Source organism: Nicotiana sylvestris, chromosome 2 (assembly GCF_000393655.2).
Source record: "Nicotiana sylvestris chromosome 2, ASM39365v2, whole genome shotgun sequence".
Classification (NCBI taxonomy): domain Eukaryota; kingdom Viridiplantae; phylum Streptophyta; class Magnoliopsida; order Solanales; family Solanaceae; genus Nicotiana; species Nicotiana sylvestris.
Genome location: NC_091058.1, coordinates 69,148,940 through 69,221,028, shown reverse-complemented (window position 1 = coordinate 69,221,028; position 72,089 = coordinate 69,148,940). Strand labels below are relative to the sequence as shown.

General features: G+C 38.2%; 3 protein-coding genes and 1 long non-coding RNA gene across 6 annotated transcripts in view; 2 read left to right on the top strand and 2 right to left on the bottom strand.

Annotated features, from left to right (window-relative positions):
• Nucleotides 1–16,768: 16,768 nt before the first annotated feature.
• Nucleotides 16,769–18,891, top strand: LOC104221821 (uncharacterized). 2 transcript variants are annotated; one of them, XR_011405014.1, is made up of 2 exons: nucleotides 16,769–17,421; nucleotides 18,511–18,891. It is a non-coding gene; the product is annotated as an uncharacterized lncRNA (long non-coding RNA). The 2 variants fall into 2 exon arrangements; XR_011405013.1 differs by having other exon boundaries at nucleotides 17,500–18,891.
• An 810-nt stretch (nucleotides 18,892–19,701) lies between these two features.
• LOC104221822 (uncharacterized) lies at nucleotides 19,702–48,356 on the bottom strand. Its single transcript, XM_070165934.1, has 16 exons — nucleotides 48,224–48,356; nucleotides 41,754–41,856; nucleotides 37,146–37,189; nucleotides 36,612–36,693; nucleotides 35,306–35,459; nucleotides 34,706–35,094; nucleotides 34,253–34,436; nucleotides 33,638–33,739; nucleotides 33,222–33,545; nucleotides 32,377–32,460; nucleotides 32,107–32,265; nucleotides 25,517–25,600; nucleotides 23,831–23,968; nucleotides 22,450–22,562; nucleotides 20,678–20,841; nucleotides 19,702–20,011 (listed from the first exon to the last, which is right to left on the bottom strand). The coding sequence occupies exons 1-16, from the start codon at nucleotides 48,354–48,356 to the stop codon at nucleotides 19,911–19,913; spliced, it is 2,358 nt and encodes a 785-aa protein (XP_070022035.1). The 3' UTR covers nucleotides 19,702–19,910.
• A 6,235-nt stretch (nucleotides 48,357–54,591) lies between these two features.
• On the bottom strand, nucleotides 54,592–64,686 carry LOC104248457 (uncharacterized). Of its 2 annotated transcripts, XM_009804713.2 has the most exons (9): nucleotides 64,172–64,686; nucleotides 64,010–64,074; nucleotides 63,438–63,549; nucleotides 63,232–63,355; nucleotides 62,893–62,973; nucleotides 61,473–61,811; nucleotides 58,323–58,489; nucleotides 57,392–58,218; nucleotides 54,592–56,310 (listed from the first exon to the last, which is right to left on the bottom strand). In XM_009804713.2, the coding sequence occupies exons 1-9, from the start codon at nucleotides 64,510–64,512 to the stop codon at nucleotides 54,836–54,838; spliced, it is 3,531 nt and encodes a 1,176-aa protein (XP_009803015.1). In that variant the 5' UTR covers nucleotides 64,513–64,686; the 3' UTR covers nucleotides 54,592–54,835. The 2 variants fall into 2 exon arrangements, with proteins under 2 accessions (XP_009803015.1, XP_009803022.1); XM_009804720.2 differs by lacking the exons at nucleotides 63,438–63,549; nucleotides 64,010–64,074; nucleotides 64,172–64,686 and having other exon boundaries at nucleotides 62,893–62,957.
• A 4,799-nt stretch (nucleotides 64,687–69,485) lies between these two features.
• Nucleotides 69,486–72,089, top strand: part of LOC138868177 (uncharacterized) — a 3,631-nt gene continuing 1,027 nt past the window's right edge. Inside the window, exons 1-6 of the mRNA XM_070165933.1 lie at nucleotides 69,486–69,874; nucleotides 70,109–70,241; nucleotides 70,284–70,632; nucleotides 70,830–71,000; nucleotides 71,238–71,293; nucleotides 71,811–72,089. The exon at nucleotides 71,811–72,089 is cut by the window's right edge and continues 109 nt beyond it. Coding sequence (XP_070022034.1) covers nucleotides 69,486–69,874; nucleotides 70,109–70,241; nucleotides 70,284–70,632; nucleotides 70,830–71,000; nucleotides 71,238–71,293; nucleotides 71,811–72,089 — 1,377 coding nt within the window. The remainder of the gene's footprint in view (nucleotides 69,875–70,108; nucleotides 70,242–70,283; nucleotides 70,633–70,829; nucleotides 71,001–71,237; nucleotides 71,294–71,810) is intronic.

Sequence of the window (72,089 nt, the reverse complement as noted above, 5' to 3'; positions counted from 1 at the left end):
TTTGAGTCTAGGTTCATTTTCCAAGTTTGCTTTTTCTTTTGCAGAATGTAGCTTGTAATAGAACATTTCAACAATGAAGAGGTTGTTTCTTTTACGTCCATTTGTGTTTTTCGAACTACGTAATGATCTGATTCACGTAGGCATCATGATACGTAGGCAATCCTCATCGGATCCGGTCGCATTTCTTTTACTACAAACAAAAAAATATAATATATATATATATATAAAAGGAAAACAAAAGAGAAAAGAAAAGAAAAAGAAAAAAAAGGGGGAAAAACTAATAAGAGAAAAATGCCGGAATGACGCATGCTCTCGTAGCAAACATATAGTAATCCACTTAACTGCATAGGTGCATCATGCCCAACGTGAGATTAACTATCTATTATTTGCTGCAGAATTAACCGTGCGTTTGTCATTGAGCATTTTTCCCAGGGTTTTTTGAAAAGACGGTTGGTTTGGTGAAAGGCTGGCCTCGCACTCATACTTCACGAGATCAAGGAAAGGTGTTCAACTACCTATTGTTAGGACCAGAAGCAGTACTCACACTTATTTCACTAGGTCAAAAGGAAGTGTGGAAATGTCGTCGGAAATTCCATTGCAAACCGTCCCCGTCTCTGAGGAGAGCTCAATCTCGGCCGTCCTCACACCTGAATCCGCAACTGCGGAGGAAAATAGGATCCTACGACTCCGCATGTTGGAAATGCTGGATGACTGGAACAATGGGAAAGAGCCGCCGAGTGTCGTCCCCGGATTCCCTGAACTATTCTCCAGGTCAAGTGGGACTTCTAGTGTTCCCATAAATTACCCTGCTACCCCATTTGGGTACCCAGCCACCTCCGCCTTCTCTGCAGGATCACCTTCTGAGCCTCATCCCCGAATGTCGGCCAATGATGCAAGCATGAACATCTTTACTGCATCGCCTTGCCCAGCTACGGCACAGCCTGCCACGTACAAGCCAAGCCTTGACTCATCCTCTTTTACATTCCAAGCACCGTCGTTCTCAATGGAACCAAATAGGTTCGCTACCAGTACTAATCCTCTACCGCCTCAGTGCGAGCTTGTACCAGGGCAGGATCAGAACCCCAGAGTTGTAGAACAAAACGAGATGTCCAAAAGGATGAGAAGCCTTGAGCAAAGTCTGAAGAATATGCAAGGATTGAGCGGGCAAAAGAGCGTCTCTTACGCCGACCTATGCATGTTTCCTCACATACACCTGCCAACGGGTTTCAAGACCCCCAAGTTTGAGAAGTACGATGGGCACGGTGACCCCATTGCACATCTTAAGAAATACTGCAACCAATTGCGGGGAGCCGGCGGAAAAGAAAGAATTGCTAATGGCATACTTTGGGGAAAGTTTAGTAGGGATAGCCTCGGAATGGTATATGGATCAGGAAATGTCCCGATGGCATATATGGGATGATCTCGCCAGAGATTTTGTAAAACAATTCCAGTATAACATCGACATTGCGCCAGACCGAAACTCTCTTTCAAATTTGAAGAAGAAGCCTTCAGAAAGCTTTAGAGAGTATGCTATTAAGTGGCGTGAACAGGCATCGAGAGTGAAGCCTCCCATGGATGAAGTGGAAATGGTCACTACCTTTCTCCAGGCTCAAGAGTCTGACTATTTCCAGAACATGATGTCGGCCATGGGTAAGCCATTCGCGGAAGCGATCAAGATTGGAGAGATGGTGGAGAACGGTTTGAAAACGGGAAGGATTTTGAGTCAAGCAGCCATAAGGGCGACCTCCCAGGCCGTCCAAAGTGGGTCTGGAGGAACAACAAGGGGGAAGAAGAAAGAAGAAACGACTATGGCAGCCTCTGAAGCAAGGGAGTATCGTCATCCCAGGCCCCATTTTCCGGGAAGAGCCCCACAACACTACTACCCCCATTCAAATTCGGCATATGCTCATCAACCTTATATGGTCATGAATGCCCAACCTTATAACCATCCACCACAACAAGCCAACCGAGGCCCAGCTCCACCTCCCAGAAATCAGCCTCACTACCGCAACCACTATAACCCACAACCCCCGCAGAAATAACTACCGCCCCCAAGAGCCACCTCGACGGCGGACTTTCACGCCCATCGGTGAGCCATACTCAACTTTGTTCCCAAAGTTGGTCCAGTTGGGTTTCTTGCAACCCATCCCTCAAACAAGGCAAAACCCGACATCTCCTTCTTACAAAGCCGGAGTCAGATGCGCCTATCATTCAGGGGCCGAGGGGCATGATACAAACGACTGCTGGTCATTGAAAAGAGTGGTCGAAAATTTGATAGAGCAGGGGAAAATAGTGCTAAGGGACGAGGAGATCCCGAATGTAACAAACAATCCATTGCCCGCTCACAATAATGGGCCGTTGATCGGCATGATTTGTGAAGACAAAGAGTTCGACCCTGCTTTGAAAGCCATAATTGCCATTGTCGACACGGGGAAGAGGCCTGAAATAGACCAAAAATCAGAAAAAGGGGAGGAGGCCAAGGTCGCAGAGAGCAAGTCTGAAAAGAAGGTGGAAAAGAAAGTGGTACCAGCAAAGGGCGGAGTTCTTTACGTACCGCGAGGTCAAGCTGAGAAGACGCAGAGATCCGGGATCAAAAAGACAAAACCTATGTATGTGCCAAAAGGGGCCTATGTGGTCCGGGGGACGATTCAACCACCTCGGCTGAATGAGCCAGTGGTTATCGGACGCGTGCCACAAAAGCCAATGACCAACCCGACCACAGTGCCGTGGAATTATAAAAAGACTTTGGTGATGTACAAAGGAAAAGAGGTCGTGGGAGAACTTCCAGAAAATACTTTCATCAGAGGGTACTCAAATACCCAAGAACTGAACAACGCCACACAAAGGCGCTTTCCTCCGAAGAAGCCTGTGAGTGTTGAAGAGGCGGAAGTGTTCTTCCAACAAATGAAGATGCCGGATTACGAAGTGATAGATCAGCTGCGCAAGCACCCTGAGCAGGTGTCCATGCTATCATTATTGACAAGGTCGGCCGAGCATCAAAAGATCTTACTAAAGACCCTGAATGAGGCATATGTGCCGGTTGAAACCTCGGTTGAACAATTAGAGCGGATGACAGAAAGATTCTTCGCCGTCAACCAAATCTCCTTCAGCGAGAAAGATCTACCCCCGGAAGGAGCAACACACAACAAGGCTTTGCATTTAACAGTCAAATGCGAGGACTACTATGTCAAGCGAGTAATGTTGGATGGAGGTTCAGGCGTTGACATTTGCCCGCTCTCCACGCTACAGAGAATGGAAATTGGGACCGGAAGAATCCGACCCAACAATGTCTGCGTAAGAGCTTTCGACGGCATCAAGAGAGACACCATGGGAGAAATAGACCTGCTGCTGGTCATAGGACCAGTCGAATTTCGAGTCACTTTCCAAGTGATCGACATGGACACATCCTACAATTTCCTCCTTGGCAGGCCTTGGATCCATGCGGCAGGAGCCGTGCCTTCTACTCTTCACCAGATGGTGAAGTTCGAGTATGAAGACCAAGAGATCGTGGTCCATGGGGAAGACGAACATGCCATTTATCGGGACCCATCCATCCCGTATCTTGAACCAAGAGAAGGGAGTGAGCATACGGTCTATCAAGCTTTCGAGGTGGTATTGGCAGAGCAGCACGAAGAGGGAGTACCTTGCCCCCAGCCTTTCTTGTCTAACGCTTCGGTTATGGTGGCCAAAGAGATGATCCGACACGGATTTAGGCCAGGGAAGGGGCTTGGACGAACCCTTCAGGGAATGACGGAACCCATTACTTTACCAGTCATCAAGAAACCTTTTGGACTAGGTTTCAAACCTACTCCAGCAGACGAAAAATGGGCAAAGAAAAGGAGAAATGAGGGCTGGAAGTTGCCTCAACCACTGCCGGATTTACATGCGACTTTCGTCAGGCCAAGGTACGCTGAAGAAGAAGATGATGAGGTCTTCACAGCTGAGGAAATCGAGGAAATATGTGGGGCAATGAGGGAAATGCTCTACGAGGTCCACATGGTTCAACCAGGCGAAGGCACGAGCACTGCTGAGATGATGTACATGGGGCCAAACGCCAAACTCCAAAACTGGGAGATCACGCCATTCCCAACTAGACGGAAGTCCGGGTAGACCTGTCCTGCCACCTTTCCTGTATCACAAGTTATCTCCGGGACATGACTTGAACGTTTTCTTCTTTTCAATTGTTGTTCCTAGTTGTAAACGTTGTTGTCTTCCAATTTTCCAAGAAAATATACAAAAAAAATCATCATTGCTTTCCTATTCTTTCTTTGTTCTGATTTTTATTAGTTTTCCTTTCATCTTCCTTTTCAGTCCTAATAATGCGGCTTTAAATATGACATGCTTGCGGACTTCACGCCCAGATCACAATGAGCTATTTAACTGCGAATTAATGAACCCAGAACCAGAATATGATGCGGAAGAGGCTTTTAGGGAGATAAACCGAGAGTTGGAATATTTCGAGAATAAACCTAAGCCAAATCTGAATGACACTGAACCGGTAAATTTAGGAACCCCGGAAGAAATCCGGGAGACCAAGATAAGCATTCACACGGACAAGAAAACGAGAGAGGCGATAATTCAACTTCTTTTCGAATTCAAAGACGTGTTTGCTTGGTCATATGATGACATGCCGGGACTAGGTGTCGATCTAGTGGTTCACAAATTGCCAATTCATCCTGATTGTCCTCCGGTTCAACAAAAGCAACGAAAGTTCAAAACCGAGGTCAGTGACAAAATTAAAGAGGAGATCACCAAGCAACTGAAAACAGGAGTGATCCGGGTAGTCCAATATACAACATGGTTGGCGAATGTGGTTCCAGTACCGAAAAAGGACGGGAAAACTCGGGTATGTGTAGATTACCGAGATCTGAACAGAGCAAGTCCTAAAGATAATTTCCCGCTGCCCAACATCCACATCCTCGTTGATAATTGTGCCAAACACGAGATACAGTCTTTTGTAGATTGTTATGCTGGGTATCATCAGGTACTGATGGATGAAGAGGACGCCGAGAAAACCGCTTTCACCACGCCTTGGGGCACCTACTGTTATCGGGTCATGCCATTTGGTCTAAAGAATGCTGGGGCTACTTACATGAGGGCCATGACCGCCATTTTCCATGACATGATGCATCAGGAAATAGAGGTGTACGTGGACGATGTAATAGTCAAGTCCAGGACGCAGGATAATCACATCCAAGACTTGAGGAAATTCTTCGAGAGGCTAAGGAAGTATGACTTGAAGCTAAATCCAGCCAAATGCGCTTTCGGAGTTCCGTCAGGTAAACTTTTGGGTTTCATCGTAAGCAGGAGAGGTATCGAGCTAGATCCGACTAAGATAAAATCTATCAAAGATCTACCTCCCCCAAGAACGAAGAAAGACGTGATGAGTCTTTTGGGCAGGCTGAACTACATCAGTCGGTTTATTGCCCAGCTGACAAGCACGTGTGAGCCCATATTCAAGTTGTTAAGAAAAGATGCGGCGATTAAGTGGACAACGGAGTGTCAAGAAGCCTTTGATAAAGTCAAAGAGTACCTTTCGAATCCCCCAGTCTTGGTCCCTCCAGAACCAGGGAGGCCACTTTTCTTGTATCTGACAGTCTTGGAGAACTCTTTTGGCTGCGTCCTCGGGCAACACGACGTAACCGGGAAAAGGGAGCAGGCGATCTACTACCTGAGCAAGAAATTCACCAGCTACGAGGCCAAATACACTCTGTTGGAAAAGACATGCTGCGCTCTCACATGGGTTGCTCAAAAGCTGAGGCATTATCTCCAAGCCCACACTACATTCCTCATAAGCAGGTTGGATCCCTTGAAATATATATTTCAGAAACCAATGCCTACTGGGAGACTGGCTAAATGGCAAATCTTGCTTACGGAATTCGACATAGTTTATGTCACTCGCACGGCAATGAAAGCCCAGGCGTTAGCAGATCATTTGGCCGAAAACCCGGTCGATGAGGAATACCAGCCATTAGATACCTACTTTCCAGATGAAGAGGTAAACACCGTAGAAGTGATCTCGGAGGAAGCTCATGTTTGGAAGATGTTCTTTGACGGAGCCGTGAACGCCAAGGGTATAGGGATTGGGGCAATTTTGATCTCACCTGCCGGTCAGCATTATCCCGCCACAGCTAGACTTCGTTTCTTCTGCACAAATAATACAGCTGAATATGAAGCCTGCATTATGGGCATACATATGGCAATCGATCAGGATGTCAAAGACTTACTGATTATGGGAGATTCTGACCTGATCATCCGGCAAGTTCAAGGCGAGTGGGAAACTCGGGATGTCAAGCTTATCCCATACCGACAACATGTAGAGGACCTCAGCAAGCGCTTTACCTCAATAGAGTTCAGGTATATTCCGAGGTGTCACAATGAACTGGCAGATGCACTTGCTACTCTGGCTTCTATGCTACCCTACCCGGGCAACGCCCACATCGATCCTTTGGAAATCCAAATCAAGGAAAGACACGGTTACTGCAGTGTAATCGAGGCGGGATCAAATACGCAGCCTTGGTACCATGACATCAAGAGGTTCCTGAAGACGCAAGAATACCCCGAGCACGCTACTGGAGATCAAAAGAGGACCATTAGGCGACATGCAAGTGGTTTCTTTTTGAGCGGTGAATTGTTATATAAGAGGACTCCGGACCTCAATCTCTTAAGATGTGTCGATATCGAGGAAGCGAGAAAGATCATGCACGAAGTACACGCAGGTGTGTGCGGACCTCACATGAACGGGTATGTCTTAGCGAAGAAAATCCTCCGAGCAGGTTATTACTGGATGACCATGGAAAAGGATTGCTTTAGTTTCGTTCGGAAGTGTCATCAGTGTCAGGTGCACGGTGATTTGATTCATGCACCTCCCACGGAACTGCATCCCATGTCCGCACCATGGCCATTTGTCGCCTGGGGCATGGACGTCATTGGACCAATTGAACCAAAGGCCTCAAACGGACACAGGTTTATACTAGTTGCCATAGACTACTTTACGAAATGGGTAGAGGCTGTCACTCTCAAGTCGGTCACCAAGAAAGCTGTAGTGGATTTTGTACACTCAAATCTTATCTGTCGCTTCGGTATTCCTGCGACTATCATTACAGATAATGCGGCAAACTTGAACAGTCACTTGATGGGAGATGTGTGCGAGCAATTCAAGATAACACACAGGAATTCCACTCCTTATCGGCCAAAAGCCAATGGTGCTGTGGAAGCTGCAAATAAAAACATCAAGAAGATTTTGAGGAAGACAATACAAAGTTCCCGACAGTGGCATGAGCAGTTACCTTTTGCATTATTGGGGTACCGCACTACGGTACGCACATCGGTGGGAGCGACTCCTTATCTTTTGGTTTATGGGACCGAGGCTGTAATACCGGCAGAGGTAGAAATTCCTTCGCTTCGAATCATTGTCGAAGCAGAAATCGAGGACAGCGAGTGGGTTAAGACTCGGTTAGAGCAATTGACGTTGATTGATGAAAAGCGGATGGCTGCAGTTTGTCACGGACAGTTATACCAACGAAGGATGGCCCGTGCTTACAACAAGAAAGTCCGACCCCGGAATTTCGAAGTAGGTCAGCTGGTACTGAGGCGTATTCTGCCGCATCATGAAGAAGCAAAAGGAAAGTTTGCCCCAAATTGGAAAGGCCCATACATCGTAAGGAAAATATTGCCAAGAGGAGCATTGTATTTAGGTGATATCGAAGGAAATGACCCTGACACAGCGGTGAATGCAGATGCAGTCAAGAGATACTACGTCTAGATCATACTCCAAGCAGTCCTGACACATTTGAGAATGGCGAAGGTTTTATCCCCCACTACTCCCAAACACTACCCAATCCTCTCTACGAAAAGAAAAAAAAAGAAAAACAAAAAAAAGAAAAGAAAAAAAAAACAAAACAAAACAAAATTCGATTGAGGCCTGAACTACGTTTGACTTGATTCCGAAAGGATACGTAGGCAGCCTCTCCTTGAGGTTCAGTCACACCAACAACAAAATCCCATCCACCCTGAAATTGAAAACCGGGGCACGTCGGACACTTGAGAAGTTTAATATCCACTACCATCTCTTTACCAAGCACAAGCCTTCAAATCAATTACCGAATATGGTGGGGAACCAATAAGCGTCACAAATGGAGACCAGCACACTCTGAATTGAGAGAGATAAAATGAGAGAGTCTCGGCGGTGAAAACCTTCGGGCACCACGAGGCGACGGGAGTAGAGAAACCAAAATGAGAGAGCTTGTTTAGTAAAAACTCGCAAAGAGTGCTATCAAGCGATGACAGGAAGAGAAATGAGAGAGGTCAGCCAGCGAAAACCCGCAAAGGGCGCTGTTGGCCGAAAAGGAATGACGCCACCCCAAGAAGGTCTCGGCAAAGTTCCACCGGTTTTGGAATCATAGATCTGTTCTGGTTCAGGAAAACGCAAGTTCATGGAAGGTCGGATGTCCAGTCCAAAGAGCATGTCATGTCATTTAAAGCCAGCGTTATCTTCCTCAGATAAGTCTTTCTCGTCCCGAAAAGGGTATTCCTTTTCTGATTTGTTTTCCCCTGCTTTGTTTCTTTTCGAATCCCTTTTGCATTTTAACCCCGAGTTCAGGACACACCGGAAAGAGTAGGTGGCATGGTTTGTTTGCACGGAATCCCGTCTCATGAAGGAAAACACCTCATCTCGTTGATATGATTACCCAAGCATGATGAATCATGACGTTTGATGGTGTTCCGGAGTAAAGAAGAAAGAGAGAAATCTTGAAATCTTCCCCAGCAAGTCCACATTCGGACAAGTCCCCACAGAGTCTCCCCCTGTACAAAACCCCACAGAGTCTCTCTTTTTGTACAATCTCCCACAAAGTATCCCCAGTAAAAAAAAAAAAAAAATCCCTGTTGGAATTTCATCAGCACATCCCCAGCGAGTTCTTTTGTAAATATTCCCCAACAAGCTTACCCCAACAAACCCTGGGAAACCCGTTTTGAAACCAAAACCCAGCATACCCCATTGTACAGAATCCGCACAAAGAATCCACTTTGTAAATATTTCCCCCACATAGCTTCCTCTTGTACAAGTTCCCACAGAACACCTCCAATAAAATCCCCGTTGAGAACCTTCAATCAAAACGGGACAAAAAGAAAAAAGGGCCTTACGAGGCAAATCATCACAGAATCCGGAAATACAAGCCTGAGCAGTCTAAAGGTTTCGCCATTCAATTCGAATCAATGGCGGGACTTCGCAACAGAAGTAAAAACGCAATGAAGCAATTGGGAACGATCAAGGTCACCAAACCGACCGGCATTTTCAAACTAACAATTGTTCTTTGTCTGAGAAATTGAAACAGGTGTTAATCCAAGACAATCGTGCAAGAAGCAGGTGTCGCCCAAAGAAGAAGGTACACGGCTACAAGAAACATTTTGGCAATAAGGAATTCACTCAAAGGTAAGTTCCCGCAAAACTCCCTTATACCTTCTATTAAAACAAGAAAACTCAAAAAATAGATCGGGTAGTATTCTCGAGCTTTATCCCCAGCCAATCAGCATTAGGGTTTTAAACCCTAAACTGAATTTCCATTTTTTAGTCAGCATTAGGGTTTTAAACCCTAAACTGAACTTTTTCCTTTCAGCCAGCATTAGAGTTTCAAACTCTAAACTGAGCTTTCCCATGCAATCAGCATTAGGGTTTTAAACCCTAAACTGAATTTTCCTTTCAGCCAGCATTAGAGTTTTAAACTCTAAACTGAGCTTTCACATGCAATCAGCATTAGGGTTTTAAACCCTAAACTGAATTTTCCTTTCAGCCAGCATTAGAGTTTTAAACTCTGAACTGAGCTTTCCCATGCAATCAGCATTAGGGTTTTAAACCCTAAACTGAATTTTCCTTTCAGCCAGCATTAGAGTTTTAAACTCTAAACTGAGATTTCCCATGCAATCAACATTAGGGTTTTAAACCCTAAACTGAATTTTCCTTTCAGCCAGCATTAGAGTTTTAAACTCTAAACTGAGATTTCCCATGCAATCAGCATTAGGGTTTTAAACCCTAAACTGAATTTTCCTTTCAGCCAGCATTAGAGTTTTAAACTCTAAACTGAGCTTTCCCATGCAATCAGCATTAGGGTTTTAAACCCTAAACTGAATTTTCCTTTCAGCCAGCATTAGAGTTTTAAACTCTAAACTGAGCTTTCCCATGCAATCAGCATTAGGGTTTTAAACCCTAAACTGAATTTTCCTTTCAGCCAGCATTAGAGTTTTAAACTCTAAACTGAGCTTTCCCATGCAATCAGCATTAGGGTTTTAAACCCTAAACTGAATTTTCCTTTCAGCCAGCATTAGAGTTTTAAACTCTAAACTGAGCTTTCCCATGCAATCAGCATTAGGGTTTTAAACCCTAAACTGAATTTTCCTTTCAGCCAGCATTAGAGTTTTAAACTCTAAACTGAGCTTTCCCATGCAATCAGCATTAGGGTTTTAAACCCTAAACTGAATTTTCCTTTCAGCCAGCATTAGAGTTTTAAACTCTAAACTGAGCTTTCCCATGCAATCAGCATTAGGGTTTTAAACCCTAAACTGAATTTTCCTTTCAGCCAGCATTAGAGTTTTAAACTCTAAACTGAGCTTTCCCATGCAATCAGCATTAGGGTTTTAAACCCTAAACTGAATTTTCCTTTCAGCCAGCATTAGAGTTTTAAACTCTAAACTGAGCTTTCCCATGCAATCAGCATTAGGGTTTTAAACCCTAAACTGAATTTTCCTTTCAGCCAGCATTAGAGTTTTAAACTCTAAACTGAGCTTTCCCATGCAATCAGCATTAGGGTTTTAAACCCTAAACTGAATTTTCCTTTCAGCCAGCATTAGAGTTTTAAACTCTAAACTGAGCTTTCCCATGCAATCAGCATTAGGGTTTTAAACCCTAAACTGAATTTTCCTTTCAGCCAGCATTAGAGTTTTAAACTCTAAACTGAGCTTTCCCATGCAATCAGCATTAGGGTTTTAAACCCTAAACTGAATTTTCCTTTCAGCCAGCATTAGAGTTTTAAACTCTAAACTGAGCTTTTTCATGCAATCAGCATTAGGGTTTTAAACCCTAAACTGAACTTTTTCCTTCCCGCCAGCATTAGAGTTTTTAAACTCTAAACTGAGCTTTTTCATGCAATCAGCATTAGGGTTTTAAACCCTAAACTGAATTTTCCTTTCAGCCAGCGTTAGAGTTTTAAACTCTAAACTGAGCTTTTCCATGCAGTCAGCATTAGGGTTTTAAACCCTAAACTGAGTTCTTCCTTTGATCGGCGTTAGGGTTTTAAACCCCAAACCGAACCTCTCCCCAACTAGCCGGTGTTAGGACTCCAGCCCTAAACTGAGCATGCATATCCTCTTTCATCAATTTTATGAACTTCCTGGTGAATAATTAACGAAATTTTCCTAGTGAAACTGGGGCAGAAAATTTCGTTCGTTTGTTTGTTTTTCCCGCAGGTCTAACCTCGAGCTACACGGATCGAAATGACCCACGAGATGAGTCTCAACTCAAAATCAAAAAAAAAAAAAAAAAAAGAGAAGACATCCAGAGATATCAGAGTGAATGGGGAGCAGATCGACTCCAACGTTTGACTAAGGTCCTAAACCCTGCCAATCGTGTCTCACTCAGTATCCCAGAGGTTGAACGAGTCGCCGCAACTCGCAAGCATCAAGATTCAGATCGGAGTCTACAAGCAGGAGCAGCTAAGACCCAAGATCAAGTCGTAAAAGAATCATAGATAGGAATCTTGTAACTAGCAGTTGACATGCATATAAGTAGTTAGTTCAGTTTCCAATTTTCGTTTGGTTGTAATAAGGCGGTCAGTGACGTAGCAGTGACAACAGCAACAGCAGTAGCAGCAAGCATTGCCATCCCATGGTAGTCCCAGCTACCAAAACTTCCCGAACTACATTGACCTGATTCCTGTTTAGCCCAGGATATGTAGGAAATCTTTGAAGCAAGATTCGGTCAGACCTTTCAAAAATGCTTCGTACGGAGTGGTCCATAGGCAAAAATCGCTCATACGCGCTCACTTTATCTTTGCACGAAAACTCTTCGTGTTTCCGAACAAAGAGGGGCAGCTGTGAGCACGTGATTTTTGTTTCGCACGACAATCGCTCCAAAAGGAAATAAAAAATAATAATTGGCCCTGCTGTACAAATTTTGGATTTCTGTGCGGCACCTTGTTGATTTATTTGTGACTTCGGCCCATTTTTATTTATTTACTTTATTAAAACAAAATTCAAAAATATATGTGTCCTGCATAATTCGAACCGTAATCCGGTCGTTGAATAGAAAATCACGAATAGGCATCTTCGTCCGTGATTTTATTTTTTGTTTAACTTTACCTGTTTTGAAATATTTTAGTATGTGTGCAAATAATTGTATTGAGTGTGTGTTTAATTTTAATTTGATTTTTTGGCTTGGTTTTGTTTTAAAATAAATAAGAAAAAAAAAAGAGAAAAAATATATTGAAAGGACCCCTTCCCTCCCGGACTTGGGCCAATTTTAACAAAATTGGCCCAAACAAACAGCCCAAAACCCAGGCCTGCCCGGTCCAACACCACCTGATGCCCAGAGAATCCAAACGACGTCGTTTTGGTACAGGTTGATCTGGGCCGTTGATCTCAAATTGATCAACGGCCAAGATCAATTCCCCATAACCCACCAATAAACCCGACCCGTCTCACCCGGACCGACCCCAACCCTTTACCCTTGAAACGACACCGTTCCACTTAAGCTATCAGATCCAGACCGTAGATCTAGATTGATCTAACGGTCGAGATCAATCCACCCATTAACTATATAAGGCCATAATCCTACCCTGCCCCCCTATCTGAACCCCAACCTTCGTCCCCAAACAAACAGCCCTAAAACCCTAGCCGCCCCTGCGTACTTTCGCCATGAAAGCCGGCGGCATGGATGCCGGTGACCTTCCCCTTAACACCCTAGAATCCCCTTGCCTTCCTGAACATGAATCCATTAACCCTGTAGTTCGAATCCCTCCCCACCTTCTCGAATCTTCATTTGAAGATTCGAGTCGAAACTCGATCTACACAGTTTAACCCCAGCTTCACACCAGATACTCCCCAGACCCCCCTCGTGACCAAACCATACTTGGTTTGGTCCGAATCTGACCAGGGAAGCCTGAATCCCAGATCTAAGTTTGAAAATTTTGTGTTCCTCCGTCATTTGGTTCAACCAAAGAGATTAAGGTCTAATAGACTTTAATCAAAGTGTTTCTCATATGAGAAACACTTCGTTTAAAGTCCGTTCAGCCTTAAGAAAGGCCTGGCCAAGTCCGAGTCGAGGTCTTAATTTTCAAGGTTTAAGGTGAGTTCTTTCTTTTCTTTATTTGCTTTGGTTCGTTTGATTGTTGTAAGGGTCTGTTCGTTTTCTGTCCTTGACTTCTATCAACTGTTCTTCAACCGTTTTGCCTGAACTTCTGTTTGTTTGTCTAAAATCCCCCCCTCCTGTTCTGATGAAACATATGTATTTGTTGTACAATAATTGAGCTTCAAATGTTGACTGAGCAATTGGTTCCTCAAGTACCACTTTGCTCAGTCAGTATAATTCGAATTATGGGTCGATACTGTTAAATGTCGGATTTTTGGTTACGATTGTGTATGTTAATGCTAATATAGTCGAATCGACATGTGTCGTCAATTACTCTCAACTGTCCGAACAATAACAAATCGATTTACTTCTGCTAAGCATTTGTTGAGTCAATTAAGAACCAGTTTTTGTTTACTTATAGTTGTTTGGATTAAACAGTAATGTAAAAAGATTTGTTTAGTTTAAATTCTGAATTGGAAGGCATGTGCACTCATGCACAGCAGGTGCATTAGTGCACCTCATGTGCTTTGTGCACAGCCTGTGGCCTGCATAAAGGCCTTTGTTAAGTTTTAAACAATTTGACAGCATATGCTGTCAGATACATTCCACTGCCCATACTTGGCTTTAGTTTAAAGAAGTATGTAAACCTTTTAAAAGTGAAGTCTGCCAGAGAAGGTTGATGGGGTTTAATACTTAATTAGCTAAAGTTTGGAATTAAAAATGGAAGGCACATGGGAGGGGTACTGGGATATTCTGAAAACAGGCTGTTGAAAGAGATAGTTTTTGAGGTTTATAAAGGCATGGACATACAGAATTAAGGGACAGACATTGAACCTTAGGAGCTGAAAAGGAAAAACAAAAACACAGATAGAGAGAGGTTAAGGGATAGAAGCTATACAACCAACAATCAGAAGCTTTTTCCTCCTATTATTACTGGGTTTCAGTTGTTAAACCTGTTTCAAATCAATTCTGATTCTTTGAAATTCCAGTTGTGTCTATTAGTCGAGTGTTTTCATTGGTTTACTACTGGTCTGGTCTGTTTGGATTTCTGTTTCTATTCCACTGGGTGTTGCTGCTATTTGGCTATTACTTTCTATTGGCCATATTTGCATCTCTGCACTCGAGCCTGTTTCTTGCTATTTGTTTTGCCTGCTGCTATTCTGCCCTGTTGCTGTTGGTGCTGTTACTGCTGCTGCATTTGTTCATTGTTACTCTACTGATTGCCCTTTTTCTTCAATTGCAAATATTCCCAGGTACACAACCTTTGAACCTTGTATTGTTGAAAGTTTGAAGTTGAAGCAGAAATAAAGGAATGAACGCCAGTTTATGTTATAGCATTGGTGTAAAAAGATAGTTCGAATGTTGTTTGGGCCTGTATTCTTACTGTGAACTGCAAATATTCTGTAGGAACTAGCATACATTTTGTTTAAGATGAACTGTTAGATAGCATGGCTCAATAGTAATGACAGGTATGACATGGACAGCATGTTTTGATTTAGTATACATTCAGTTCAAGTATAACACTTGTTTGATTTAGTATGACTGTATAACATAGAGTCATGGTAAGCATTGTATGTATTTTGCCTAGACCACTGAATTGACAAAACTGCGATACTGGGGTCCGGGATAAATGTATCCCCAAACAAACTCCCATACAGTCACACTAAGAGTATGGCTATGAATGCCAGTTCTCTTGTCAGTTCATTCGTTCCAATACAGGTTCGATACTGGGTTTCGTTACAGATTTTTATTTCGAAATGATGTAATGATTGTTGAGAAAAACTGATAATCATTTTTGAGTTCAATTAGTAGTAATTTTTCCTAATAAAACAGCCGATTTCTTTATCAATTTCGAATAGGTTAGAGTGTTAAGAATAGAACTTGGAGGTCGTTAAAACATAACTCAACATATGTTGTTAGTTTGTTTGCAATCTCACTTAGCGAATTAATAAGCATATTCACTTGTTGAAGACAAAGCATGCCGTAGCTCTCACCTCATGAACAATCAATCAAGTAATCAAACAAGTTTAGGTTCGGCAAACATAATAAGGATTCAGTCCGTATTTGTCTAAACCAGCAAAATTCGGCATCATCCTTCCCTTAAAAGATAAATGTAGTAAAATGTAGTTCTTGTAGGGTACCCTTCTAAAATAATGAGACGAGCCTCGCCAAATCAAAAGGCAAATTGCGGGGCCCTCAATAATTGGTCATAATAAATACTTAGAATTTGGGACGGGCTGTTTAGTGAATTCCACTGCCCTCCCCGAAGACAATAACGCGTTAGATTCTTTAGGCGCGACTTAATCAAATCACATTCTTAAATTCGGGTGCGCATTTATGTGACCCAATTTCAAATCTCAACGGAGTCGAAATGTGTTAACAACTACGGGTGCATTGATTGTGACGTGGTTCGAGATACATTTTCACGACGTTGCAATTCTATAAAAGTAAATGATAATAATAAAAGCGGTTAAAACTTAATAAAAGCACATAAGTCACAACATGTATTTAAATCAGATATTTAGCCATTATAACAATTTAAGCGACCGTGCTAGAACCACGGGATTCGAGGGTGCCTAACACCTTCCCTCGGGTCAACAGAATTCCTTACTTAGAATTTCTGGTTCGCAGACTTCATTTGGAAAAGTCGAAAATTTCCTCGATTTGGGATTCAAGATAAACCGGTGACTTGGGACACCAAAAGCCAAACCTTTCCCAAGTGGCGACTCTGAATTAAATAAATAATCCCATTTCGAATATTGTCACTTAAATTGGAAAAACTCCACCCGCGCATCTTACCCCTCGGGGCGGGGCGCGCAAAAAGGAGGTGTGACAGTAACTTTGGTTTATTCGGTTCAAATACTAACTAGTGCATAGAGTCATAAACTGTAATATTCTAAATTAACGTACTCAAAAGTACAAAGCTAAAAACATTTGTTGACAAAAGTTTTGTCCAAAACTAGCAAATACCAACTTAGAGAGAGAAAACTGTACATAAAAGAATAAATTTGATCATTAGAAATATCATGTTACTTGCTTAGAGTTAATTGATGAACTTAGAGAATAAAGGAAAGTAAAATTTTAGATTTTTATATTTATGTTATGACTAATAATATGTGTATTGTGTAATATAATATATATTTTGGTACGGTATCAGTATCTCGGTATTTCATTTTAAAATACCAAATACCATACCTAATACCAATATTTTTTAAAATTTAAACCAAATACCATACCAAATACCAAAATATCGAATGCCAAATACCAAAATTTTCGATTTCGGTACGGTAATTCGGTATTTACCAAATTATGCACAACCCTAAAATTAAGTACCCTAATTTTAAAAAAAAAAAGACGCTTAGCAAACGAGCTTAAACGAAAAGACGCTTACTTATTGTTATGAAGAGATATGCTCCTTCACAAAGTCCACATTCTGTAGTTATACCTCCAAAGGAAATTTTCTCATTCACTTATTTTGTTCTTCTATTATCGCTTATTACTACTTTTATACTGTCAACTTCTGTTTCAATTTTGATTAGGAAGCCTCTACATATGTTTGCAGGGACTAGAATATAGTTGAACATTGAGACGCCATGTTATGGGCTCAAGATGGAAGGCTTGAAGAGTGCACGATCATGTTTGTGTTCACCAGCCCACCATAGAACTGGTTTCTCGGCATGCCTTGAGAGTAATATCTGTTGGTAAGACAATACCAAGAGATTCAGTAACATGAAAGGAAGTGAAAGAGATGAGTTCCATATCGTGGCATAAATCATCCTAACATTCATGAGAAGATATGTACCAGCCAACTAGAGGTAAGTTTTTTATTTTTCAAAATTATGTTATACATCATGCTGTTTAATACGACATGGTTTATCCTGTATTAAAAACTGTAATTTCGTAATATATGTAATTTGACGATGATAGTTAGATAGAGACAACCTTTTGTCAACGGACTTACTTGGCCCACTGACAGAAAGTATACTTCAATCTGTTTTTGGCTTATGATGTTGAGGACTCTATATGATGGAATACATGGTGAGGATGCAGAGACTGCGGAAGAAATGGAAATTGAGATGAGGGTAAGGTCTAGGAATTTTCAATAATTAAGCTTTGTTGTCATTCTTTTGATTTCTTTGTTCTGTAATTCTTTGTTGTAGTGAGACCAGTGTGATTTGCTTGAGTTTCGTGAAAGATTTGACTGCTTAGTGGAGGAAGATATTAATTGTTTTTTTTCTTTACGTGAAAGCAGAAGGAAAGGAACAAATTTTATGTCTGGTACTCTGTGCTAATTATGAAAAAAGTAATACCCATTAATTTATGAGAAAGATAACACTAGACTTTAGAATCTCACTTGGATTTCAATTGGAATTGGAGATGACAACTGAGAAATACCATGGAGTTATATTGACATATTGAAGATGAAAGATAAAAATTTGAAGGGATAACAGGGGAAGAAACTCTAAGATGACTTCTTCAGAGCTTATAATTCGTAAACGAAAAATCCTGTGTTTGACCTCTTCATTTTTGCATTTGATATAATAGTATTTATTCCTTTTTCAAGCATCCAAGTGAATATTTTAAAATCACAGATATGCACGTAAGATTGTTAGTTGGAACCTTAATTTCTGAAGTCAATGTGATACAATGTTCAACCATATTTTTATGGCATGACTTGTGTTCAGTTCATCTATTAATGATTGATAGTTTTTCTAACATATGTCACACTTTGGGATCTCACTGTCAGAATTACTTCTATGAGGTTAGAGTTACTTTTTTCTCTTTTTCTATGGTCCAATTGAGATTTAAAAGTTAGCGAAGCAAAAAGACGAATACATTGAATACGTCTCTGCGCTACTAGATAGGAAATATCCTTAGGAATCTATAGATTAAACATTGGAGAACGTCAAGCATATGATGAGTGAAAATAAATTTTTAAATCGTTTTCCTTTATTTACTTCACACTTCTTCCAAGATAGACTTGAAGGATAAGTTGTAACTGATATTTCTGTTTGTAAGCGTGACTATTGAAAAGATTTCACTCTACGCTAGCTATTTCATAGATTAAGTTATGGATTATTTTTCTCACTTAATTAAACAATTCAATGCATTTATGTTGTTGTTGTTCTTTCTCATTATAAGCTAATGTGCTTGTCCACCGAGATTTTTAGATACGGATTTGGGAGGCTACAATTTCTTAAAACATGGCAGAAACTTTGAGACATCAAGGAAATAGTGATCAAGCTAAATATTATATATCAGAAGAATTGTTATTGTTCGAAGACTACTTTGTTGCGTTGAGCTTCACATTGATGAGAGTTTTTATTTATTTATTTTGTTCTTCATGTATAATTATTTACTCAAAACTTCTGCTTTAGCTGTATCAATTTTATTTTACAAACTGTTTACTCCATGATGAAGCACACATGTGCCGAAAAACTAGTACAAAGATAACTGTGAAGGGGGGTCCTCTTGTATGGTGATACGATAGTATCGTAAATTACAATTAATATTGTTAGATTGTCACGAAATGACAACTTATTTCATCTGTCCATTTGGTATGAGGAAAATTGTAACAATTCGTATCCAAACAATAATATGTCAATATTAAGGGATACTGGAAAAGTCATGGGCAAGTAGGAACTACCCTTTGTATGAAGGCACTAACGAAAAAGTCGCTCTCTTTTTTGATGAAAGTGCGATTACAATAAAAGCACTACAATTGAAAATGAAATACATCCAACCAAAAAGGCCTTCTTTGTGTCCTTGTGCCCACTCGACACATATTTCCTATCAGTCGTGCAAATATTTAAAATATTCATTGATTTGTGGTCCTACCAAGTTAAAATCTTCAAAATTTATCTGAAATCAACTAATGCATATTGATTCACTTTCCTTTTCTTCTTGGGGGTGGGAGACGAGGGGTTTGGGTGAGTTATGGGTTTTAATTCCAAATTCTCATTGAAACAGTGTTAGCGTCAATCTTAGTGCTACTATTGCAAAAACTTCTATGTTTCATCAGTCATATTAAGGTAATGGAGCAAAAATGAATTTGAACCTCATTAGGGCGTCGGGATCCTTGTAGGCCATACAACAATTATTCACCTTACTATGTTCTCTGATGGATTCACATAACATGAATGGATAAGGGATAATCCCGGGATTATTTTTGAGATGAGTTATACCATGTTTGGTTGGGACAAAATCGTGATATAACTAATCCCGAAATTGTAGTATTTTTTTATCCCTATGGGACAGTGGGATTAATAATCCCAGGATAATTCATCATGGGATAACTTATTTCTCAACCAAGCGACCCCTTAAAATACTATCGTCACAGCCGAGCAATTAAGTATACTATATTCGATCTAAAAGTGAATATCTATGCTTCACTTGGAACAATCACTTGTACAAGATGAAAATAGAAGGCTTCAAAAAGATATGTGCTCGGTCGTATAACACATTTCTTGACGACCGATCATAACATATTGTTGTAGTAACAAAAAAAATCTATTGACAACATATACATAAGATACCTGCACATGAAGAAACAAGACGATTCAAAATAATACTAACTTTTTCTACAACTCCTTCTGAACCTTTTACGTCTCTCTGAATAGTCGTTTGGAAGATCATCCTCCATGGTTTGACTTGAAATGTTCTCACCAATGTCTGCATAAGAAACCGTTGAGCATATAATATGAGAAAGAGACAATGAGGCCTAAAAATCATTATCCTGTTTATCATGTAATTGGAACATCTTCAAAAGTTAAGCCTCATTATAGATCACTTAAAACTGAGAATGTCAGAACCTGTATCATAATAAACCCTCATTTATCTCTCGAAAATTATATTGATCCAGTTAACATACGTCTAATGCAAAAGTATAGGCGAGACAACCATCAAAGAAATTCCACCCTATTAAAGAGCTGAAAGGTTTCTTTGTTTCTCGCACCGAAAACTGAACCATCAGCATGACATCTCCTAAACATGCTCTGGATATGTTTACTTTACCTCAAGTAATGGCAAGGGATATAGACCCCGGTAGTCTGTACCACAAAAACACTAAACTTAAAATGAAATCATCAATTCCAGATTTCCCACCCAGCAAACCTTCCCAATAAACATTGATATCTTGGGTCAACCCTCTAAATAGAACTCTAATGACCATCTATAATCATATATCCAAGCTGCACCTAAACTTGGAAACTTTATCTACTTATGCACAAACCACTTTAACAAACACCTCTCCTCACCAGGCAAAAGAGGAACTTAACTATTATACTTGTAGCAGCAAACCAGAATAACTAAGGAAGAGAACAATTTTCAGGGTCATACTTTCTGATGTTTCCGCAGCTTTTCTGGAGAACTTGCCCTTTATTTCTTCACGATCTTCAGTGGGAGTGTATCCCAAACGCTTGCTGGATATTGTTATCACTCCAGGTTCAACTTCCTGTTCTGGTATCTCGCACTTACCATTAAAAGGTTTCATGTAACAGAACCTAGAGTATGTCGAACAAGATTGACAGAACAAACATAGTGAATATGTGGCAAATACAATTGACAAAGAACTTAGTGAAAAATCATTATACATGAGAAAACAAGAGACACCAACAACAGCAAAAAAGAGTTAGCTATTAAAATGATACTGAGCAAACAGGTAGAAGCTGACTGCAGAGTACATGACCATAATAGACTTCGTCTTGCAATAAATCATTTCTTCTATAAAGTCCGTTTTCTGTATCCTTCAAATTTGACATTTGGCCGTATAATCAGTGAAACAGCATATTATCTGTGAATTCCAGATTCTCTATTCCTGGATAATAGTAATGCGATGGGAAAGAGGAGTTAATTTTTCAGAACTAAAGCAGTCTCTATATCAGATTACTCATGGATGTAAATCCGCGGTACCTATCAATTAACTTGGCTCCTAGGATTAGTTAGATGAGTCATGTTTATGTTGAATCTATCAAACATCTGTCCAGAAGTAGTCTCTGTTAAAGTGTGTTTGAGTGGCTTCATCTTGTAATACCGGAACTTGTACATACTTTAGCAACTTGAACATGCTTTTATTTAGAGCTCGAATATAGAGTTGAGACTTCAGTATTATTATTTTTTAAATGTGGAGCCTATAGTACTAACTTTATGGGCCAATTTCCTTGATATAATCTTGTTGAGCTTGATTTCACTGGTTGGAATTTACTCGGGCCATTTTGGCATAGATCGGGACCATTTGCTAGTATGAGTTCTCAAATTTTTCTAATTCCAAAAAATGGCATCCTTAGTGTTAACTTCTCAAACTTAAATTTCTTCGTAGTACAGCTTCAGTTATTTATTTCAGGTTAGCAACACACTTGCGTACATGTAGATTTGATTATTTTTGATGGATGATGATGAGATTCAACCGCCAAATTTCTACCTACTTCTACCTACTCCAATACCATCTGATACCCTATTGAAGGGTGTAAACTGTCTAATTCAAAAGTTAAGTTGTTAGAGTGCGAACACTTTTATTTACTTTTAGAAGACGTATGCTACCACTCGGATTTAAGATCTGCAATAGTCTTGATTTACAGAGCAAAAGTATCTGATTGTATTGTTCAAGGGTTTTAAACTATCAGAAGAGTTCTGAAAATTATGATCACATGGAAACATTCTTTACAAGAGAACAATTCAGTGCTTGGGGTGAGAGAAAGACCCCGACATATGAGGACATCAATTGTGGATAAGACTTCTTGGATTTATTTTGGATAAATCAAGTTAAGATTCTTAGAGAGACACTAGTTTTAAAAGTGAAAAGTGCAAAATGTAGCAAGGTTCGTGGGGCTTGAAGCGATAACTGAGAAGGTAAGCGCCGATATTAATCCAACTCCTCAAAGTTGAAATCCAAATAACCGACCACCTTTTCTTTGGATCACTTTGCGCGTCATTGTTTGAAGTGCACATTTCTCCAAAGAACATGGATTCACCCATGACGCTACAACCCCTCGCTTCACATTGCTTCATCGCTCTAAGCGATAAAGCCATAGCTTTTAGCAACACTGCTAGAGAAGCTCTATTTTAGGTCATATTTCTCAATTTAGTTGGGGGAAGTCAGAAAAGACTCTTACCACTGAAGCGGTAAACTCTTGCTGTTGAAGCCATGGCTCAACATTCTCCACTTTCTACATTTGTCACACTGCACCCACTCGTGGTCAGGTTTGTAGACACCGGTACCCGCCTTCTGTAAGAGAGGAAAACCCTAGTTAAAATTTGGTGAGAATGTCATCTTTGACAAAAATGAACCATGAACTTTACAATCTAAAAATGCAATAGAAAGGCTACAGAAAGACTAAAGAGATATAGGAGACCCCTTCTCCATGCTTAGCTCGGTCTCAGAAATGCCGGCAAAGCTGGACTGTGAATGCACTGGTATTTCAAAAAGGGAATCATAAAAAGAACATGATTAACAGCACTTCTTCAAAAAGGCATCTGCTTGAGATGAAAGTAAAGGCATACTGCTGCCTATATAGGCAGTAGTTTGGATAATCGTACTCACAGAGAAACGGCATCAATTTCCGATTCTAAAATAGTTTACATATTACACGCGAATCAGATTACCAGAAACATTCCAACGTTTTCCTCATGCTTTATTTCTAATCAGATGAACCTCTTAATAAAACTTTTGTGCCATAAACCTCCTTGTTGGCTATGGAAAACGTGATAAATCACTTCACCAATCTCCAAAAGGGGAAAACAACAGCGCATTAGTGATGATACCTTGGACCACCCTTACTCTAGAATCACCGAACTAATAATTTTTCTTCAAATGTTTTTTATTGCCTTGCTTATCATTGCTTCTCTGATTTTACTTTCCCATTTTTCGGATCCAGCTCCGGCAAAGTCTTACTTCGCTTTGATTGCATAAATACGCCACAACTAGTTTATCCTTCAAATTACTCTCACGGAATTCATTTAATCAGTTCTCATTGACGGGGTGGTTTTAAGTTATTAGATTGCATCCTCGATACAAAATAAGTTGGATTTCTTTTTAGAGTTATTACCTGACAAGAAGCTAAACAAACATTGAGATCGAAACACATCACTAAGGGATAGAAACATTGAAACACATTAAGCGATTAAATTAAAATGACGCCATCACAGAATACTAGCAATTGCCCTCACAGGAGAACAATGATGCTACACAATAAATTCCGTTGTTTATATACTTACATCTCTACTGAATCCCACAACTATTTCAAAAGTTTGGATATTTCATCAAATATCTTAGCAGAAGTCATCCCATAAAATATGAGAAATCAAATGAGAAAGTTGAAGAGTATGGTCAGCTTTTGAATTACTCCAAAACACAATATTTTATTAAACTCGAAAAAAATATCATTACTTATCATTTATAATATTCAAGAATTGGGACGGGAGAGGGGAGGGAAGAAATAGCTTCAGCTGGACCAGAAATGAACTTCATACTAGGTCAGTATAGTGAGGGAGTACCAATTCAACTTTATCGACGTGTTCGTCCAAGTATCTGTCCGATTTTCCCCCCAGCCACTTCTCCAATTCAGCATACACTTCGCAGTCCTGGAATCCTTGCTTATTGTTGTGCACCCAAACATGACCATTATCTTCAGCCTGTGCCAGAAACACATTAGTGGAGTAAATATTCATTTTCTTTTCTAACATTTTTAATATCATATTTTTTTTATTGATACATCAAGTTGGCAGCTTCGCCTATGTGCTTTTAGAAAAAAGTTAAGTTTTCTGTACCTCTTTTATCATAAAGAAAGTCTTCTAAAAAGGTAAAAAAGAAAGCTTCTTTGCTACAGCATCACCTTCTTTATTAATATTTTCAGTAAATATTCAGTTCCTTTTCTAACTTTCTTAATATCAAAAAATTAAATGATACATCAAGATGGCAACTTCACCTATGTGCAAAAGTGTAGATGATTCCAGACCCAGATAAAGGACAAAGGTGACAGTAGGTTGTGAGCCAGCATAAAAATCGTCATGAATGCTAACGATTCATATAGCCTACCTCAACTGGTTTGGAATTTGGGATTTTTGATTTATTGATAAAAGGACAAAAAGGGCAGCCCAGTGCACGAAGCATCCCGCATTTACGCAGGATCCGCGTAAGGGCCGCACCCCAAGAGGGTGTAATGTAGGCAGTCTACCCTGATGCAAGCATTATAGTAGCTAATTCCACGGGCCGAACTCATGACCTATAGGTCACACACAAAAGCATTATACTATGAGTATACTTCAGAATCCTAAAAATCTACTCAACTATCAACGTTTCCTCTTACACCAGGAAAAAAATTATTATCAAATAATCAAGAAACCCTAGAATAAAATGTTGATAGGCAAAAGTAACCTCGTATTGTTGACAATATGTATTCCATTCAAAAACTCAAGTTAATTCTCAAGGAAATTCATATCAATAGAAACTATTAAAAGAAACATCTCAAGTGACTCTAAGAATCTTCCAGCTCAAGATAGATATCTTTTGTTTGATCATCATTAACATTGTAACTACATATGTAAGATTTGTTTGCTTTTTGTCCTTTTCCCCGGCCAGTAATTTCTCAAACCTTTCACTTGCTCAAAGTTTAATTACTCCAAGTCACCAACAATTACCACCGTGTCATCTTCATAATTGCTTAACTTTCATTTTTCATTTTTTTTTAAATGTAAAAGTAACTGAATTGAACATCAGTAATACAGAATTACATGCAGGCTTAGAGCCTAAACAAACGGATTTACATCTAAATGTCACTTGAGGGAAAAAATGTCTCACGTCTTAAACTCAATGAATGTTGCAAATCTCCTTCATTTTCAACATGGCTTAAGTGCGACTTCCTAAAAAGTTAAAGGCCCACAAAAACTAAAAAGTTAAAGGCCCACAAAAACTATATAGACTAACGAAAATACTAACTCAAACATGCTTGAAGGGATGACCATAAAATAATATAACACACCGCTATAATTTTACTATGAAAAAAATTGTCTAAGACGCAAAACTTTATGATTGTAATGCTATTCCAAGTAATTTTAGGTGAAAACAAAAACATCGTTCACATTTGTGAGCCAAATGGTATGATTACAACTCACAAAGATCAAAAATATTTGCAGCATATTTATTTCAGAAAGTATCAGACAACAAACAGAAGGAATGTTCACCATTAGATTTGTGACATCAATAACACCAATGACACCACGGCCATTATCTCCATTATGCATCATGCTCCCAACTCTCTTGTAAGCCTGTGATAGAATAACCATGTGAGCTGCTACACTACAGATTGTAAGCTAGACAAGTGATTTGCCAGCCACGAGTACGTAAATATTTATATATTCACCTAACCCATAGTGACAATAAAAACTAATCTTTTTCATCCTTTATTTTCTAGGAATCGAAATGTTAGCATCCTCTTGACTTTAAAATATTTGAAGTTAATAAATTGTAATCAAGATACAGATTCAATAATCCAAACTACTGAAAGAAGAGGTTCTATAACCATATGCCGCTGCACTATAGACTGCATATTGAACGCAACAAGAGACTCAAAACTGGGGAAAGAAAACGAGTAAATAGTTGTCCAATTCGTTCTATATTTTTCAAGTATCTAACAATCAATTGATATCAAGCCATAGTGACCTTCAAATCAAGTATATGCTGAAAGATACATTGAGTAAGGGATATTCGGGGGAGGCTATAATCAAGTCAGCTTCAGGAATCCGAAACCCATACAATCAAGTAATGTAGTCTATTTAACCCACCAAGTAATATAACATATAAGAAGTGCATAAATTACAATCAAGATACAGAATTAAGAACCAAAACTATTGAGATAAGGGATTCTACTATCACCATATGCTGCTGCACCCAGACATCTACCCTTCGGGGGAAGGGGGAAGGTCTGCGTACATCCTACCCCTCCACAGACCCCACTAGTGGGATTTTACTGGGTATGATGTTGTTGTTGCTGCTGCACCCAGACTGGACAATGGACATTGAACTCAACAAGAAAAAACTGGGGAATATGCTAGATAGTTATTCAATGCATCCTATATCTTTGAAGTATTGAACGCGTAACGATCAATTTATATCAATTCATTATGTCCTTCAACTGAAGTACATGCTGCGGCGACCTCTTGTTTTCGTAGTTTTTACTTTCTTCTCATCATCAACAGTAATACTTTTCCAGAAACGTCCATATATTTTATAGGCAAGTATGACACTTATGTTCTTGATCAATCTAGAATGGAGTTTCAGTTTACTTAAATCAGCCTGAAGACAACTGATAACCACAAGCTTCCGTAAGCCCTGAAGTTCAACTTTAAGCTGGTATCATTATAAAGAAGGGGAAGGGTTTGGACACATGATATATTTGAGATCTGATGAACTCTAGAGGAGGGCAAAGGATATGACACCAAGTATAAATCCTTGTTTAATCATGATTGGTCAGTTAACAAATTATGAAGCTTAGCATGCAACCCAGTTATGCTGAGTCTCGGTATCCAGTTGTACAAGCTACTCTAGGTTGGTGTGCCGCGGCATTAAGGAGTTTAGTTAGACTCCTCATGCTGAGTGGAAAGTATTTGCTAATAGCACTCTGCATTTTAGAAGGTCTTGTGGACAAGATCTTAAACTGGATAAAGGATACATCTAACTGAACAGGCTTATAAATTAAGAGTTTCTACCTCAAAAGTGGATAAATAAATGATTCTGTTGTCCTCAAACTGTGGACAAGTTACAAGAAAATCGCTTCGCAGTTCCCAATTTCACATAAAAACAAAGAAAGTGGGGGAAAAAGGACAGCCCAAATTTTTGTCTGATTTATCCCCCCATCGGTGGACCTTTGAAGAGCAATTAAATAAAAGCTGAATATCATCCAACCTGCCAACTACCATTTTACAAAGCATATTCCAAGAAAAGTTATTTTCCAGAATTCGCCATGACAAAATTGCAAAACTTGCTGATCCACTTTTACTACTTATACATGAGCAGTGTGTGGGCGTTAAACTGCAGGGCTACTCATTATCATTAAGCTAGCTTCTAAAAATTCCTACGCAACTCTTTCATATATTTTAGCAATTGAGAATTCAATTAGATTTTTCATGGAAGTTCACCTTGCTAGTTGTACTAGTGTAACGACCCGATCGGTCATTTTGAGCACTTGCACTTCGTTCGCCAGTTCTCAGACATGACTAGCCCCGTATGATGTATTATGACTTATATAAATCGTCGGTTTCGGTTTTCAGGTTAATCGGAATAGATATGGAAGAATGATTCTCAGTTTGAAGCTTTAAATTTGAAAGGTTTGACCAAGTTTTAACTTTGTAGTATTTGACCTCGAATTTGAATTTTGACGACTCTATTAGCTCTGTTAGGTGATTTTGGACTTATAAGCGCGTCCGGATTGTGTTTTGAAGGTCCGTGGTAGAATTAGGCTTGAATTGGTGAAATTGAAAATTTAGCGATTTCCAGTCGGCAGTGAAAAATTTGATATCGGAGTCGGAATAGAATTCCGGGAGTTGGAGTAGGTTCGTAGTGTCATTTGTGACATGTGTACAAAATTTCAGGTCATTCGGAGGTGATTTGATGGGTTTCGGCATTGTTTGTTGAATTTGAAAGTTCCTAAGTTCTTAAGCTTGAATCCGAAGTTGATTTGGTGTTTTGGTGTTGTTTTGAGTTATTCGAAGGTTCGACTAAGTTTTAATGAAGTTATGGGAGGTGTTGGTATGCTTGGTTGAGGTCCCGAGGGCCCCGGGTGGGTTTCGAGTGAGTTTTGAGCGGGTCTGAGCATTACCAGAACTCAAGCAATGGTTCTGGTGCTTAAATCTACCGTTGAGGCGGAAGTTTTACCGCTGAGGCGGAAAAAGGAGCGCTGAGGCGATCCAGGGTAGAATCTACAGGTTCGTTTGGTCTGACTTCGGAAGCCTATATCTTTTGATCTACAAGGAATTTTAAGATGATTAAAAAACGAAAGTTGTAGCCCTTCGTGTCTAGTTTTCAAAAAGGTAGAGAAATCATAATTTGGACATCTGTAGAGAAAGTTATGGCCAAAATACTAAGGCCTGTCTGTGCAGCCACCAGAACCGCGGTCAGAGGTGATTTACCGCGGTCAGCGGTGATGGGAATCCAAGAGGTGCACTATAAATACGAGATTTGGGCATCAAAAACAAAAGTTGTAGCCCTTCGTGTCTAGTTTCCAAAAAGGTAGAGAAATCATAATTTGGACATCTGTAGAGAAAGTTATGGCCAAAATACTAAGGCATGTCTGTGCAGCCACCAGAACCGCGGTCAGCGGTGATGGGAATCCAAGAGGTGCACTATAAATACGAGATTTGGGATTTTGTTTCATATTTTGACCTAGAGAGCTCGGGTTTTGGCGGTTTTTCGAGGGATTTTCAAGAAAACCATCAGGATAAGTGATTCTAACTCAATTTTGGCTAAAATACATGATTATAGCATTGGATTCATCATTTGAGTAGAGATTTGGGATGAAAATTTGGGGAAAATTTTGTGGAGCTTCATAAAATGAATTTTTGGGATGTGAAAGCCGATTCGAAGTCGGAATTGAGTGAAACTAGTATGGATAGTCTCGTAATTGAATGGGTTGTCGTATTTTGAGACTTTGGTCGGATTTCGAGACGTGGGCCCAGGGGCTGGGTTTGAGCAATTTCGGGATTCTTGGGTTAATTTGATTATTTTCGCTTGGGCTTTGTTCCTTTAGCGTATGTTTATGATAATATACTGATTTTGGTTAGATTTGGAGCATTTGGAGGTCGATTCGAGAGGCAAGAGCATCGCGGGCTAGAGTTTTATCCAATTTGAGGTAAGTAATGATTGTAAATGTTGTCGTGAAGGTATGAAACCCCAGATTTCACATTGTTGTGCTACTTCGAGGTGACACACACATTAGATGACGAGCGTGGGGTCGTGCATCGTTGGGGATTGTGACTTGGTCCGTCCCATACGACTATTAAGTCGCGCATTTGATTGAAAACTGTTTGATATCATTGTGTTTTGGAAAGTATTACTATGTTTTGGGTTGAATGCCATATTTGGGCTCAGTGCCAACTGTTTGGACCCTTAGGGGCTTTTTACTACTATTCCTCACTGTTTTGACTTAATATGTGTACTCAATCATGCTGTATTTTACTGATTTCATAACTCAACCATATTTACTTCGTTTTGATACTTTAAATGATATTTTGGGCTAGCATCCTGTTTTTTTTACGGTTAGCCCGAGTGACTTGAGAGATTTTCTGACTGAGTGAGGCCGAGGGCCTGTGTTGTGAGGATATTATGGGATCGGGCTGCATGCCGCAACAAGTTGTTACTGATTCATGATATTGTGAGGCCAAGGGCCTGAGTAATTTATGCCACGAGGTGGCTTGTTGTTATGTGAGGCCGAGGGCCTGATTGATTATGCCACAAGATGGCTTGTTATAGCGCTTGGGCTGTAGGAGCTCCTCCGGAGTCTGTACACCCCCAGTGAGCGCGGGTACCCAGTGTGAGTGATGTGATGTAGCCCGAGGGGCTGTTGTTGATTCATATTGTTGCCCGAGGGGATGTTGTTGATCCATGTTTTGCCCAAGGGGGGTTCTTGATTCATGTTATGCCCGAGATGCTGATTACGAGTGATTGCGAGGTAGCCCGAGGGGCTGGTTATGTTGATATTATGCCCGAGGGGCGGTTTATGGTACATGTTTTTGCCCGAGGGGCGGTTTACATTTCTATCATTTTTACTCACTGTTTTATCACTCGTTTGAAACTATTATGTTTTAAAAGGAAGGGTTTTTACTGAAACTGAGCTTGATTTACGAAATAAATGATTTCTGCATTGTTTTGGAAATGTACTGTATTTGCTGTAGCTTTATGACGTGGTTTACGTGTTTTCTTGCTGCTCAACTTTCATTTACTTTTATTACTTACTGAGTTGGCGTACTCACATTACTCCATGCACCTTGTGTGCAGATTCAGGCATTTCTGAACCCGATGGCGGGTGTTGATTACTTAGTGGCAGGTTCATCGGAGTTAACGAGATAGCTATCTGGCGATCGCAACCCTGCTTTTCTCCCTCCTTTATTCTTCCTTAGTGTATTTTTGTGATTTTCCCGGCCATGTTGGCCTTGATGTCATCAGAACAGTCGTAGTAAATGCTCCTGACTTGTGACACCTCGATGTTGGGCTTGTGTTTATTTTCCGCACTACTTATTCTAACTTATATTATGGGATTTTAGTTAATTAATAGCTAAAAATGACTTATCATAAATTTCTGGTTGGTTTTGGGGTTTGTGTCGGCTGGCCTAGTTTCACGATAGGCGCCATCATGGTCGGGTCAGATTTAGGGTCGTGACAACTAGATGTTTAACTATCAAAACCCAAACTAGGATCTAATGGCTACGGGTGCCGTTGTATTCAATGTGAACTTACCGCTAGTCAATGAAGTTGAATTAGGATGTGCATCAGGTCGTTTCGTGTAGTTTTAAATTAATTTTGTGATGCAATTCATTTTGAATTAATTTGGTTCGCTTTGTATATTTTTTTTGTGCATAAATAAACACGTGATAACCAAACTAAAATGTTTGATTCTTTATTTGAAATCAAGAAAAAGAATAACATTAACTAGATAAAATGAAAAATAATATCCAAAGCATATTCAAATAAATATTTTGATGAGATCTAGAAAAAGAAACAGAAGTAGATATACTTTTACAATTTAAATAAATAATTGAACATAGAGTGGAAATACAAGAATGAAAATAAAAAGAATTAAAAAAAGGAAAAGAAAATGGAAAGAGGGACAACTCGTCAAAAGGAAAAGCAGAGTTTAACCTCTGCTAATGTGAGGAAGTGGGTATCGATCCTGGGCCTAAAGTCTGGTAAGGGAGACTTTGACTGTGGCACCTACAATCCCTTTGTGACTAGGGGTGCCATTCTTTACTTTATGTCCTTTTTGTAACGTTTTTTACGTGAAATACCAATACCTATGTGAAATTTTACCCGAGCGACCGGGCGGCATACCATTCCCATACCTCTACATAGATCCGCCCCTGGGTGCATGGGAGTGTGATTTCCAAATAATCCATGTAAGTATGGGCAACAGAAAACGACAAGCATTATCAAATTAAATTGAGAAACGGATTAAAAGAACTGACAGTGCTTCAAAAAGGGGTCAAGCTTCAAATATGACAACAATTTAATCTCCCAGGGAAACTAATGAAACAGTAGAATATCCATTAAGGCATACCCCAACTTACCAAAAACTCCAGGTGTTAGATGCAAAAACTAAATTGAGATTTGAGACTGAACAGTTAAAAAGTCAAGAAGCAGAGTAAAAGAATAAGTTCCAATAGAAAAGAGAGAGAATATTCTACACAAGCAAACAATCTCAGATTAGATGCTAAGATTTGTGTAAGAATGCTTAGATGGTATGGATCTTGTTGAAATAGAGGTAGTTGTGAAACTGTAACTACCCTTCCTGTAATTTTGCAATACCTTCTTGGTACTATTTAATGAAATTCACTTAAAAAAAACAATCTTCTATTAGAACCCATTCTTAGTTCAATCTTCTTTTATTTCTTTTTTCTTTGTGGGGGTAGGGAGGGGTTGGGGGTTAAAGTTCAATCTTCTTTTCATTTCACGGCAATGGAATGCTAGATCACAATAAAATTATGAACAACTGAAGGCAAAAGAAAGAAAACATCTCTCATTTCCGAAACAATGAAGAAGGCATGAATGGATGTCCAATGCTCACCTCTATTAGACGCCCATGCCAATACAGAAACATTCCACTATTTGCTTCTTCCCATTCCAATTGACTGCAACCTAGTGTAAGTTGAACAGGTTTCCCCATAATAGTACCATTTTCCACAACAGTCTTGTTTAGAGATCTTGCTAATGGGCGGCTTTTAACCTGTTAAAGTAGTAAACATAAGAAAATCAGTTTCCGATCTTATTAGCAATACATTGGGAGTTTGGGACCAGCCTACGCAATTGTGACACATAGCCATATGTATGTAAGTACCTGTGATCCTTGGACATATATTTTCATCCGTGGATCAAGAAAGATCACTTCCAAATAAGATCTAAGTGAATAGTCCAAAGGCACCTAAAACCAAACAACCGCAACTTAGCAATACAACAACAACAACAACAACAACGACCCAGTATAATCCCACAAGTGGGGTCAGGGGAGGGTAATATGTACGCAAACCTTACCCCTACCCCGAAGGGTAGAGAGGTTGTTTCCAGGAGACCCTCGGCTCAAAAAAGCAACAAGGACGATATATTTGTACCATAAAAATGCATAATAAAATAACAGCAATATAGGAGATATGAAATACAGAATACGAAATACGAAATAGATGGCTGGTATAGTAAAAACTAGTAGGTAAAGCCCTGCATCAACAGACGACCAATGGCATTCTTAGTCTAACTCCTAACTGGCTAGTCTCACTCTATTGTGCTGTAGAAATATTCACAATTTTCCCCTAACCTACAACCTTAATGCTCGACCTCCATAATTCCCTGTCAAGGGCCATGTCCTCAGTAATCCTAAGTCGCGCCATGTCCTGTCTGATCACCTCTCCCCAATACTTCTTAGGTCGCCCTCTACCTCTCCGCGTGCCCACTACAGCCAGTCGCTCACACCTCCTCACTGGTGCATCAGTGCTCCTCCTCTGAATGTGCCCGAACCATCTGAGTCTTACTTCCCGCATCTTGTCCTCCATGGGGGCCACGCCCACCTTCTCTCGAATATCTTCATTCCTAATCTTATCCATCCTTGTATGCCCGCACATCCACCTCAACAGCAACTTAGCAATATGAAGAGAAAAATAATGATATAAGTTATAAAAGAAAGTAACCAACCATTTGAGTCATTTGGCCTGGACGAGCTCTGACCCGTCTAGAACGAATGAGAATATCGCCTTGATGAAAGGAGCTCGCGCCAGTTATTCCAGACTCCCATTGCAGGCTATAATTGGATCCCCACTCATCCAGGTTCCAGATATAGATCTGTGTTCCTGTGCCATTATTACTGAATAGACCTACTTTTTCACCTATGAAGTATTTATCAAATGGTGAAAATTCCTTAATAGCTTTCAAGTTGTGTTTGAATAAAGCCTCATTTTGCTTATCCAACTCCATAAATTGCCCATTTCTGTAGTAGCTTACAATGGGTATCTCCAGATTCTGCAGCACAAGAATGAGCAGATAAAGACGAGCACTACTGAGAAAGCATTATAACCAAAACAAGAAGTTTATTATGTTGCTTTGGTGCCTACATCTTTGCCTTCATTGAGTGTCTGGGAAAGGAAAGCAATTGATCTAGAGTTAGCGGTCTGTGTCAGAACCAAGGCATCTTTTCCAAGTTTCATTGCCCCAGTCTGCACAAAGAACATCAATGGAACGACAAAGATATCATGTTATCCAAAAGCTAATCAGGGGTTACAGCAAGGTGAAAGAAACTCAAGCAAAAGGAGATGCATCTATATGCCCGCACTTGCATTGCAATCCAGCATTCTTATAAATGAGGAAGTCATATCATTAATTACAGGATTCAAACTCCAAAGTCCTAACCATTAAACCATGAAGCTTATTCCCAACAACCACATGGTATAAAAGCTAATTGCAGGTATACTTTGTACAGAATCATGTTTTAGCTTAGGATTCACAACTTGGCAGCACATCAACTAACTATGTGAATGGAATAGAATTCTCACCCTATCTCTTTAAGAAAAGTGGGAACAAAATCATGGAGGACAAGGACACAATAAAAATATTTTTAATTCATATCATTGAAAAGGTTAAATGAGATCTATTTATAAGGTTCTTCGGGCAACAAGATAGGGACCTCCGCAATTTCACATAAAGGGTGACAACAGCAAATACTAAGCTACCTTAAAACCAATTCCGAATCTCCCAATACGATTAGGGTCATCTGCATCAGGTTGCCTGTGTCCAAATGATACCATCTGAAGCACCTCCTGATGGTTCATTCCACACCCATCGTCTATAATGCACAGCATAGGAATTTCTCTGCCAACCGCTTTTGAAAATATCATGGCAATAGAAATTTCCAGCCTGTCAAATATCCAATGAAAAGCAATGTGAAATGAGGAACTATGAAACTTAAATGCACAAAACATACATGGTAACCTCTACCTTCCCCCACCTTTTAGCAAATGTTACAAGGGGGAACTGCAAGCACGGCAGAATGATCAAGTAGAAGGAAAAGCATTTTGAAGAAAAAGAATCATTGGTAATAGTACTAGAAAGGGAAGTATAGACAAAATATAAATAAGGAAGTCAGTAAAGAATCATAGAACAGGAAAGGGAACTTGTGTACCTACTTAGTTGCTTTAGCGTCTCGAGAATTGTCTACGAACTCAGCAATTGCCCCAAAAAACCAACCAGAATGAGTGTGACCTAGAGTTTTCAAATAACTGGGATCTGCACGCACATAATTTCTCTCCAAGGAAAGATTTTGTTGAGTTGTTTTGTCAGGTCTTCCAATAGCTTTGGCTGACCCATCAAAAGTTGGGGCACCTACAACAGCCTCCTTATAGTAGGGAGAACAAGCATCCTCAATCACACAAGAAGTTGATCCAGAGGCCTTACCCGCAGGACATTCACTTGGTTTTCCCCCCTCCCGGTAACAAGCATTTGTAGAGCTCAATCCTGAGCCTTCTTTCGGAGGAAGTATGAAAAATTCAAAGGATTCATGCTTTCCAGTAGCAATCTTCAAGATCATGTCCAACAAAAGTTACAATCTTTAATACTAGCAAACTAATACAAAAAGATACGCTTGGATAGACCAATAGAAGTTAAAAGTAATATGAGCACCTAGAAATTGTTAGTAGGAAGCAAAAACATTTGCTGCCTTCTTCAATTTTTTTGCAGGAATTCATCAGTGCAATAAGGTATATTCAGGATTTTAGAAGCAAATTTACCCTTTTGTGTTTCCGAAGGAAACCGAGGAATTCTCCCCACTCCTTTTCCTGATAAGAATTTTCTGGAGCACGACGTAACAAGCAGCAGGATACCTCAGAGAGGAAGTCAACTTTTTCTTCTCGTACAATGTCTGTTATATTCCAAACTGCAGGCCTGTTAAGCATGTCAGAGTAAGTGCACCTCATAATTTGCATAAATGGAGCAAAGAAGCGAGGAAGTGTGGAAAGCATCTGGCCACGTAATGCATTACCCAGTAGACAAAACCGTTTTTCAAAAGAACTCCCCATGATTTAGATTTCACTCAAGAAAAACAGTAAAGCCTTGTTAACTGTAGAGCATAAAATTTGTCAATCAGAAATCAAGCTTCTGCTTTTAAGGCAGATTATAATGTTAATCCTCCTGCATCACCATGGCATAGGTTTTTTTCTATTTTTTGAATGGATATATCTTTGTGATAATTTTTTTGAACGGATAAATGGAATTTTAGTCATATTTGGATTGGATAAAAAGGTTGTATTTAGTTTTTGCCTCTACGACTACAATGGAAAATTGATTAAAATCTCTCCACATGTTTTTGCATAATGGGTGCAGCATTTTGCAGAGGAAGAAACATTGGACCAGTTTGAAGATGGAAAAATGTTGAAAATTGAGTTGCATTGCGCAGAGGATGGCTGCAGCTATGATGGCATGGCAGTTGCAGAAGAAAGAGAATGATGCCTGCTAAAGGGAGTAATTTGAGGATTCAAAAGCATCACTTGGTTTTAGTAGTGGATCATGCAGTTGTAATGGGGAAAGAAGAGTTGAGACTAATGAAGGTGAAAAGGAGAATAAATTTTCTTGCTAGCAGATTCAAGAGCTAAATCTTTCTCTCTTTTTTTGGGTTTTTGTTTTTTTTTTCGGAGAAGGAAGAGCTAACTCTTTAACACCAGAAAGAACAAAAAAAATTACCATGTTTGCGACTGATAAACAACTTGATTGACAACAATAAATAGCTTCCATCCGAAATTGGAATAAGAAGTTGATAAACTCCAGAGAGAAAAATGCTTTTGGAGGGAACTTCCAAATTTTCCACTGAACAAACTTACTTCTCAATTCTCTTATTTCCCTCAAGAAAAGAAAATAGAAGTTTATTCACAACTCAATTAGAACTTCCAGCAGCAGATAGAAATTATATCAGCACATAAGGTTCCATAACTGTACACCATAACATGGTAATAAAACACGCATGAGCTATTCTGAAGGTGAAGCTAGGCAGAAGAGCAATGAAAGCTGGAATATTAAATGATTTTGTGACTTGTTACATACATATTGGCAGGTGGATTGAGACACTGAGTTTGACATATGATTCTTTTGTCCTTTGTCACCTTAATATACTGTTTAAAGCCATCTACAACAATTAAAATAGTCAGATGGGAAAATAAGTAAATGAAATAAATGGCTTAGGATTTTGCACAAACATCCAAAGCAATCAAAACAAATCAATAAATCTCAAGATGATAAAGGAGTGAACAAAAGGAAGGAATTTGTTTATAAACTATACTTTAAAAATAAAGGGTCAAAGAGCCCAGTTTAAACTTTCAATGCGTTGATGATACAAGGCATTAAGAAAACCTATACCACAACAATATCTCATGATCATTTTATGAATGATATCATCAGCTGCTCTCAATGCTAAGTACCGGTATACAATTACATTCATATTCTTTATGTCTGAACTCTGACCATTGAAATAATAACATATAATATGATAGCCACTAACGACTCAAAGATTAATAGCAAGAGAAAGATCCATCAAACAAACTTTTTTTTCTTTTTAGATTAATTAAAAAAAGATTTTACCTTCGCATGATAACTCCTCCTCCGTGCCAAGTCCCATCATAAACCTAGAATAACATACCATGGAACAGCCATAAGGGCATTGAACTAAAGAATAAAAATTTCAAACCTAATGCGTTCGAACATTCATAATATCATAAAAGGCGAAATTTAACTTAGCTCTAAAAGATACCTACCTTACCCCTCAAAAAAAGAACTCTACAAGTACACTGTAGAGCTACTTTTTGCAGGAGTGGCGGTGCCACGTGCAATGAAGGGGATTCAAACAAATTTATACTGCGTAGGGTAAAACAAATTTAAACATACATAAAATTTTGAATCCCTTAACATAGGAGAAATACAAGTTAATCTCAAGTATGGCATATGTGGATTTCTTGAATTTCATTGTCAGAACTTCTGGGTCCATTACTTGTTCTGTAGATGCAGAAAGGATCAGCGAATAATACGTAAACTGCACAAGCTAGCTCATAAAATTGATTGTGTTCAGAATTCAGCGCTTATGCACCAACAATAACATATCACAGATATACCCTGACAAAGGACTAGTCTCTTCTAAGTCACTTAGCGAAGAAGGGAAAGTCATCTTTTCCTTCTCCAGCTGTTGTCTCATAACAATGAGAGCTCCCTAACTTGGAAGAGATCACTAAAGAAGGAGAATAATTCACTCCTTTCATTTCTCACAAGCATTTTTGCCTGTGATATTACTCATTGTCCTGGAACAAGAGAACCGCACGGTATTTTACTTATTAGTTTCAAATTGTTCTTTGAAGTGACCAGACTGGCCCGGAGCCGGGATGAGGATAAACTTGCAAGTTTTCTTAAGTCCAGCGTGAAATGATGTATTTTTGTGTGCAACCAGCTTTAATGCTTGCCTTTTCCACACTAATACCTTTTCTCTTGTCCTCCTGTGATTTGTTAGATTTTGTAAGCCAGTTGTTTCAGTTCCAGTTGAGCACCATGTGTTATTGACAACTTCAATCAGATTGTCAAAGCATCTTTTCCCCTTTTTAAAAAGAAGATGAGTTCTTTTGCAATGTTAAACAATATCTTTAGAAGTATTACGGTATCAAACCTTAGCGTAACACTCACTTTAATCCCTTGATACCTGATGATAGATGACTTGAGAATAGAGAACCAATTTTAGTTCCAATTTTGTCCAGTTAGAAAAATTTATTTTATGCATCCATAATACTCAAACAATAGAAGAACGGAAGTACAAGAGGACAAACTCATTTTGATAGATTTAGTGCGCTTATTGGACCTTCCACGTTCCAACATGGATAAACCAACCAGAAGGGTGAACCACAAGTCAAGTAAGCAAAAGGACCCTTGAAGATGATAAACAAGACATTGGCATAATTTGCGTTAATTCCAACTAAGAAGAGGCCAATTCCCTTATTTCTTCTCCAGTGACTAATACAAGTAGAGTTGTGGATCAAGTGATCAATCAAAAGCAGAAGATTCTTGTGAAAAAGTAGTTCTAAAAGAAATGCCACTAAATTTAAGATAAATGATGAAGTTCATATATTACTAGGGAACAGATCAAATATCTCGCTAGCAATGGGAAGAAGTGCAGTACTTATAGAACAAACAGCGGAAGTGGAAGGCACAGGATCTAGACTTGGTAAGGCAGACAAAATTTTTGGCACGCACATGTAGCAAGTGCAAATATAGAACTCAAAAGATTGGCATTGCAGTATTAAAATGGAGCTTTTTCAAAAAATATATCCCAGGGGAATTATAAATAACAAATTGTATTTTAAGCTGTGCTCCATAAGAAAGTATGAGATAATATCTGAATAAAAAATTGAACTAGAAAATATAATTAGAATGTGTTCATCATGCAAGTAAAACAAAGTCACACAAAATAGACTTGATTTTAAGGTAGACAAAATTATAGGCTATTAAAATGCGGCTTTGGAGCATGGAGAGGATACTCTGAGGGTCTCCTTCCCTCACGTCTTCAGAGTTTCAAACCAAAAGGAATTAATGGTCCAACAGATTCGTAAGGAGCATGGAGGAGGTAGTATGGGACCTCTCATTTAGAAGGAACATGCAAGATTGGGAGATTGCGGAGTTCCAAGATTTGTTGACACTGCTATATGGGCAAAACAGGCCCGACCATCTTGTGATTCTTGGAGATGGGGTTTGCGTGGTGATGGTTTGTTTACCTTAAAGTCCTTTTACCAGAGTATGTTGGTGAGAGAGGAAGCCACTTTTCCATACTCCTCGATCTGGATTCCTAAGGCGCCCACGAAGGTGTGCTTTTTTGCATGGCTAGCGGCGAGGGGAGTGATCTTTTTTTTGAATTGTAGCGAGGGGAGTGATCTTGACTGCTGAAAATCTTCGAAAGAGAGGAATTACACTTGTTAGTTGGTGCTACATGTGTAAAAGCTCAGGGGAAGAAGTTGATCATCTTTTGTTGCATTGCCCTGTGTCCTCGGCTTTGTGGAGGGCAATCCTAAATCTTTTTGGTGTTCAATGGGTGATGCCAAGCACGGTAAAGGAGATGTTATATAGCTGGGCCGGTTTCCGTAGAAGAAGAAAGCAAAAGGCGTGGATGTTCGCCCCGTTAGCTCTCATGTGGATAGTTTGGGGGAGAGAAATAGGAGAGCTTTTAAGGGGATTGAGTCTCCTTTTTCACATCTTAAGAATAGTCTTTTATCTTTGATTGCTTTTTGGTGCACTCATATAACCTCTATTTGTATAGAAGATTAGGCAATTTTTGTAGAGAATCATGCTCTGATGTAAATTCTCTACTCTATGGTATACTTCCTGTATACGGAAGTTCTCTCCCTTTTGATTAATACAATTTACCTTATCAAAAAAAAAAACGGCTTTGGCTTGAGAAGACATATCAATTAGTTTACTTTTGGGTGAACATAAATGTTTTAAATAGGAGGACAGAGTCCAGTTAAAATAGATTTATCATAAGGAAAAAAGAGAAAGAAAGGCAGAATAGGGTCAATAAAAAATTGGGAGGCAGGTGCCAGCCCACCCCTTTACAGAATAGACAAAACTTTAGGGGTGAAATTATCTATCGACATATTTAGCTTTGGAGTTGCTCCAGATTTTGGATATCAGAGCTACTGCAAACCCAAAGAACTATACACCGTCATGAGTCTTTAATGCCTAAAACATCAATAGTAGAAGAATGTCAAGCATCTTGCCTGAATTGTAACAACACATGAACAAGATATATTGTCCAAAAAAGGGAAGTGACCGTCAAACAGGATGAGCAAGAGAAGATTAAGTTGTCAAGCAAATGTACTCGAGTTCTGAGAATGTACATAAACTCTAGAATTCTTCAGCTATCTAAAACAACAAGAACCCAGCGTCACAATTCTTGCTATCCTATAATTTTTTATAGTAGTAATAGTCATTTCCCATATGAATAATAACAGCATAATTTATGCGTGAATATATGTATTAAGTTAAATTATAGAATGTGGAAGAAGGATTTGTATTAAATACCTGGATAATATCACCAAAATGACCCCAAAACCCCCTTGAAAGTAGTTCTTACTGTATAGACTATCACGGTGTTTATTAAAATTTAAGGAATGTTTCATAAAGTATGGCATGTTGCAATAATTTTTGAGGTCACCTTGTTATATTTATCTGTATATTGATTATAAAAACCAATTCTTATGGTTGGTGTCACACAAATTTAGTTTCATATGCAAGAAAAGAGATGCATGATTATCCTTAATTTAGTAAGATTTCATCTAATCATAGATCTTCAAGATTGATGGTTGAGAGATATATAGGCCAAAGGTATTATTGGGAACAAAATTTTATCTCTATAAACCAGAGACAAGATTATATTTGTATATCACCTTTTTAATATAATGAACGAAACTGTCCAACAAGAGATGCATATCAGCGAATAATCTACCACCATTATTTCACCATAATACAATTCTTGAATACTCCTGCAGAGCTTGTCAGTGAACCAAATAATCTAAGGATAACAAAAAGAACATGTGCTTTCGGCACAGGGGAAACATTTTTTTTCTTTTTGGTTGTCCACCCGGTGTCTTTGACCTGCGTTGCAGCCTGACTAATCTGGATTCATGCATGCGGGGAAGCCCCATTTTGGGGGTAAAGCGCTCCTACAAAAGGCAACTCCTTTCTCAGGGATCGAACCCAACGGAGGGGTACTTACCAAACTATCACTACCTTTGGTGGACAGGGGAAAAGTTGAAAGTTACCCAAAATGGAAAATAAACAGAACCTGGCCATCATTAAACTCTTCCAACACGAAGCTAAGATCGTGCATTGTCCAAACTAGTATAAACACAAGCGAAAAAGTAGAAGAAAAAAAAAACTATTTAAGCAAGTAACGAAACCCACACTTCACATTGTTTCACAAATAACACGACTTTAGACGGAAAAAAAATACACAAAACTTCAAAGAGTTCTCTGTGTTTTTGTTGATCGTTGCCTCAAATAGTTAAGGTTTCAACCGAAGTCAAAACCCTAGTACAATAAATTTGACTGTTTAAAGAAACGGCGAATTTCAAGTCTTTTGAGCAGCAATATAAGAAGCTTAAAGTAACAAACAGGCATGTAGCTCACTATGGTGTACATGAACGGTAAGACACTTACCGGAGGCGATTGTACGTCGGATTAGCGGCGAAACGGAGAACGGAATATGTATGGAAAACAGAACCGAAGTGTTGAGAAGAGAGGAAAACAATAGCAGAGGCAACTTATTTAATGGAATACAAAAAGGCAACTTATTTGAAACACTAGTGATGTTATGACCGGGCATAGTACGGGCCCACTAACTATTTATATACGCTCACATTCGTCTAGACAATATCCTTCTATAACAGTTATTCATTATAAAAGCTAAATTTTTATCGAATCGACTTTTATGTTATAATATATATTATAATCGATATTATATTATAATATACGTACTCTATAACAAAAATATCAAAACTAATGAGATTGTTATAGAGGGGTTTGATTGTATGAACAATCCTCCCAGAGTCCCCTATGCGGCATTTTCATATATACCCACTTTTGGGTCACCGTTGAAGTTATACCTGAATTGCACTAAAAATTTCAAAGAATACCCGCTCAGATCCGAAGTAGTTCAATCTCTTAAATGCAATTTCAGAAATCAAATATGAAGTTCTTCTATTTTTCAGATGCAACTTTAGAAATTCGAATCTTAAAAGGCTCAATCTCTTCAATGCAACTTCAGAAATCAAATTTAAAGTACTTCTATCTTTCAAATGCAACTTCAGTAACTTGAATCTTAAGGAGTTCAATCTATTGAATGCAAATTCAGATATCGAATCTTAAGTTCTGAAGCATAAATTTGTTCTTCGATTTTCAATAATTCAGTACATGATGTAATGCCAAAATCTACTCCAAATGAGCTTAAATTTGAAATCACTTTCAAATATCATAAAGAACAAATCGTAATCATCAAATTGTCAACAACAACAATAAATTTAACAAACTCACTTTGCAACTAAAAAGAAAAAGAAAAAGAAGAAACTTTAAGCACAGAAAAGAAGAAAACAACAGTAAAGAAGAAGAGAAAAGTTTATATATTTGAAGTTATACAAAAATTGGGAATCAGTTAAAAATTTTAAAAAATGAATACAAATTCAATGGGCGGTGCAAAATTGGGTGCCACATAAAATTTTTACCTTCTACGTTACCCGAGTTCCTGTTTTTTGTATTTATTTATGGTAATCTGACTTTAAGTATAATATTAAGCAATATGTTACTGAAATTTCCTGAAACACTAATTATCATATCTTATTTGTCTAGAAAAAGTATTTGCGTGAAAAATAGAATTACATGTGTCCTTGTTTCTGAAGTATCGAACTTCATTTTTAATGTATTATAAATTTTTAAAAGTAATTTAATTTAAAATATTAAAGTATAATAATAAAATTTCTCAAGCCGAAGAACTAATTTTTAAAAAAATATCCTCATTAGTAATTTCTTTGTCTCATTATATGCCTTAAATATAGGTTAGATAGTAAAACGATATTATTGGAAACTAAATAGTGATATAACTGTACCTCAATTTTTTTTCAAAATTTATAAAACTAATTAATTCTTATTTGTAAGCAACTGCAATATTCTTGAGCATTATAGTAAACTACCCATTTCGTCATGTAGTCGGCATCTATAACAAGGTTATAATTTTATTTCATAAGTTGTGGATTACTCTCTATGCAATAATTTATATTTTATGTAATTAAAATAATGATCATTTAAAAAGCTAATCACATAGAAATGTCCAAACCAAGAAAAGGTTTTTACAAATTTTATGTAAGATCTCAACATAAAATTTCAAGTTAAGTTACATATACTGAACTTAAACTAAATCAAATAATCTCTTAAGTTAAATAATTATAAAATTACACTCAATAGTCATTAAAGTAGCTTTAGCCACATGGATATCAAATAGACAATAAAGTACAAATTAATAATATATGTGATGAGAATCTTAATGGACCCCACATTATTAAATGTTGTGCCCGACAAATTTCCAATATGGAATGACATATGAAATACGGTGAAACATTATGAAATGACAAAAATACCTTTGTGATGAAGCAGGCATGTTGATCATCAGCTCCTTGCTAATCCTCACTTATGTAATAGTAATAGATATGGAGTAATATGTTATTATATTAAAAACTAGTGCAAGGCGCGGCCAGGAAAAAAAATCTAAATACTACAATAAATAGTTATATTTCTTAATTATTATATGAGAAAAAACAACATTTACTAATTGAACATATCTTCATTATTCTACTATGAACTTTTACAAAAGATAAATTACTTATACAAATGTACATAATTCATTGACAATGCGAATTACGTATCATATATAAATTAAATTCTCATCTTGAAAGTCAAGCCAAAACTTAAAATATAATACCCCTAACTTCATCCAATGAAACTACACCTTCATGGTACTATCGGAAAGAAAACTATGACTTATTTCCTCTAGAACTACATGATTCTTCTAACTTTCAAAGAGTACATATCTTATCTATCCAGGGCTTTGGAAAAAAAAAAAAATATCATCATCTTAAAGAAAGTCCACCAATATTTTTATGGTATGATTTCATGTTCTCAACCTATCTAACTTTCAAGATAATATCACCCTCCTTTGATCCCCTTCCATTCATGTAATGATGTAATGATCTATTACAAGATACTTATCAATAGTAAAAACATCTAGCTAGTCTTTTGCATTATCTTGGGCAAAAGTTACCTGCAACATGCAAATTAATGAGTCAAAAATTAGTAAACCTTTTGGTATATGCATCATATTTGTATGATTGAAACCTTTAGGAAGTGTAGCACCATAGAAGAAAGAGAGAACAATCTTGTATACATATAAGATATATCTGGCTCAACAATCAATCTGTCATTATATTGTCCCACCAAGATTACTTAAACTCAAGTATTTTCCAAAAGAGAACTCTATTCTCTCGCCATCGGAAGATAAAATGTTATGGAAAAAGTGATATATCAGCATTTGCAATGCCACTTTTGTAGTAAGCAATTTATCAATCCGATGGGCTTTCTAAGAGTCAACACTTTTCTTCTTCCTATAATAGTAGAATTAAAAGCACTTTCATATGTTTGTCTTCCTCTGTTAGCCATTGTTTTCTTTTTATGCTTATTAAAATTATCATCAATTGCCAACGGTTGTTTTGACATAGCTTACAAATTGTGCCCTATCATATCCTGAAGGATATTGATAAGTTGCATCCCCATATCTCGTGCGAGTATCAAATCCTCTTCTTCCGTGGTCCTCTCTTAATTACCTCTGACGTGGACTATGACACAGTGAAGAAAATAAATTAAGCCCGTGAGAGAAAAAGAAAGAAAATAGAAACTTACAAATAGATATTTGAAAACTAAACACCAACCATACCAAGAGTTTCTTCTCCGCTAGAGCTTCCTCACTGACAGTTGATAATTATAACTTTATAAGAGTTTTTGTCCTAATAATTTTTCATTCATCGTATATAAATAAGCTTCACCAGAAGAAAAGATGAAAAAGACGAAGAATTGAAACGATTTCCTTTTAATTCCTTATTTATTATGGAGAGAGCTCATCACAGGGAAAAGACGAAGAGTTGAAGGTCGTAACGGTTCGGGTAAAGGAAAAAGATTGTAACGGTTGAAAGTGTTGGTTTTCCTTTCCGTATATTTTGGAGATGCAAAGGCTTAATTATTCGAATTTAATAATGGATTTTTTATTGAATTGAGTGAGAAAAAAATTCAAACAAATGACAAAATAGATAAATGTATTTCCTTGTCTATGAGATGTGTCACATCATCTCTCAATGTCCCTACTTTATATAGAGAGAGAGATAGTATCAATGTAATTATAAATACTTTTTTGTGAATTCAGAACACATTCTTGAGTGTAGGAAAAGTTATTTTTAAATTTTGAATACGGTTATATAGAGCGGCTTTTAGCTTGGTGCACTTTTTCCGCAAAAGATTTTCTCCTTTTTAATTGTTTGTGTTACGAATAAAAGAAACTTGAAATTTGAGAAAACAAAATGAATAAAGTGAAATAAAGGAAAAATGGTTTTAAACATTGATTGATATTTTTATTAGTCCTATAAAAGTGACTATAGTAATTTGAAAGGAAAATTTATATTTGTGAACACAAATTTTAGGAGCACTATATACATGTATATTGTATGGTGATAATATCACCGGCGTGTAACCACGTATGTATTTTTGTATTTGGATATTTTTATTATGTCATTGTGTATATTTAAAGAATAAAAAATTAAAGTGTGTTTAAAGCCAGTTCAGACAGTCAAAAATTACAAAATAGTTAGTAAAGGCAGATCAAAAGTCAAAATCACTGATAGTTTAAATCTTAAGTATATTACACTAGATTCGATGTTTACATTAAAAGATTATCTTATGAAAAAATTAGTTGGCACTTACTACATGTATTACTTTCTTAAATTTTAACTATAAAAGGAATATTAGGCATAATATAATGTGGGGATCTTATATTTATTAAACGAATCGAGTTAAGAATAAAATAGCACATTATCACTTTTTCATTAATTTGAATCCTTACTAATTTTATGTGATGCAAAGAACATCAGGTTTAATCTTGAAAATGATTTTATCTTTGTTTGAATTTGTTTCGGGCTTGTACATAAACTTTTCAAAAAGTTCCATGTTTCCGGTGAATATTGTGCCAAATATCAGTCAACTTGCAACATTATTGCAATGCAACCACGGTTCGTTTTCTACAAAATATATGGAGTTACCTTTAGGAGCCAAATACAAATCAATGTCAATTTGGAATGAGGTCCTTGAGAAGATGGAAAAAAGGTTGGCGAATTGGAAGAGACAATATATTTCCCTGGGTGGTAGAATAACTTTAATCAATAGTGTGCTTGACGCACTACCCACTTGCATCATGTCTCTATTTCCGACTCCCTCTTCAGTGTTGAAATGCATGGACAAATTAAGGAGATATTTTCTTTGGAATAGCAATAAACTATCAAAGCCTATTTGCCTTGTAAATTGGAAAAGAATCATCAAAGACAAATGGAATGGCGGGTCTAGGAATTAAGAACCTTAAGAATCATAATGAAAGTCTTCTGATGAAGTGGCATTAGAGATTCAACATGGAGGAAAGTGCACTTTGGAGGAGAACTTTGGTGGAAAAATTTTCATTGGACAATCCATGGCGCACAAAGAGTCTAGAGTTATGGAATATGTTCTTTTCAATATTTGGTATGTCTTGGACCATGCCTAACTCCATTTCAAAATGCTGAAGTGCTTAACCAGGAAGGGTCTATGCAACAAAGTTCAAAGACCTGAAACAATGTTCCTCAAGTTATCTGGTGTGGTCTGTCTGGCTTGAAAGAAACAATAGAATTTTTGAAGGCAAAAGAAGAAATTTATAGTACCTTAAACTTAATCGCATTTGGTTGATCGCTTTTTGGTGTAAATCGATTTTTGTACCAATGATATTTTAGACACAATTGCTGATTTGCACAATCTGTAATTACACTTGTTGCACTGGCTTAGTACAAATATTTATATAATGTTATGAATAGAATTATATTTAGAGTGAATGTCTATCTTGTAGAGAGTTTTACTTTGTGGCTAAGTCATTTTTCCCCTATAAATAGATGGATCTTACCCCATTGTAAATCATCCCAAAATTCAATAAGAATTCTCTCTCTCTTTCTCTGTAATATTGTTCTTCTTCTTTTATTGTTTTATTACACGTTATCAACACGAGACTCTTACATCTCAAGAAGTTCTTTGAGAAGATTAAGGTATAATTTTTCTCCTCTTTTTAATTATGACTGACGTTATGAAAAGAAAATTCATTATCCTTGAACTTTCGGGCAAGAACTATATGACATGGGTGTTGGATACTGAAATCTATTTAGATGCAATGGGTCTTGGAGATGCCATTAAAGACAGAAATAAAGCATCCACCCAAGATTGTGCTAAGGCCTTAATTTTCTGGCGTCATCACCTTGATGAAGGGTTCAAAATAGAATATCTCACAGTCAAAGATCCATTTATTTTGTAGAATGGCTTAAAGAAAGATATAACAACTTAAAGTTGGTCACCCTTCCACAATCACGATATGATTGGGCTCATCTGAGTCTCCAAGACTTTAAGTCTGTTTCTGAATATAATTCTGCAATGTTCAGAATTACTTCTAAATTGAAACTTTGTGGAGATACTATCACTGATTATGATATGCTTGAAAAAACGTTCACAACGTTTCATGCCTCCAATATGGTCTTGCAACAGCAATACAGAGATAAAGGTTTCAAGAAATACTCTGAGTTGATTTCTCTTCTCCTTGTGGATGAACGAAATAATGACTTGCTCATGAGAAATCATGAAAATCGATCCACTGGGTCTACACCATTGCCTGAAGTGGATGAGGTGTATTCCCATTATGCTAAGCATGGAAAAGGTCGTAGCCTTATTCGTGATCGTGGTCGTGTCCGTAGATAAGGAAGAAATTCTCCTGGTGTTAATAACCCCCCCTCCCCCCAAAGAAAAATAATCACCAAAAGTGGAAAGGGAAAGATGAGAAGCCAAAGGCAAATGGTTCAGAAACTGAATGTTATCGTTGCGGTGGAAAAGGGCATTGGGCAAATATTTGTCGTACACCAAGACATTTGGTTGAGCTTTATCAACCATCTCTAAAGAATAAAGGCCCTGAAGCTAATCTTGTCTATGACAATGAATTTGACATCACCACTTGGATATGACAGACTTCTTTGAGCACCCTGATGGAAAAATGATCGGTGATGAATTCGTGGTTAAAGAAGATTGAGTAGTTCAACTTTTATTTTTGCCTATTCTTAATAGTTAGTGAATAACATCATGTAATTACAATTCTTTACATGAGTAGTAGTCATTAGTATCAATTAGTATTATTTATTTTACGAAATAATTTTAGTTCGTTTTGATTAAATATGGTTCCACTATTCGTTTTAGACAATGTTCCAATAAGGGTACGAATACCTTTCTTTAACGCATCTTATATTGGCCTAAATTATAGGTAATTTGATTTGAAATAAAATATTAAATATCCCTGATGTCCATCGCACATTCCCCTGTTTGACAATTATGTTTCAAGTGAATGTTGTTTTTTGAAGTATTAATATAGCCATATCCAGAAATCTAAAGAATTTAACTTTTGATTGTCTAAGGGAAATCAGACTCTTCAAACTCTGAATAAAGATATGTACTTGTAATCTTTTTGACATAACTACATGCATGTAATGTCACTTATCGATTATTTCCCGTTCCCGAATTATGATTGCATTTTCTTGCAATTTCTCATATTTATCTTTAAAGTTTCACCCATTACATAGAACTCTAATTAATTGATCTCGTCTCCCATAATCTTATATTTATTCATATATTTCTTTTTGTATGTCAACCCATGGGAAGCAAATATGGATATTCCACAAAGCAAACTTGGATCAAAGTTCAATTGTAAAAATATTTGTTTAATTGATTCATGTACGACACATACAATATTCAAAGAGAAGAAATATTTCTCTCATTTAAGTATGTATAAGGCAGATGTTACTATAATTTATGGTAGTAGTAAATTAATTGAAGGCTCTGGAAGAGCTACTATAACTCTGCCTAAAGGAATAATACTTATCATAGAGAATGCAATGTTCTCCTCCAAGTCCAAGAGAAACTTGTTGAGTTTTAAAGATATCCGCCGAAATGGATATCATATTGAGACAATAGATGAGAATAATCTTGAATATCTCATCATTACCAAGAATGTCTCTAGCCAAAAGAGGGTCATTGAGAAATTCTCATCTTTATCTTGTGGCATGTATCGGACAAGAATTAGTGCATTTGAGACACATTCTATTGTGAACCAAAAGGTTATTGATTCCAATACTTTTGTATTTTGGCATGATCGATTGAGACACCCTGCATCAATTATGATGAGACGAATTATAGAAAACTCAAATGGGCATCCATTAAAGAATTTAAAGATTCTTTTAAATAATGAATTTTTTTGCACTTCTTGTTATCAAGGCAAGTGAATTATTAGACCATCACCAACAAAGGTTAGAATTGAGTCCCCTACGTTTTTGGAACGTATACAAGGGAACATTTGTGGACCTATTCACCCACCTAGTGGGTCATTTAGATATTTTATGGTCTTAATAGATACATCTTCTAGATGGTTTCATATGTACCTATTGTCATCTCGCAATCTCGCGCTTGCAAAATTAATGGCACAAATAATTCGATTACGGGCACAATTTTTCAATAATCCAATTAAGTCTATTAGACTTAATAATGCTGTTGAGTTTTCATTCCAAGCATTTAATGATTATTGCTTATCAATTGGGATAAAAGTGGAACATCCCGTAGCTCATGTTCACATTCAAAATGGCTTTGCAGAGTTTTTAATTAAACGTCTATAATTGATAGCAAGACTGTTACTTATGAAAACGAAGTTGCCCAGTTCTGTTTAGGGTCACGCCATTTTGCATGCAGCAATGCTAGTTCGTCTCAGACCGACAAATCATCATAAATATTCCCTGTTGCAATTAGTTTTGGGTCATGAACCTAATATATCCCATTTAAGAATTTTTAGATGCGCAGTATATGTGCCTGTAGCCCTGCCATATCGCACCAAAATGGGTCCCCAAGGAAGGTTAGGAATATATGTTGGATTTGAATCGCCCTCCATTATTCGCTATCTTGAAATATTAACGGGGGATTTATTCACCGCTCGATTTGCAGACTGTCGATTCAATTAGACACTTTTTCCAAAATTAGGGGGAGAAAATAGTTAAACCAAACGGGAAATTTTGTGAAAAAATCCATCATTATCTCATCTTGATCCACGCGCCTTTATTTGTGAAAAAGAGGAGCAAAAGATTATCCATTTGCAGAGAATAGCAAATCAAATGCCAGATGCATTTACGGATCTGAAAAGGATAACAAAATCACATATCCCTACAGAGAATGTTCAAATCCGTATTGATTTCTCTATTGGACAATCTTCTAGTGCCATAGCTAATGAGTCAAAAGCACGCCTAAAACGTGGCAGACCATTGGGTTCCAAAGATCAAAATCCTAGAAAAAGGAAAATGAATGATCAAGATGACACTACGAAAGAGTCTCACGAAGAAATACACGATTTAGTAAATTCTGAGATTCATGAGGAAACCACTGAGCCCGAGACTCAAGAAAATAAGGAACTATCAATAAATTCAATCGATATTCAGACAAATTTGAATCGATTGGATAGAGTGGTGAATTATGTCTTTGGATATAATGTTGCATCTAGCATTATGCAAGATAGTGAGGATCTTGAATCTCAATCTGTTAGAGAATATCGGCAAAGACGTGATTGGCCAAAATGGCAAGAAGCAATCCAATCAGAGTTGAATTCACTTGCAAAACGTAAAGTTTTTGGGCCTGTAGTCCAAACACCTAATGGTGTTAAGCCTGTTGGCTATAAATGGGTCTTTGTACGTAAGAGGAATGAGAAAAATGAGGTACAAATATATAAGGCACGCCATGTTGCACAAGGATTTTCACAAAGGCCTGGTGTCGATTATGAAGAGACATATTTACCCGTTATGGATGTTATAATGTTCCGTTATCTCATTAGTTTTGCTATCCATAAAAAGATTGACATGCATTTAATGGATGTCGTTACCGCCTTCCTTTATGGCTCACTTGATAATGAGATATATATGAAAATTCTCGAGGGATTTAAAATGCCTAACACACATAATTCAAAGTCTCGAAAAATATTTTCAATCAAATTGCAAAGATCTTTGTATGGTCTAAAACAATGAGGACGAATGTGGTATAATCGTCTTAGTGAGTATTTATTAAAGGAAGGTTATATAAATGATGTCATTTGTTCGTGTGTTTATAAAGAACACAACATCAGAATTTGTTGTACTTGCCGTATATGTTGATGACATAAACCTTATTGGAACTCCTATAGAACTCCAAAAGGCAATTGATTACTTAAAGAAGGAATTTGAGATGAAAGATCTCAGAAAGACAAAATTATATCTTGGTTTGCAAATTGAACATTTGGAAAACGAAATTTTTGTTCATCAATCTACCTACATAGAAAAGGTATTGAAACGGTTTTACATGGATGAAGCACATCCATTAAGTACTCTGATAGTTGTTCGATCACTTGATGTGAATAAGGATCCATTCCGACCTCAAGAAGCGAATGAAGAGCTACTTGGTCCTGAAGTACTATATCTTAGTGCAATTGGTGCACTGATGTATCATGCTAATACTACAAGGCCTGACATAATTTTTGCAGTTAATGTCTTAGCAAAATATAGCTCTGCTCCTACAAGGAGGCATTGGAATGGAATCAAACACATATTACGGTGTCTAAAAGGGACTATTGATATGGGCTTATTTTATGGTAATAGTTGCAGTCCCGATCTTATTGGTTATGCTGATGCTGAGTATTTATCTGACCCACACAAGGCTCGATCTCAAACAGGTTATGTGTTTACCAGTGGAGGCACTGTCATATCTTGGCGATCGACTAAGCAATCAATTGTGACTACTTCATCTAATCATGCTGAGATAATTGTTATTCATGAAGCAAGTCGAGAATGTGTGTGCTTGAGGTCTATAATACATCTTATTCGAGACAAATGTGGTTTGAAATGCGACAAACTACCCACGATTTTGTATGAAGATAATGCAACATGCATAGCCCAATTGAAGGGAGGATTCATAAAAGGAGATAGAACAAAGCACATTTCACCAAAGTTATTTTTCACACATGATCTTCAAACGAATGGTGATATCAATGTGCAACAGATTCGTTCAAGTGATAATATGGCTGATTTGTTCACAAAATCTCTACCAACGTTAACCTTCAAGAAGCTAGCATACAAGATCGGGATGCGAAGGCTCAATGATGTGAATTGATGCTTTCATCAGGGGGAGTTAATGCGAGTTGCACTCTTTTTTCCTTAGAAGGTTTTGTTCCACTAGGTTTTCCTCGCAAGGTTTTTAACGAGGCAACCAAAATGCGTATTGTTAGATATGTGCACTCTTTTTCCTTTTCTAGAATTTTTTCCCATTGAGTTTTATTTTAGTTAAGATTTTAACGAGGCACATTACTTATTGAGTAGACATTTAGGGGGAGTGTTATGAATAGAATTCTATTTAGAGTGAATGTCTATCTTGTAGAGAGTTTTACTTTGTGGCTAAGTCATTTTCCCCTTATAAATAGAGAGGTCTTACCCCATTGTAAATCATCCCAAAATTCAATAAGAATTTTCTTCTTTCTCTCCAATATTATTATTCTTCTTTTATTGTCTTATTACATATAATATATTATTTAACCATAAAAAAAGAGTTGAAGTGCTTTAGTCTGATATTTGAAGATGTGTTAAATTTTATGTTTTCCTATACTTTTATTTAACAGCACGTGCAACTTCCGCGCTAATTGAGCATGGTTAACAAATAAAAGTGACTAGCAAATTGAGAAAATAATTGTTCATGTCATGGACATAATTTTTAGTAGTGTATAACCATATATATGTAATGTGTCTAGCATCAATAACACAAATTGCAATCACACATACACTGTGCGTCGATATGATCTAACTGTACAATTTTGATTGTGCGCTATATTCTCTTAGAATTAAATTTACTAAATTAATACATACAACTGTCACGAGTAATTTTTTTTGAGAGATCGTCTTATAATGGAATATGTATTTTTGTTACACTCAATGCTATTATAATAATGTGAGATATCTAAGAATTTAAACAATTCATGATTTTGATTCTTTGATCTGGCTTTACCTAGTTCCATATATATATATATATATATATATATATAATATTTTGACAATATGGAATATATTTATATTAAACTAGAGAACATTGTGCATAGCTAGGAGTGACAAACGGGCAGGTCGGGTCGGATATGGTTCGCATAAAAACCGGGTAATGAAAAGTGGATCAATTATCCGACCCGACCCATTTTTTTTAATAAGAATAAAAAGGGTTAACCGGCAGATAATATGGGTAACCATATTACTCACGACTTATTGCATATGATCACTTTTGGTAAAATTCTTAGTCGCCCTAACTTGAGGAACCCCTAATTTGAAGCTTTACAAATGTAAAAGTTAGACCAATTGGATATCCATTGGTTATCCATTTTTTAAACGGATATTATGGTTCTTATCCATATTTGATTCGTTTTTAAAAAATTCATTATCCAACCCATTTTTTAATGGATAATATGGGTGACTAACTGTATTCTTTTAACCATTTTGCCACCTCTATCCGTAGCATTACAGGACTTGTAGTATTTTCCTTCCTGTGCTACTTCTAATTCAACACATTAGCGATAGTTAGTTTTGTACCTTATTTAGTATAAATATAAAATCCATTTGTTGTGACTATACCATTACATTAACGTGTATCTCCTTCTTGTATAATGCACCACCTACGTAATATAAAAAATGTCAAAATTAGAATAAATTAGCTCTCATTATGCGAGATGTTGCCAGTGATTGTTAGAAATGACTCCTTACAAGTTACAAGGAATTTGTTTGTTAACATGATGTTGCCAGTTCGTTTTGAAAAATAACTAAGTCTTTATCTACTTGAGTATATAAAACAAATTAATTTCATATTCCAATTTCCACAATATCTCTTGGCACTTCCAATTCTATTCTTGAGTGTGTTGCAATCTGATTAGCTTGAAAAGAGTCTATTGAAAGAACAAACTTTTAAAAAGTATGTGATTCAAGTTCTAGCGAATAAGAGAAAAGAAGCATGAAGTGACTTAAATTTTAATTATCCATCACTTTCATCTATAATTACTTACCTCAACCAAATTCCTAAAAAATAGTAAAAAGTAAGCGATTCATGATTGGTAACAAACTGACAACAACTAGTTACTCAAATATTAATAAGAATGTAATAATTATTTGAATTACATATTTTATATCAAATAGAAAAAATCTTAGGGGGCTAAAGCAAGAACTTTAATGGCCTAGGGGTGGAACCGCCCTTGATAATCCACATTCCACACGCATGATTTCTTATCAATACACTTTGGCTAATCACCCTCGAACACAAACTTGCAGAATAAACAAAGAAAGTGTGGAAGCCTATTCGGCTGCAACAGATTCCACTCTCATCTTTTCAATATCCTTCAACCCAAAATGAGGCTCAGATGGGAATACAAACACCGTAGAAGCTGCAACTGAAGGTTGAAAGCCAGCTGAATATCGTACCGAGGTCAATGTAATTTTAGGAAGCTGCTGAAAACCTGAGGCAAGTGGTACAAGCTTGTAACTAACTATGTGCTCAGACTTTGGCAAAATAGAAGTTGTATCATTATGAGGCCCTGATAAAACAAAACTCTGTGAATCTGCCAACGAATATTTGACCTCCTGAAGAAACTGTGTTCTGTTGGTAACTTTAATGGAGTATGTAAATGGATTTCCAAGAATAGCATGAGGAGGACAATCTAAACTCACGATCAATGGAGGTTGCTCTACATTTACATCAGGAAGACTGTGTTTTGTTAGAACTGCAGATGCTGTGCTACAAGAACCTGATGTTTCTCCATCTCCATGATCCCTTCTCCATCTCAAACACACAATACCCATGTTTAGTTTAGGAAGATTAACCTCAGGAGTGACAGCAAAAACCTGTTTAAACTCTTCTCCTGCCACAAGCAGCACAGGTTCTACTGGGTCCTCACTCTTACTTTTCACATCACAGGTGCTAGCGTCAACTGCATCAACAGACATTGACAACAAGCGCAAAGGTACTTCTGTGCAATTCTTAGCACTAACAACTAGTATACTTGTTTCCTTCAAAGGCAGAGATGGTGTTTGGTCAGAATCAGAAGCTGGCTTCGTCTTTGACAGCATAAGTGGTTCTCTTCGAAATGGCAACATAAAGCGATGGCTCATTACAACAGCAGTCTTACCTTCAATTTGCAAGCTTTTGTGCACATGAGCTCTCTGTGAGCTAACTTCCGGACTTTGAGGAAAGTATCCCAGTGACACGTAAAGCATGATAGGTTTAGGGCGATTCCATCTAATTTCTAATTTGCAGGACCAGGAGTCCCCCTCATTCAAAAATGGGACAGAAATCAATCCAAAAGAAGGCTGGATTTTTCGAATGTTATCTGAATTAGCGAGATCTTCAGATTCTCGTCCAGATACTCCAACAAGCTCTACATGGAGATTATCTGTTGAAAAAGATTCTGCCTCCCTTGGACTAAGTAAGCCACCACCTCTTGTATCAACAAGGTTAATTTTCAGCTCACCAGAGTGGACATTGTGGCCCTTTGAGGTGATAATCACAGGAACAGTAAAGCTCTCTCCGACCAATGCCGGGCCAGAAGAATCCAACTTTAGATCCACTTGTGGGTCTGGTTCTTCAACTTGGACGGCCTTCTGACCAGAGAAAGCCAGACCAGGATCCTTCATTGGTATAGTTTGCACTATGTCTTCAAACTTCCAGAGAGGTAAGTCATTCATGGAGGCAGGACTTTCAGCTCGGCAACATATTGTAAAATGTTGGCCCCATCTAGCAGTCACATATATGCATTCCAGCTTTCCACTTTGCTCTACATCATTCAAATGTTATCTCACTTTTAGGTGCAATACAATAATATATGTTAATTAAAAACTGGGATGGATAGCAGAGTATTATATATAAAATGGATAAAATTCAGCCCCTCCTCAGTGAAATATTCAGTTTTGATCAATGGTGGTCCAGCTGGACTTTTCTCGCCTCAGAGGGTCTTAGACAAGGAGATCCCTGCTCTCCATTCTTGGTTATATTGGGAATGAAAGGAGTAAGCAAGCAGCTGGATAAAGCAGTAGACTGGCTGTGGATTAAGGTTTTCAGTGTGCAAAAGAGCTGGAGATAATGTAATAGTGTCACATTTGGTATAAGCTGCCGACAATTAAGTCTCTAATTTTCTTTGGTGCAGAAAAGTCAGAAGTGCTTTATTTGAATCTTATCTTGCTTAACTATGAGGCTATTTCAGGGCTTCTAGAAAATATGAGCAAGAGTATTATTTCATTTTTGAATCTTCTTACTTAAAAAAAAATTCCAACAGTGATGCAGCGTTCTAGAGATTGGTCATAAAAGCTAAATATGGACTAGAGATTGGTCATAAAAGCTAAATATGGACAAGAAGTTCATTGGTGAACAAAACCTTACTCATCTCAGTATGGAGTTAGTCTTTGGCAAAGCATAAGCAAATGATGGGTAGAGTTCAGCTCTAAGACCTCCTTTAAAGTGGAAAATGGAGGGTGCGTTAGCTTTTGGGGTGACAAATAGTGAGGTAATTCTCTCTTGAAAGTTACATTCCCCAATTTATTTCAGTTCGTAAAGCATCTACAAGCTACAATCATGCCGTGCAGGGAAAGCAAAGCTAGATTGGCTTGGAAGCTGCCAATTAATTCTGGGACAAGAAGATGAGGAGCATGCTACCTCAACCTAAGCACGTACTTCTAGTCACTGTGAAAGTAAGATAAAGGATGTTCCACAAGATAGATGCTTAGTTAGTTAATTATTCGGGCGGATATTCTTTCAATGGGATCAGCTGAATATATTCAGTTTGATGTGTTCTCCAATCAAACCTGAAATAGTTCAAGCTTGGAGTTGCAACAAGTGAAAAGAGTAAGTAGCCAGCTTACCAGGTTTCACGTCATATGTGAGCCGCAGCCATTTGTTTGTGCGAAGTTCCAGGGTGGAAGCTGTCTCCACCCGACGACCAGGTTGTAAACAGGATATTGCAGCTAAATGGGATCTTTGAGCATTTACAATGACAAAGTTACACTCCGACTGATTAAATTGGATTTCTAATTGATCAATCTCAACATTGAGAGGTAATTGAGATAGAAGGGATAGGGTAATCACTGTTTCTGCACCAGGCTTAACTACTTGTTCATGAAAAGCAACTGAAGCAAGAAGTACTGCTCTGAGGGGACTGACAAGATCAATCTCAAGATAAAGGGGATTATCAGCTGTTACTTTGAGGTTACTGTCTTCTTCAGTAGCTGCACTTTCTGATTCTCCTCTGATAACTGAAAACACTTCCTTGTGTATTATTTCTCTTTGAGCAAGACTAGCAGGCCCAGCTGGTCCACAGTCTCTTTGCCCAGCTGCATTAGTAGGTGCCGGCAGAGCAGCCATTTCAAGAGAGTACTCTGTGAAATCTTTCACAGAAGCAGTTTTCTTTGAGCAGTCTCTAAGGTAACCCAAGACATTCCATAACAAAGTAACCCAGCCCTCCTGTCGATAAAGACTAGCAACATTCTCAAAAACCTCTTTTGCATTACTATTTTCACCTATTTCAAAATATTCTCTAGCCATTTGGAAGCCACAGTAGGCAGCCATCCGAGAGGCTTTATCATTGTTGTATGCCTCAAAAGATTTTTTTAGGAGAGCAATAATTTCATAGGAGTCCCGGAATCTCTTTCCTTCAGCCAGAGCATAATGGGCATAGTCTTCATCACTAAGACTGCAAAAGTATATGGAGAGAACAGCAGGAAAATAATTAAATTGGAGGAGTGAGACAACAAAAATTCCTGAACTAAGTTACTACAAGAAAATCACCACACTCACGATTGCATAACAAATGTGTCTCCAAGCTCCAGTAGTTTTGCAAACTGACCAACATAAGCAGCAGCTATCACAGATTCAGCATTCCCATCAGTCTCAGCAGCAGTCTCAGACATAGATAGTGCAAGTTCGAGAGAGGAACTCTTTTCCTTCAAGTAATGAGCTGCTAGCTGTTTTAAGTAAAGTAGATAAACAAGCATATGAATAGAGTGGTATGGTTCTTGGCCTATAGTAATAAACCAGGTAAAGTAATATATACAAAGATATAAAAGAAGTTAGTTCTGCCACTGATGGGGCTTTATACAAGCAACATTTAAAGGTTGAAACATGGTTGCTGCCAGCTTATTTAGTGAAAGCCTGCCAAAACTGCTCCTTGAGGCCTAAAGTCGATGGATCCCATCTCCCCATTCATCGTCATCTTAGTGAGGGAGCAAGATAGATAAAACCAAGAAACTAGGAGGTTATTGTCATTAGAAATTGAAAATATTCAACTTTATTAAGTCAACTTTTGTCCAACAATGACACCATTCTAACAAGAAACTGGCGGAACCTGCATCTGATATGGGGAAAAGCAGCATGGCATAGTGGAAAGGAAGTTCCATACTGTTTGGTCCTAGTTTCTCAAATTAGGACGACTCCTGCCTGATACTCAGAGTAATGCCTGGCAAATGGCTAGGGGTGGCAAAATGGTTAAAAGAAAATAGTTAACCACCCATATTATCCATTAAAAAATGGGATAATGAACTTTTTAAAAACGGGTCAGATATGGATAAGAACCATATTATCCATTTAGAAAATGGATAACCAATGGGTAACTAATGGATAACCAATGAGTCTAATTTTTACATTTGTAAAGCCTCAAATCGGGGGTTCATCAAGTTAGAGAGACTACGAATTCTCTCAAAAGTGATCATATGCAAGAAGTCATGGAAAATATGGTTACTCATATTATCCGCTGGTTAACCCGTTTTTTTATCCGTATTAAATATGGGTTGGGTCGGATAATTTATCCGTTTTTTTCATTACCCATTTCGACCCGAATCATATCCGACCCGACCCACCCGTTTGCCACTCCTACAAATGGCATTTGTGTTCCATTAGCATTTGACACTTGACAGTGGAGGAGTTAACTAAAGGGAGAACTTCAAGATTTGAAAACTTTTCTGCAAAGGAGAAGCGCTTCAAGAAGATGATTAAAATGCAGTGGGCAGAGGATATTCTGGGGGAATCACGTTATGAGCTACAAAGAAGTTGTAGATAAAACTAGACGACAAAATGGATTAAGGATGTAATCATTATCTATCTGCATATAAAATGATAGTTTGACAGGTTGCAGTGCTCTCGCTTCTCCACTACCCAGAATTAGGGCTTAAGGTTTTTGTTGAATAAAGTAGGAAACCCAGTAAGTTGTTTGTGTCAGTAGTTAGACCAGAGTCGTGTCAAAGAAAGCATCACATTAAATAGATAAATTGACAGAATATAACAGAATCATCAATTTTTTATACTCTCGTCAAAAGCAGAGGAAATTAAGCCCCTAAACAAAAAGGAATGAAATTAAACTATTTGCTGAAGACAAAAATCACTAGTAATGTGGCTTAGGGGTTAGAGAGGTTATCGTTATCGTTACAGCAAATATCAAAAGGTAGCAGTTGGGGAAAAGAGTTGGTTAAATAGATACGACATACACAAAAACATAGAGTCGTAACTGGCCCAAAAACACAGGATAAAGAAATCCAGAGTTTAACTAGAGCCAAGAGGAAACACACTACAGAAGATGGAATTTAGTTCAAGGATGACCACTTGATCATTAGTAAACAAAAGCTACTTCATGAAAAAAATAACTAGTATTGAAAAATGGGGAATATTTTTATGTTTCTTCTAATTGGGTATTTAATGAAGGACGATATCCTGATGGCTTCTAATCATTCCCTCTAATGGGTTGGTGAGAAGAATTGCTATCTCTACTTTCATTACCTTAATTACTTAAAAATTCTTCCTGGAAAGATAAGGACTCGAGACGTCTTGTAACAAGTGTCTATATGATGGGAATCTCTCTGGAAAGATGATCACCAAGAAAGGTATCTGGGATGATTGGAAAGTAGCTTAAGGTTATTTTCATCTTCCCTCTTACATAGTTGTGAATTGAGAGCCTAATGTTAAATTTAAAAGCTAAAGGTTAATCTGTTCTCATCCGCTCTTTCCTACTTACTCTATTGATTGACATTCCAACAAAAATGTCGTTTTGACCAAAAGGAAAAGTAATCTTCAAGGTAGCGAATCCTATCTCCATATGCACCGCTCGGTAGGTGTGTGACATTATGATAAAGAAAGGTGACAAAAGGAGACGAGATAGACCCAAAATCACATGGAGGGAGCTGTATCAAAAGACTCCTTTTTTTTAAGAAGCAATTGTTATTGTCTCAAAACACTTAATCTCACAGATCAATGTAAACTTAGTTAAAATACACCTATGTTGCTCGGACTCTCCGAAAATGTGGCCGGATACGTGTCGGATCCTCCAAAAGTAGTGCATTTTTGAAGGATCCGACACGGGTGCGGCTACATTTTGGAGAGTCCGCGCAACATAGAAATACACAATGAAAGTCAAGATTCATAGACGACACTTGGGATTAAGTCTTGTGGTTACACTTATATTAGATCCCTTATTTTCGATGAGTCTTTTCGTTCTGATAGAGAATTGTATCTCTGTGTAAGGATATGTGGGAGATTGAGAAGACCACTAGTTTTGAAGACCCGCTATGAAAAGGGTCTGAAAAGAGCGGAATAGAAACACAAGATTCATATAGCCTTGTGGTTATATGAGGTTACATATACGATGAAAGTAAAGAATTCATAGACAATACTTGGGATTAAGTCTTGTGGTTACACTTATATTAGATCCCTTGTTTTCGATGAGTCTTTTTGTTCTGATTGAGAATTGTATCTCTGTGTAAGGATAAGTGGGAGATTGAGAAGACCACTAGTTTTGAAGACCCGCTATGAAAAGGGTCTGAAAAGAGCGGAATAGAAACACGAGATTCATATAGCCTACCCCAACTAGTTCGATGGAGGCATAGTTGATTGATCATTTGGTTCACTAATCAACAAGTGCACCACAATGAATGAATAGCTTGAGAGAGAACGCTTTCCAACCTGGAAGTAATAAGCTGAATGAAATTCCCACTCAGTTGCTCTATCAGTAGCATCTGAACCCAAAGGGGATACATGCTGAGCAGTGACAGAGCTCGTCTCCAGTAATTCAGCAAACACTAGAAATTGCCGACTTAACCATTCCCAGTGAAGGAAAATAACTTCTGGTGCTCCAACAAGCTTCCTGTAAGAAGCATAGTGCTGGCGGAACCAGGCAATTGCTTCTACGAGTTTTCCACCATGCAGCAACAACATACAAATCTTGAAATGCAACTGGTCTGCCACACTTTTGATCTCAATCAGCCTTTGAATAGGAGGCAATCTGGTTGATGTTGCAACCATCTGTATCATTTATAGATATCTATTTATATGAATTAAAAGATGCAAATAATGCAAAAAGTAAACAGATACAGCAGTTTAAGGCTTAACAATAATTAATCTGCTGCAACTCAGGCAAGCTGCTAAGTTTTTTCCTATTAAAGGTACTATCACTGTCATGAGCAATAGCAAAGTCTTGTTCACATAGAAGTTGAAACTGGTATTTACAATTCATCCACGCTGTTATGCAACTACACTTAAAAGAAGATACCCGGGCAACTATAATGAAGCAAGAGAAAGGAAACACACTGATCTATTACAGTCAGCTATTTCCACTACATGGATGAAAGGTCATTTCCTATAACACAAGTTTGTGGTCAAGCAATATACTGCTCTTGGTAGGTGCTTTGGATTTTATTTGGATAAGATGGTTCCTTTGGATCCTTAAAGATAGCCAGACATACAAAGAAATAAAGGAACCACAATCAAGCAATAAAGTTGGTTCTAATGAAACATGAAAGCAAAGCTCTAACTACCTATAGCAGCTAGTTACTGGTGGACAAGGATAACTGTACATTTTAAAACTTCAACCAGATATATATTAACACACGGATGAGAAAGAAACTGAAATAAGCTTTCAATTAATTTTCACCAAGATGAATCTCTTGAAACTATGTTGCGCGGACTCTCCAAAATGCTGCCACACCCGTATCGGATCCTCCAAAAATACAAACTTTTGGAGGACCCGACACGCACCCGGAGACATTTTCGCAGAGTCCGAGCAACATAGATCTCTTCAACATTATTAGAACCCACTCTAATGAAACCACATCATTGCAGGCCACTGAATAGAGGGGTATTGGAAGCGCCATCATTTTTTTTATCTTCCATCTATAGCCATTTGTAAACTTGACTATACTAAAGTCATCTTCTTAAACAAAGAAAAGAAAGAGCCAAAAGAAGCTAACACTCTGCACTTTAAAGTTCTTTATAATTCATTTCTTCGTAATGCAAATGTACCTTTGAAAGTGGTCTAAAATGCAGTAAGAATTTATAAAGAAATGGCTTGAAATTCTACAGCACAAGCAGACGAACATAAATATACCTCTCGCACTGCATGATAGGCGTCCTCATATAGCCTTAATGCTTCAACCCAATCTCTACAGAATTCTGCATATACAGCAGCCTGTCACAATGTTAAGCAGAGCATAATCATGACAGAAGCAAAATCCAGATGAATAATGAAGACAACACAATAAAGGCACAGAAGGTAGCTTCTCAATAATAACATGAGAAATGATAATGAAATACTCTCATCTTTTTCTTTTTTGAGGAATAAAAGAATAATGAAATACTGCATCGTACCAACAAGTTTAGGTAAGGCGGAAATCATACTACAAGGACAACACATTAAGCACTACTAAACGTCAAAGAGAACCCTTACTTTGAAACAACATCGAATATTCAGCTCGGTAGAGTGAAAGTTTTTCTTTTCAATACGTGCTTTAATTCTTCTTCCTTCATCCTTGTAATAAGAGTTAGCCAATTCTGAGAATGTGCTTCCCAACCTGCAATAGGTATCTCAAATTACAAACACCACCAGATTCTTTAAATCAAATTTAGATATAGCATGACGAAAGAATTCCATGCCTGATCAAGGATTGTTTGAGCTCTGATTCACTTGAAACAAAGATGATAAGATACTTAGAGTCCAGTTCTGCACGCTTTCTGAGAGCAATCATACGGTCTTCACTTAGATCATCTGTCTCAAAGAAGCATCACAAGTGGGTTAAATCCCTACATTTGCGGGGAAAGGAAGAAGAACAGAAGAAAGATGTCTTAGATAAATCCGTCTCCACCAAGCAAGAAATTGCAGCCAACTTAGGTATAGTTTAATCATTCTACTTGTTCTTTACCCAAATTTCAGTGATCTCTCTGACTCAAGCACCAATGGAGAGGAAAAAAGAATTACAACCCATAACATGGAAATTCCCAATTATTAGGATTGAGTGCCACTGAATGTGATGAAGCTCGAGAGGTCAAACCATAAGTAGAGCGAGTGTCGAAATCTTTTTTTTTAAAAGGAGAACAAGTGTTATTTCCCTGTTCTTCTTTAAACTCTTCCATATGAAAACTTATGAGCTGAGAATTAGATGGTACGTAGTCCATTCATGCAAGAAAGCCATAAAGCAAATAGACAGAGCAAAGTGTTAAAGACTCACCCTTAGAATTTGATGGAGCAACAACCACGACGACCAATTTAACGTTTCTTCCTCGTAATACAGCTCTGTTCATTTAGCACATAACCTTAAGAAACTCATTTAATGAATCATACATCCATAAACTTGAGAGAAGCAATTGCAAAAAGGACAAAAGAAGCCTACTTGAGGTTTTCGAGATCGGTGCAGACCTGAAGCCACTGAGCAGGATCACCGGAGACGTGATCGGACCTAAAGAGAGCGGCAACAACTGCCGGAACCCTAGTCCGATGTTTGAGAAGCCAATCTCTCTTTAGGATTCCGGTGACAGGTTGAGGCGGAGCAGAAGTATCCTTTGAAGGCTTAGCGATAATCGAGATCTTCGAGAAATCGGGCAATGCGAGAGCATTTATAGGAGGCTGTTCGGAGTGAAGGTGAGAAGTGATTGTCGCGTGAAGCTCTGGACAACCTACCAGAGATACTAATGCCACCGGCGGAGTTCGTAGTTCTTCTGGATACTCTTCCATTGGTTTTTGTGATACTTTGATTTTGATGCCGCGGGAATGCACAGTGGTTGATAACGGTGAAGAACTACGGAAATTGCTATCGGAGCTGATTTTCTGGTTCGTTGATGAGATCTTGGGAAGAGACGGGGAGTTCTTGGACCGAGTTTGGGGACTCGGCTGGGTTTGACTCGCGTTGATTTCAGTTGGGAGTTGGGGACTTGGGAAAGATGATTTAGATGTTGGATCTTCCCTTGGGCCGGCCCATGTAAAGATAGGTCAGCCCAATAAATACTCTCATTCTCTTTTTCTTAGTTAAGGGTGTAAAAATTGCACGGGGCGACCAAATGGGCGTCTTATTTGGTCGCCCCCATTTAACTTATACCTATTTCTTTAAAAGTTTTAACTTATATTCACTTTTTAAACAATTTTAGCCCCTTTTCTCCTCCTCTTTTTCCTCCTCCGTTTTCTTCTTCTTCTTCTTTCTTCTGCTGTTATCGGTGCTGCTATGAAACTTCAGTTCATGGGATGATTGCCATAAGTATGTTTATCAGGTTATTTAAAAATAAATTATAAATAATTACGTAAGTTAGTAGATAATAATTCGTGAATATTTCCACGTAATTCTGTTGTTTTCACGTTTTTTGTTTCCAAAATTTATGATTTAGATATTGTTGGCAATCTGATTATTTTATAGTAGTAAAATACTATGAAAGAATCAAGTGATTATTTATCTAGTATGTTAGAAAGCTTTTTCAAAAACTTCAGCGTATATAGTGGTGAAGTTTTTACAAATGAACTAAATAACTTCAGCATCTTCTACTGAAGTTTTTGAAAAAACGTTATGACAAAACTAATGAATCCAGGACAAAAAAAACTTCAGTTTATATAGTGCTGAAGTTTTTACAAATGAACTAAATAACTTCAGCATCTTCTGCTGAAGTTTTTGAAAAAGCTTATCTAGGACAAAAAAAACTTCAGCTATTTTAATGCTGAAGTTTTTACAAATGATCTAAATAACTTCAACATCTTCTACTGAAGTTTTTGAAAAAGTTTTATAACAAAACTAATGAATCCAGGACAAAAAAAAACTTCAGCTATTTTAGTGCTGAAGTTTTTGCAAATGAACTAAATAACTTCAGCATCTTATCTAGGACAAAAAAACTTCAGTGTATTACCTTTGCTACTTCAGGCCCGTCTACTAGAATGCTGAAGTTTTGTGTGATTGTCTTTGCTACTTCAGCCCCGTATGCTAAAGTTACGCGGAAAAGTGAGTACGCTTGCAATTTTTTTTTACAAAGCGGGTACAAGTTAAAACGTGACCTAAAAAGGATAACAATCCCAAAATGAAATGCAAACTTATTTTGCTTCGTATTTGGTTACATTTTTGAATTCGAGATACTAATCCTAGAGTTATTTATGCTAAAATTGTAGCGTTATTTTTATCACTCTGAGAATGGGATAACAATTCAGGGTGACTAATTCCCGATTAAAAGACTAAAAATGATCAAAAATGTCCTTCTCCAAAGTTTTTGTAATTGCAATTTGTTGCTAAATTGTATCCCTCACACTTCACATAGGACAATTATCTTATTACTGGTGAAAAATCTGAGTCGTTTAAGTTAGGTGAGGTGTGGCAGCTGTTACCAACAAGTGATTATAGGAAAAAGTTAGATGATGAACATTAGGAAGGGAGCACAGTCCTGTGGGGTAGACGTTTGTTACATTAAAAGAGACGTTAACAAAATATATCTCACTATTTCTTTTTCAATCATTATCTTAAGAAAAATGCCGAGATTAATATTTAACAAGTAAGGTGATAATCGTGCTAACCTATGAAATGTTGGTACACAAATAAGAAGGGCCAACGATCTAAATTGGTGTTTTATGAGAAGGTACATACACACACTATGTTATTTTTATTTAGTATGTTTTTTCGTTAAGCTTTTTCTTAAAACGTTTTTAATCCAGTTGTTTCATCGTGTATACAAGTAAATTATGAGCTTCTTTTTCTTCACTTGAGACATCATCTCCAATGGAATCCTTTTACAGGCCTCGATCGGATATACTTTAAATTCATAAACATCAAAGGATGATCGCCAAAAAATATATATTCACCTATGTATTTTAACTAGAGGTATTGATAATAGGTGAATTTAACTATAATTAGGCCCTAAATAACCACCTTCTTATATAGTTTGGATGATAAAAGTGATAACAAAATGCTCTTATTAGTGTTTTTCATGCTTTGCAGGTTATATATATGACCAGAGAAGGCTATGGAGTACTTTTGGGATCAAATATGGAGAAAAAGAGGCCGATCGTAAAATTCCGTCAAGTAAACCACGCGAAACAGCTCAAGTCAGAACTGAAAGAGTACTGTCGCGGTTCCATCGCGACGGCGGTAGAAGATCCCTACAGACAAAGTGAGAATCAGAGAGCATGTTTGGCCGCGGTTTGACCGCGACCGTGGCAGAATCGCGGCGGAGGCGGAGAACTTCAGGGACTAAAGTGCAAAATACGGGATTTTTAGCCCAAAACCCTATTTTAAACACTAGACTCCGCCCAAAAGAGGCATGTATTGATTTGGAGAGTATTTTGGCAAGGAAAAACAATTGTGAGAGATCACCCAAAACATCTTTCTTCTTTTCTTTGATTTTTCTTGCAAGTTTTATGATGAATATTGTTTTAGTTTGTTTACCCATAGTTATGAGTAGCTAAATCCTTTGTCTAAGGTTTTGATGGAACCTATTGGGGGATGAACTTCTTGTTTATGTGAATACAAATTGCTAGTCTCAATCTTTATTTGTTCAACTTTGTGCATGTTGTAGTTAATTGACAGGATCCTCAATTAGCTGTGCCTATTTAGTGTGCATAACTCGGGAGAGAGTGCATATTTAGGTTACTGTTGAACAACACCACCCCAAAGTATAAGAGGGATCTATAACTGCGGGTTTAAAGGCGGGATTAAGGATAACGAAGCCTTGAGTGCAATCTAAAGTGAACCGTGTTAATTGGAGCTAGCTAGTGTATCTCGGGAGAGTGCACTGAGTATATTACTGTGATTACTCGGGAGAGATTTACGGTAAGATGAGCGTTCATGATTGATAGAGAGGTGTTGGTCAATTTGTATGAAGCATAAACAGAAGGGATTCCATCAATAGGGGAAGTCATTACCTTAGCGTTTTCTCATTATTATTTACAACCTTAGCATCCTTAGTTTACAGCTGTTTATTTACTTGCAATTTTAGTTATTAAAGACACCATCAACTGTGATTCAAACGTTTGGGGAAATTGGTTCTCAAGAGTTTAGTGGGTCTAAAGATAGTGATTGATAGGTTAACTCTCTGTGGATTTGACTCTGGGCAGAATACTCAGGTTATATTTGCAACGTCCGCAGGGTCCTTTTTATAAGGCATAGTTGGGCGTGATCAAATTTTGACGCCGTTGCCGGAGAAGTTAACAAAATTATCAATTACCATTGATAGAAATACAAAAATTCTTAGTGTAGTCAGTTTTCTCTACACCAAATTTTTGTTTGAAATTTTTTGACGGTTGTTGACGTAGTTGCACAGGTGTATGCCTAGAAACTCTACGAGGACTAGAGAACTACTTGAAGGACTCTCACACCCCGAGAAAACATTCCGGATATTTAACCGTGCCAACAAAAGACTACAACAACCTCATCAAACACACAAACTCGAAATTGACATGGGTAACGTAGACAACGTCAACAGAAACGTTAGAGATATGGCACCTCCTGTGCCTGAGGCTGCACTATATGACTGGGCACAACCCACAGCTGACAATCTGGCCACTGCCATTGTTGTGCCCGCGATACAAGCTGAATCGTTCCAGATCAGGAACAACATGCTGCACTTGCTGCAAAACAAGGGACTATTTTCTGGGACACGAGCCGAAGATCCTCAACAACACTTGAAGAACTTCCTGTCGATTTGCAAAACTTAAAGGCAACCCAACGTAACTCCGGAAGCAATCAGGCTGTTATTATTTCCATTCTCGGTGACAGGGGCTGCTCAGGTCTGGCTAAACTCACTCCCCATAAACTCTATAGAAACTTGGGATGAGTTAGTCAAGCAATTTCATATCAAGTTCCACCCGCCCAATAAAACAGCTCAACAAATTGATGAGATCGTGAGTTTTAAACAGAAACCAATGGAGACACTGCATGAGACATGGAGCCGCTTTAAAGGAATGTTGGTTATATGTCCACACTATGGTATTCCAGATCAGATGTTGGGACAACGGTTTTACATGGGACTGTCAGATAGCATGAAGAACATTGTAGATGCCTCAGCTGGTGGGGCATTTAAAGCAAAACTTGGAGAGAAGGTCAGAGTCTGCTTGACAAAATGGCTCAGAATTCGGGGTGGATGACAAGGAATGCACCTATCACTCCAGTGGTGCACTCAGTGCCTTTTGACCCATCAAATTCCATGGCTGAAAATGTGGCGACCCTCTTGACACAGATGAGCATGCTCACCAAAAAGGTGGAGGAATCAGGGCAGAAATAGCAAGTGCACATTGTAGATACTACCAATGGCGGCTTGTGCACATCTTGCATTAGTCAGCCAGTTGGTAATCCTTGGAATGCAGAACATGATCATCATCATCAGCACCCTGAAGACATGAACTATGTGTCAAACTATGGAGGCCAGAGACAGGGCAATCAGAACTGGGGTCAGCAAACTCAGCAGCCATACAGACCACCTCAGCCACAGTACAACGCTGGAAGCATGGGAGGTATGAGACCTCTCAACAATATGGCACCTTATCCAAGGCCACAGGGGTACAACAATCAGCAGCAAGGGTATCCCCCACCTTAGCAACAGCATGGTGGAAGGCAAGAAGATGGGTTCCCTAGACTTGAAGCAATGATACAGTAGGTTATTGGGTCCAATGCAAAGATAAATGAAAGAGTAGATGCACATGACACAACAATCAAAAATATTGAAGTACAATTGGGCCAAATTTCAATGTCTCTAAACAATCGTCCTCATGGGACATTACCTGCTGACACCCAGATTAATCCAAAAGATCAAGGCCCAAAGCAGCTGATGGCGGTGAGTCTCCGTAATGGCAGGGATCTAGATGTAGAACAAGAGAGAGCTCGAGAAAATATACAGGCTGAGACACTCATTCCAGTGCCCATTGAGCTGGATGAGTCTACGATACTGACAGAGGTGACAGTCCAGCCTGCTCAGGAAGAAAAGAACATTCAGCAGGAGACCGAGAAAGTAGTTGAGCCAGTTGAAGAGCCAGTAGTTGAAATAGTAGCTGATAAAGAGAAGTCCCAAGTGATTGGGAAGAAGAGACCTCCTGCACCCTTTCCACAGAGGCTGGCCAAGCATCAAAAGGAGGAGCAGTATAAAAAGTTCTTTGAAATGCTCAAACAAATCCAGGTAAATATTCCACTGATTGAAGCTTTAAAGGAGATGCCTGGGTACGCAAAAATGATGAAGGACTTGATGTCCCGGAAATTTGATTTTCAAGACTTGGCTACGGTTACACTTACTCAGACCTGTAGCGCAGTGGTGACAAGACCTATTGCTGAAAAGCTATCTGATCTAGGTAGCTTTACAATTCCATGTACTATTAGGAATTTCGCATTTGCTAAGGCGCTCTGTGATTTAGGGCCCAACATTAATCTTATGCCCCTGGCTATCTATAAGAGGTTGGGCATTGGAAGAGCTAGACCCACCTCCATGTTGTTGCAGCTGGCCGACATGACTGTGAAACGTCCATTCAATATCCTTGATGATGTGCTTATTTAGGTGGGAAAATTTGTGTTCCCTACAGATTTTGTGATCTTGGATTGCAAAGTGGATGAAGAGATTCCTATAATCTTAGGAAGACCACTCTTGGCCACGGGGAGAGCTCTGATTGACTGTGAGACGGGGGAGCTCAAAATGAGACTCAATGATGAGGAAGTAACATTCAATGTGCAGAAGTCTATGAGGCGACCAAGCGAGTTCGCCAATTGCTCTCTTATTGATGTCGTAGATGTAATTGTAGAGTCTGATGATGAGGTGTTGACAATTGAGGACCCCCTCGCTGCATGTTTGATGAACTTAGATGAAGTGAATGGTGAGGATTTGGCGGAATGGGTGTTGGCATTGGAAGGTAGAGGGTTCTGGGAGAGAAATCTAGAGTTTGAGCCCTTACACTTAGAAAAGAGAGAAACTCCTCCAGCTAAGCCATCCATTGAAGAACCACTAAAGTTGGAGTTAAAGCCATTGTCAGCCCACCTCAGGTATGAATTTCTGGGACCTGACTCCACATTACCTGTTATTATCTCATCTAGTTTGTTAGATGTGCAGGTTCAAAAACTTTTACAAGTACTAAAGGAGTGCAAAACTACCATGGGGTGGACCATGTCAGACATCAGGGGGATCAGCCCCGCCTACTGCATGCACAAGATTCTGCTGGAAGAGGGGCACAAACCTTCCAGGGAACATCAGAGGAGGCTGAACCCCAACATGAAGGAAGTGGTGAAGAAGGAGGTGATAAAGTGGTTGGATGCGGGAATTATTTTCCCAATCTCTGACAGCAGCTGGGTGAGCCCAGTGCAATGTGTTCCTAAAAAGGGTGGCATGACGGTTGTGACAAATGACAACAATGAATTGATCTCAACAAGAACCGTCACAGGTTGGAGAATTTATATGGACTATCGAAAGTTGAATCTAGCCACCCGGAAAGACCACTTCCCACTTCCCTTCATTGATCAGATGTTGGACAGATTGGCAGGGAGGTCACACTTCTGTTTTCTGGATGGGTACTCAAGGTACAATAAGATCTCCATTGCACCGTAGGACAGAGAGAAGACCTCCTTCACATGCCCGTATGGCATTTATGCCTTTAGACGGATACCATTTGGCCTATGCAACGCACCTGCCACATTCCAACGGTGCATGATGGCCATATTCACTGACATGGTTGAGGACATAATAGAGGTGTTCATGGATGACTTCTCAGTGGTGGGGAATTCATTTGATGAGTGCCTGATAAATCTGACACGTGTGCTGAAACGGTGCATCGAGACTAACTTGGTTCTGAACTGGGAGAAGTGCCATTTCATGGTACAAGAAGGCATAGTCTTGGGGCACCGGGTGTCAAGCAAGGGAATAGAGGTGGATCGCGCGAAAGTTGATGTAATAGCAAATATTCCTCCACCAACTTCAGTCAAAGCCATCAGAAGCTTTTTTACCGGAGGTTCATAAAAGACTTCTCCAAAATCACCAACCCTCCTCTGTAAGTTGTTAGAAAAAGATCACCCGTTTTTGTTTTCTTATGATTGCAAGGTAGCATTTGAGGAGTTGAAAAAGAGACTGATCACAACACCTATCATTGTTGCCCCCAACTGGGAGAAACCGTTCGAACTAATGTATGATGCCAGTGACTATGCAGTGGGAGCAGTGCTGGGCCAGCGGAAAGACAAACTGATGCACCCAATCTACTATGCTAGTAGAACGCTGAGTGGAGCCCAGTTGAACTACAATGTGACTGAAAAGGAGATATTGGCTGTAGTGTTTGCGTTTGACAAGTTTCGATCCTACCTGATAGGGTCCATGGTAATTGTA

What these genes read in the sequence shown, in the direction of transcription:
- LOC104221822 (XM_070165934.1), bottom strand. Translation starts at nt 48,356, where the DNA reads ATGGTTGATAAAGCTCAACCAAATGTCTTGGTGTACGACAAATATTTG. An exon ending in TTGATGTCACAAATCTAATG is followed by an intron (nt 23,969 to 25,516) that starts GTGAACATTCCT and finishes TTTCTGGCACAG; the next exon opens with GCTGAAGATAATGGTCATGT. An exon ending in AAGAGTTTACCGCTTCAGTG is followed by an intron (nt 20,842 to 22,449) that starts GTAAGAGTCTTT and finishes GACATACTCTAG; the next exon opens with GTTCTGTTACATGAAACCTT.
- LOC104248457 (XM_009804713.2), bottom strand. Translation starts at nt 64,512, where the DNA reads ATGGAAGAGTATCCAGAAGAACTACGAACTCCGCCGGTGGCATTAGTA. An exon ending in ATATTCGATGTTGTTTCAAA is followed by an intron (nt 62,974 to 63,231) that starts GTAAGGGTTCTC and finishes ACATTGTGACAG; the next exon opens with GCTGCTGTATATGCAGAATT. An exon ending in CCTATCATGCAGTGCGAGAG is followed by an intron (nt 61,812 to 62,892) that starts GTATATTTATGT and finishes TAAATGATACAG; the next exon opens with ATGGTTGCAACATCAACCAG.